The following is a 70,867-nucleotide window of genomic DNA, read 5'->3' as shown; positions in this document are numbered from 1 at the left end:
CAGGAAAATTACTTCCACTCTCTGAGCCTATTTTCCTCATATGTAAATAGGAAATAATATTATCCATCTAAGAGCTAATGTGTATGAACTGCCTACACTAGACGTTCGCATTTAAAAACCTGCATCTTTTTTTTTTAGGTTTTATTTATTTATTCATAAGAGACACAGAAAGAGAGGCAGAGACATAGGCAGAGGGAGAAGCAGGCTCAGTCCCAGGACCCTGGGATCACACCCTGAGCCAAAGGCAGATGCTCAATCACTGAGCTACCCAGGCATCCCTAAAAATCCTGCATCTTAAAAAATACATTACACACACCATTTCTTGACATATATAGATATAGACACAGACATAGATATATTTGGTTATCTGACAAGGTCATTTACGTGGAGGTGCTAACCCACGTAAAACAAGTGCTAGAAAAACAAGTAGAAACCATGTGCATTAAAACAAAAAACAAAAAACACACCTCTTAAACTTCCTCAGGTGCGAAGCAGTACCTGCCAAAGCAGCAGGTGGGGCTAGATTGTTCTCCAGACACACCGGGAGGAATTTTGCAAAGCAGAATATGGGCTGGATTTTGCTTCCCTTTGGAAACCATCTCAGTGAATAGAATGAGCTTCCTCTCTTTAAGAAACCAAGAAAGGAAAAAATTACATATTTGAGTATTTTTAGAAAAGGGGAATTTAGATATTTTGAATAAGTAATCTATTCTATTCATACCATCCATTCAGTCTCCTTGAATTAGTGGGAACAGGTGAAATTAAACTTGAAATCCAGCCCAGAACTAAAAGGGAAGTGCTATTTATTGGGTTCTGTTCTACATGGTTACGTAGAGTACCCAAATTAACGCTCACAAGGACATTTTGAGATAAGGAGTATGATTCTCCCTTTTTAAATGAGGAATTAGGCTCAGAAAGGTATAATGCATACAAAGTGCTTAACCGAGCATTAGCACATAGCAATCGTGCAGCATATCATAGTTATAGATAAGATCATGGTATTTATCAAGGTGTCAACAGCTAGTTCATGGCAGAGCCAGGCTGTTTTACAAACACACGTTTGACTCCTAAAGCTGTATACTTCCCATACTTTGCAGAGACTTGCCACCTCTTCTCCTTCCTCTTTGCCTACATTCACATAAGCACCAACTTCCTCTTATCCCCAATAGCACCTAACTAAACTCAAGCCCAGGAAGGTTCTGGGCGTTGCCCCGAATTTTCAGATACCTTTCCCTCAACATTCATCTGCATGCATGCATGGGCACCTAGTCACCCCAATCCCATGGGGTTAAGCTCATTTTTTTCTTTAATTATGGAAATCATTGATTTATAAAATTGGGCAATTCCCAAAGCTATGATAAAGAAAATTAAAATTTCCAGTAAGCATGTTCCTCAGAGACAGCTGGTATCAACATCTTGGTATACTCCAAAGGTAACAGATTGGTGGACCAAAGGTCAAAGCCAAACGACCAAACAGTGTTTTATTTATTTATTTCTAAAGATGTATTTATCTATTTTAGAGAGGACGGGGGAGAGGCAGAGGCAGAGAGAAAATCTGGAGCAGAATCCCTGTTGAGCATGGAGCCAACATGGGGCTTCAGCCTGCTACCCTGAGGTCACGACCTGAGCTGAAACCAAGGATCGGACACTTAATCAACTGAGCCACCTAGGCGCCCCTAAAACAGTGTTTTAAAAAAATATTTAAAAAATATAAATTAGGGGATCCCTGGGTGATTCAGCGGTTTGGCGCCTGCCTTCGGCCCAGGAGATGATCCTGGGGTCCCGGGATCAAGTTCTGCATCAGGCTCCCTGCATGGAGCCTGCCTCTCCCTCTGCCTGTGTCCCTGCCTCTCTCTCTCTGTGCCTCTCATGAATAAATAAAATCTTTAAAGATATATATATATATATATATAATAGCATTAACATTTAAAATGTGGGGGATTTCACATAAATATGATTTCCAGCTTTCCTTCAAAAATTTAAAGAGTTAGCAATGTGTGGTAACAATTGGCCAAAAGCCCCTTTTCCTCAGAGGGCACATTCTCTCTAATTTGCCTCAGGCCTCACCTCTCCCTACTGTTATACACCTGGCCTGAGGTCCTAGTTTCTACCAACCTATTGCAATGTTCCTGCAATCATCAAACTTATAAGCACTAAGTATATCTTTCCTGTCCTTTGTGCAAATAATTTTCTGCTTTGAGATCATCTTATTATAACATTCTTTCACTTGCATTTTTCAGTTGACTTTGTAACATTAGCAGTTTCCCACATTAGAAATTCTTTAAATAGAACACCTGGGTGGCTCAGTGGTTGAACACCTGTCTTTGGCTCAGGTCATGATCCCAGGGTCCTGAGATCAAGTCCTGCATCGGGCTCCCCGCAGGGAGCCTGCTTCTCCCTCTACCTATGTCTCTGCCTCTCTCTCTCTCTCTGTCTCTCATGAATAAATAAATAAAATCTTTAAATATTTATTTATTTAAATTTAGATTTAAGAAGAAAATGTGTGAACACTAGGTGATCGGAATACTCCCTTTGGAAGTCTCCAGTTCTGAGGTTAATCAGTCTCCTTTCAATGCCACCTGTGACCTATGAGCTTGGCTACTGTGGCTACTGCTTCTTAATAGCCCACCACCAAGTGTCAGAACTCTGAGTTCGAGGCCTGCAGTGGTTTTCCATAGAGTTAAAGTACCTACTTGTCTGTAGATATGAAAGGAGAAATCACCTGGGCCTGGTGCTGCACAGAAAGGAGCCAAGCGTGGGCCTCCAGGGCCACCAGCTTCCACCGATCATGTTCCCTCTGAACACAAGGCAACGACCCATCTCATCTGCCCTTGGAGCCACACTTTCACACTTACCCACTGTGATGAAATATCCCTTATTCTGTGAATTTCACCTTTTAGAATATGACTCAGAATATAGAAAAAAAAAGCCAAAAGGACCTTAGCAAAGTCAAAGCTATTCTGATCATTGAGTGTATGCACCAACACCCTCCTCCATAGCCAGGATTCATATTAGAGACAGAATCTTAACCAGGTTAGTTATCTAATATTCCAGATCACGGAGGAGGATTAGAAATAATGAATTAAGAGGGGGCAGAAATTGAAGAGGTAGCTGATAGTAAAAAGAAGTGGCAGTTGGCAGTGAGGAAAGATAGGGAACAGCTATTAAAAAGCAAAAGACTCATAAACCAAGGCAATCTGGGCTCCAATGATAATAGAGGCATCATTAGATGCCTTGAGGAGATGGGGTAGTCTTGGAAGAAAGTAATACCAAAGGGAGTGAGGCCCAGGAATGTTCCAGAGCACAATTTCTTTTTTTTTTTCTTTTTTTAAAATTCAATTAGACAGCATATAGTACATCATTAGTTTCAGATGTAGGCTTCAATCATTAATCTGTTGCTATACCACCCAGCGCACAATTTCATCTAGCACAAGACTGAGCCAACTTTCAACTGCCCAAGGTGTTAAGGGGTGAGATGACCTGCTTGAGGACAAACAGCAGGTGGCATGGAGGCAGGGCTAGGGGTGAATCCTTAAATCCCCAACCACTGGCTATAGCAACACTCAGGGTCATGGTTAGAGGTGCAAATGGGCTGGGGCAGCCCCACAGGGAGGAGCAGGAGGCACAGGAGCTGACATTCCAACCAGACATCCCTGTAACCTGGGGAGTCAGAGAACATGACTCAGCCAATGGTGAGCCAGCCAGGCCCCCTGGCTCCCCATCCAGTCCTGGGTTCCACCCACAGCCTGACTGGGGCAGAGGGGAGTAGGGGATTTCTTAACCCTTTAAACCCTCCATTCAGCTATCAAGTAAAGATGTTAGCCCCTGTCCCACCTGCCTTGTGGGCAATCGCGAAGATTAAATTTGTTAACATGTGAGCTTGCTGCTGTGTGGGTCGGCAGCACAATAGTGGGGGAAGGCTGGGCCTGCAGGCTCACAAAAGCAGGATCATGCTCCTCATTGCACTTAGTCATCTAGCCAGCCTGCGGGACTGTCTGGAGAGTTTACTCAGAGACAAATGCATGCTAGACCAGCTTTGTTCTAACACAGTAAAAAGAAAAGTACAAAAAAAAGACACTAGCTGGCTATTCTATCAAATAGGAAACCTGGAATTATAGTGTAGGGGCAAGGGTTTAGACTCCCCTAGGGAGGGTGGAAATAGGCTCCAGGTTAATATCTCCATGACAAGGGACAGGGGACCCCACCTGAGATCTGGGCACAAGGCACTCTGCAAAGGATCACTGACTCTTGGATGATTTCAACGTGGACTGGAGAAAGCAAACACATAAACCACCAAGTCAGACGGTCTCCTTATGCCTCGCCAGCCTCACCAGTCCCTGTGACTCCAATTCTGCATATTGTCCACTGGAGAAATCCCTCACCCTGATTCCAGCACAGCACTTGGGACGGATAGATACGTATCTCAGGGACCTCTTTTGAGGTTAAGTGTACATAAATGTTACATCTGCAGGAGAAACGGGAATTTAAGAGTAGTAGCTCAGAAAACTGCTGGATGTTTTGGTGAGTGATGGGATGGTGTCTTTGAGGAGGCGACATCCAAGCAGGACTTCAAAATCAGAGAGTGATTTAGGTGGATCAGTATGTGCTCTCACCCGACCCCTGCCTCACCTTTGCTGAGTGACCTTGGGAAAGTCACTTTGGGCCTCAGTTTCCTCTTCTGTAAAACAGGCATGATGATGTGTGCTCCCCTTATGTCAAAGCAAATTCCAAAGTGAAGCCACGGCATAGAATGGTGGTGTTTTAAGTAGTAACAAGAAGGCAGGCTTGAAAGCTGTGGCCCCCTATTCACCTCCAACTTGGCGACTAGAATGAAGGAAAGAGTTGGGGAAAGCTCTGGACCTTGTTGTAAACGTCCCCCATGTGCTGGGATAAAAAGGTAACAGATAAAAAGCATGAAGAGGGGGCACTTGGGTGGCTCAGTGGTTGAGCATCTGCCTTCGGCTCAGGTCATGATCCCGGGGTCCTGGGATCGAGTCCCACATTGGGCTCCTTGCAGGGAGCCTGCTTCTCCATCTGCCTCTGTCTCTGCCTCTCTCTATGTGTCTCTCATGAATAAGTAAATAAAACATTAAAAAAAAAAAAAGAAAGAAAGAAAAGCAACACAGCCATGCTCCATGCAGGCTGAGTGGAACCTTTAAAGAATGATGGTGGTAGTGGTGCTTTTGGTGCTGGTGTGAGGAGCAAGTGAACACACACGGGCGCCACTCCCTGTTGAAGCCTGTTGCACGAATTGTCTCATGTAAGCCTCCTGACGATCCTAAGAGGTTGGTACCGTGATTACTAGTCCCATTTTTCAGACAAGGAAGCTGAGGAACTCGCTCAAAGCCATGTAGCTAGTGTCAGAGTCAAGATCTGAGTTGGGAAATTTGCCTCCAGAGTCCACGTTCTTAGCCATGTTGCTGTAATAATTATTTTAAGTGATAATATCGCTATCATAGTTATTAATACGATTATACTATCATAATAAAACAATAATAATTATGATGATCATCCACTGCATTTGGTTCTCCTCAGCCCAGTTAGGAAGGCATTTCATCTCCATATCATCAATGGGGAAACTGAGGCTCAGGGAATCACTCGGAATCTAAGGGGTAAAAGCCAAGGGGCAACCTGAACAGACACACTTTAAGAGGTGCAGTCAGGAGACGCAAGCTCACAGAAGATTTTGAAATAATAATGGAAATTACCAGCCCTGAGATGCCACTGGGCTCAGAGTGACCCACCGTCAGCTTGGCCATGTCTTACAGACTTGAAATCCAAATGTAGGAAGGCAGGCTACATCCAGCTCTCTTGGCATATTTCTCGGTGACAGGAAGCGCCAAGTAGAATTCTCTGACTCTCTGAATCCCGATGGAGGTCTAAGGGGCCGGATGAAATTTAGGAAGCACCAGTGACTGATGAGGAACAAAGGTTTGAGTCCAGTAAGGACAACTTAATATGATCTGCAGAGTGAGAAGGAGAGAGAAAGGAAAATCTTCCATTGCAAACACCATTTCCAGTTTGTTTTTTTAGTGGAAAAGACACTGGCCAGTTGCTTTCTCCAGATACCCAGAGAGGTGAACAAATGGAAAAGATTACAGCCAGAAAAGAGGAAGCACATCTTCCACAGGCGCTGAGAAAAGACTAGGTAAGCACAACTGAGAGATTTCAGCAGAGAACGTATTTATTAACACATTATTTGGTGGCTCACGGAACCTCCAGGAGGGTCAGAAAATCAGGTTTGCCCAGCCAGGATCAGTGTTTGAAATCATGTCACAAAACTGGGCCAACAGAGGTGCTACTACAGCTGCCACCAGGCACAGAAACCCCCTTAGATGCAAGGGAAGCTGGGGAGGGAGTGGCTGCTATTTTTAGCACAAGGTAACCAAGTCATCCTGATTTGCCTGGGACAGTTCCAGTGTTTAAACAGCAAGTCTCACGTTCTGAGATTCCTTTGGTCCCTGCAAACCAGGACAATTTATCACCCTCTGAGGAGGATGGTGGCCTCTGGCCATGAGGTAGGGAGGACATGATGCTCCAAAATATAGGACGTTCAGATTCCGAGTGTCCAGAGGGGTGAGAAATGCCCAACGTGTTCTCCAAAAGAGACCAGAAGGATTCCAGCCCTGATGGATTTTGGGAAGAGAGATGCACCTGAAGGCCGGGAACTAGGCCAAGTGAACTCTTGTGCTTTCTCTCAGCTACAGAATTCCAGAATTCTGGAGCACCAGGATCCTATAATACTGGAAGGCCAGGATGCTTTCCCACAATCTATCAGTTTTTGCAAGCACTACAGAGCATTACATAGAACTGTTACACACGCGTTCCACGGCACATTGGTTCACCATTTGGGTGAACCAAAATGAATTTAATAAGAACCCAAAACCCAACACTATTTTTCATTCCACTGGGATAAACAGATGATTCCAATTCGGAAGGATAAAAACCACTTCCTAGACATAAACCTTACCCTGCAAGTCTTCCTAGAATCCAGTTTCCACTTCAAGCGGACAGGACACAGGCACAAGGGGCTGAATTGTGGACATATTGATTGCTTATCTCCCCAGAAAGCATTCCTTTTTTTTTTTTAAGATTTTATTTTTTTTTTTTATTCATGAAAGGCACAGAGAGAGCAGCAGAGACACAGGCAGAGGGAGAAGCAGGCTCCCTTTGGGGAGCCTGATGTGGGACTGATCTCGGGACCCCAGGATCATGCCCTGAGCCAAAGGTGGACACTCAACCACTGAGCAACCCAGGTTCCCCTCAGCAACCACCTGATTCTCCTCTCCTCCTGAGGGAGTTATGGAGTCCCACCCCATCCCCAGCCTCATGGCTAGGAATGAGCACCAATCTGGCCAACCACAGAACCCACTGCCCACACCCAACTAGTGTGACACAAACCAAGTCAATCGGTCCCTCTACTGGGGCTTCCTAGTTTGGAGCTGGAACAGAAGGAGCCCTGCCTCTGGGCTGTTGGTGCCAGAAGAACTTGAAACTGAGGCCCAGCAACCATCTTCCCTGTTCTGGGGAGAAAGCCTACTACCTGTGGGAAAATATAGAGCCCTTTGGAGATTGGCAGAGACGAAAAAGCTGCAGAGTGAGATGGAAAGAGTGTCCTTGTAGTATCAAAATCCTGCTCTCTGGGTGCCTGGGTGGCTCAGTGGTTGAGTGTCCCTTTGGCTCAGGGTGTGATCTCAGGATCCGAGACGGAATCCCACATCAGGCTCCCTGTGAGGAGCCTGCTTGTCCTTCTGTCTAAGTCTCTGCTTCTCTCTCTGTGTCTCTCAGGAATAAATAAATAAAATCTTAAAAAAAGAAGAAGAAGAAAAAAAAAAAACCCTGCTCTGGTCCCCAAGGCCCTGGTTCCTACATGTTACCCTATATCCCTTCCCAGCATGTGAGCCCACGAAGTCCCCTTGCTTCTCATAAAATCCTTGACTAACATGCAAATTAAAGATGTGTGAGTTACCAAGTTGCCCATAATCAATGATTAGAAAGGTTACCCTCTGAATTGCTCTGGGAATATCGGTATAAAAGCAGTCATGTGAAATGTAAGGTGGAGCCAACATTCAGCCAGTTTGTACTAACACAACTGTTCAGATTGCTTTTCTTAATCTCCCTGAAACTGAATCACCTCCACTGAAAAACAGGGATAAAACCAGCTTCACAGGGCTGTTGTGTGAAATAACACAGAAAATCCTTCAGCCTGAATATTTGATGACTTGGTTATAACCAAGTCTTGAGACGAGACAGACACCAAGGTCTTGTGAAGTCATCAGTAACTTCTCGGGTTACACAGCTAATAAGGACAGGCAGGTCTCACTGTCAGGCTACAGACTCAAAGTCCAGAGCTCCTTCTACTCTAGCAGATATGTCCCAAAGCTCCCGTGGGCAGAGGCAGCTGACACAGAAATCAGACGAACTAATGAAGAGGACAGCCTTCTAGCAGAACCTCAAAGAAGAAAAGAGGTGCCCAGGTGACCATGCACTGGTGGAAGAAAAATCGACAAACTGACGGGAGGCACGAATCAGAGAGTGATTATTTTGAAAGCCACCCACTTGGGGTTGTCGTTTGCCTGACGCAACAGGTTCCTTGGCCAAACCAGCAACTGAGTAGACAGAGGAGGCCTTACCTGGATCCCAGGGAACCTGGGAGGAATACCTTGGGGAGTGTTGAGAATGTGCCAGTAGGTCATAAAGAAAATCAGAGCCCTAGGGTTGTTTCTTTTGCAACAAAGCTCAGTGTCCACTTGAAGGATGTTTATTTGGATTTCCCTTCTGCTAAAGAGTTAGAATTGACAGGAAAAAAGGGGAAACGGGGTAAGAGAGGGAGAATGCCACACTGTGCATTTGGCACCAGACTTGAGACCTCAGGCACTCAGAAATCCATTCCTGCCTAGACTGCAGATGGAATCTTAAGCCAATTCATTTTATTGCAAATTAAACTTCCAGTATTCCAAATACTCAGCCTCCGGCAATATCCTGAATTTATCAAGTGTCATAAGTTAGAGGCACCTAGAGTTATATGATTACAGGCTGAGCTGGGGAATACAGATTAACCACCAATAAGTAAATAAACACATCAGAGAGTTCATATCTACGTAAAGAGCTGCTATAAATTACTAAAATGTGACGATGAATATGAAAAAGATGTGAGGAGGAAATTCCCCAGAAGAAAACAGAAATAATAAAGTAGCATAGAAATTGGCACCACCAATTATCAAAGAAATGTAAGTAAAAACCACATGATACGACACCTATTACATTAGCAAAAATAATAAATAACAATGATGACAAGGGTGCAGGAAAACTGCTACTTTCAAATATTACTAGTGGCAGGGTATTTGGGGAAGCAATTTGGAAATGCTTCTTGAGCCACAAGATTATTGATGCCCTATGACCCAGTGATCACACTCCACAGAAATATTTCTAATAGAATCCAAAAGCCCAATGTCCACAGATGGCACTGCAGCATAATTTAATGGCACACCACAAAAAAAAAAAAAGTTTTAAAACAATCCAAATGTCCACAGTATGGAATTAGTCCAACAAATCATAATATGTCCACCTAATGGACTATTCTGGAGCCATTTAAGTTGACAATGATGAGGATTATGTAAGAACTTTGAAAATTTTTTAATATGCCTAGCGCAAAAAGAAAAATGTACAGAGTACAGAGTTAGAATTGTGGAAAATTTCTATTTGCAGAGGTACAAGAATAAAAACGGTTCAGAATAACAGAAAGTAGGGCCGTGGGGAATGGGTGATTTTCAGCCTCAGCTTCCTATTAGGGACTTCGGGTGGTGTTCTCTCTCTCTCTCTCTTTCTCTCCCTCTCTCTCTCTCTCTCTCTGTAAAAATGAAGGGTATCAGATCATACATGGAAAGATACATGCATCTCTTCTTTTCTCCCTGCAGCTCAGGGTTCTAGGAGGGTGTGATGTGCAGGGGTGGGGAGTCAAATACAGGGGATACCCTCTGGCCAGTGCTTCTTACCCTCCACGTGCCTCTGTCTTAAACCCAGTTTCCCAACAGGCCCTGTGTCCCTCTCCCCATAGTGTTCTGGTCAATAGGAGGCCCGAGCTTTCAGCCCGCAGAGATTCTTGCTGAGGGAAGAAGAGAGACCACTGGAGCTCCCACCAGGGAGGAAACCTGAAAATCATGAGACTCACTCCCCCAGGGTTTATAGTTGATGAAGGACTCTGCGTCTTAGGTCTCCTATGAAACCCACAAGAATCCTAGGAGGAAGCAGCATGGGAATATCACTTAAGGAAAAAACTGAGGCTCAGAGGGGTAAACCATCCTCCCCAGGACTGCACGGTCTGTAAGTGGCAGAGAGAGAAGAACCCAGGCCTGATGACTCCAAAGGCCACATCCTATGGGCCTGCGAGGTTACCAGCAGAAGCTGAGCCACCTCTCCAAAAGCCCAACTCCTCTTGAAACCTTCATAACAAGGAGGTGAAATTCCCTCCCAAGGGAAAGAACACTGGTTGTCTTGACCAGAGGTTCCCAAACTTGAGCATGCATCAGCCTCACCTGGTGGGGAGCACTGAAATATGGATTGCTGGGCCCCCACTCCAGAGTTTCCAAGTTAGTGGGTATGGGTGGGGCCCAAGACTTTGCCTGTGAGACAACCCTCCAGGAGATGTCTTTGCAACACACTTTGAGAACCACTACTCTGGAAGTCTTGATAAGTACTGAACCTTACTTGGGTAGGTGTACTTGGGGAAGAAGAGGACAATAGTCTGCATGAAAACCAAGGAGGAAACTGTGTCCTTTTGCTCCCAGTAGGGAAGTGAAATGAGCAGAGGGAGCAGCTGGGAGGAAGGTGTGGGCTTGGAGAAGTAGCCTTGCTGACAACTCCACCAACACCTTCGTTATAGAGATTAGAATTATGAGTGTTCAGTGTTAGCAGCTGGGAGGGTGTGGACATTGAGGGGGCGAGTGACTGAATGTCATGCGGGAACAGGGGTGGGACACGTAGCCAGCAACTGCCAGATGGACAGGCTGCCGATCTGGATTCCAGCCTCCCGGAAATTCGTGGGGAGAGCTTGGGACATCCAAGGCTCTGGTATCAGAGGACTGAGGATATGTCCCAAAGCTCCCGTGGGCAGAGGCAGCTGACACAGAAATCAGACGAACTAATGAAGAGGACAGCCTTCATGCACCAGCATTTTTTTGTCATGCATCTATGAGTACAATGTGCATACAATGATCTCACTGAAAAAAAAAAAAAATGATCTCACTGAATGGCTGCAGCACCCTCTGACATGGGTTGGGTGCCCGAGCCAGACTCTGAACCACGGCGGCTGGCAGGAAGCCTGTGACCCACTACCGGAAATTAATTCCTAGAGGGAAGGCTTTAGCATCTTCCAGAATCCTCTGTTACAAGGTCCTTCCTTGGAAGCCGGCTTGCCCATTAGCTCAACAAATATTTACAGACCATCTACCAGGTGTGAAGATATAAAACCTTTAGCCAGCCATGGGCTAACAGCTTTAGCGGGTTTTAATTGTCCAATTGTCCTCCAGCTTGTCTCTGTAATTTAAAATGATCAAGGAGTGAAGCTGCAGGGAGCTGAATTAACACCCTGGTGCACCGGGTTTTTCATTCTAGTGCAAATGGTGCTGTTATTCTGAATGGGGGTACCCGTCTGGGAGGCCAGCCTGGCCCAGAGGTGTCCATGGGCTCTGTGACTCTGGGGAGCCAGAGTCCTCATGACAAGTGTCAAGCCAAAGGAGGGGGGCACGTGAGTCGTGAGTCGCAGGTTGTGGGTTTGGGGGCAGGCTGCAGGGGGCACAGGTGGCCTGGGGGCTCCCACTTCTGAAAAAAAAATGCTCACTCTGACAAAAGGTCTGGAGAAGAGACTCCTGGACAGACCCCTGGCTGATTTTGCACTAGACTCCAAGAGAGTGGTGGAGCAAATTGGGGTTGGTTCTCAGGGAAGCCCACCCAAGACAGCCTCTGTTGTCAAGGACAGCGTGTTCACGGTCAGCTTGAGAGCAGTTAGTTCTCTTCTCTGTGTCATTGAGCTTGGAAGTTTCCAGAAACTCAAATGACAGAAGAATGCAAGTATTCTCCCCAGGGGAAGAGCACTAGACTTGGGAATCATGAGCCCCAAGGTAGAGTCATTTCTTCTCTTGAGCCTCATTTCCTCACTCGTGAGAGAGATGCCGACACCCCCTCCCTAGCTGCTGAGAGGCAGTAGGAACAGTGGTTAGAGGCTCTGGCTCTGGGCCTACTGCCGGGATTCATCTCCTAGCTCTGCCGCGTACAAGCTGTGTGACTCTCAGCCTTGATTTCCTCATCTGTAAAATAAGGCTAATAGTCATGTCTGTCAGGATTCCTGTAAGAATTCAATATGGTACTATGAGTAAAACACCTAGAACAACCTCTGCTTTGGCAAGTACTACGTAAGGGCTTATTCATTAAAAGGTGGACACATGGGCAGCCCGGTGGCTCAGCAGTTAGCGCTGCCTTCAGCCCAGGGCCTGATCCTGGAGACCCTGGATCAAGTCCCACATCGGACTCCCTGCATGGAGCCTGCTTCTCCCTCTTCCTGTGTCTCTGCCTCTCTCTCTCTCTCTCTCTCTCTGTCTCTCATTAATAAATAAATAAAATCTTAAAAAAAAAAAAAAAGGTAGACAAATAGGATATTTTGCAAACCCACCACTACCTATCTAAGGGAAGGGTGACAATTTTGGGGTGGGATTTGCCACAGTAGCAGGTACCAAGGCATTTCCCCAGGGTTAGTAAGAAAAGAAGGGGTTCTTTCTGGGCCTCCGAATCCAAGTGTGGGGAAGTCCAGGAGAGCCTTTTGGGGAGTCTTGCAGGATGAAGACTTGGTCATCTCCTCCTTGGCTGGATCTCTGCTGAGCTGCAAAATCTCAAATCTCTGACCCTAAGCATTAAGGGAGTTCCTAGGAGCACCAGACAAGACTCCCAAGAGTTCCCAAGGATTTGAGGGTGTGTGAACCCAGGCCACAGGTCAGCCCGTCTGAGAAGCCTAAGGTGGGTGCCCACCAGGAGCAGCCTGTGGTGAGGAGCAAGAACAGTCCACATGGAGGGTGGGCCCAGGGCTTTGGACTGAGTAGCTCCTACCCACACCCACATCCCCAACCCCCAACCCCCAACCCCGCCATTCCATATGCCAAAGCCCTCACTCCCCAGTGAGACCATTTGGAGTAGGGAAGTAGTAAAGGTGAAATGAGGTCGTAAGGGTGGGCCCTGATCTAATAGGGTGGATGTCCTTAGGAGTGCAGGCTCCAGAGAGCTCACTCTCCACCATGGGAGGACGCAGCATGAAGGCATCTATCTGCCAGCCAGGAAAAGAGCCCTCACCTGAAGCCACATCAACGTGGCACCCTGATCTTGGACTCCCAGTCTCCAGAACAGTGAGAAATAAATTCACGTCTGTTGTTTAAGCTCCTCAGTCTACGGCATTTTGTTATGGCAGCTAGTGCTAAGACACCCAGGCTGACTGCACATCCCCAGACACCAAGGAGACCCTGGAGGGCTGCCTGCTGGGGGGTGCCCAGGGGTGTGTACGAGGGGCAGGACCCAAGATCAGCCACAGGGCAGAGCTGGGGAGGCCAGAGCAAAGGCCCCTACACAGCATTCTCCAGAGAGAGAATGCGTTGGGGTGTCCACCATTTGTCGGCCCAGAAGGGACAGCTACAGGCAGCACTAGCTTTGTAAAAAAGGCCTTTGGGGCTTTGGTCTGACAGCCCATCTTGACGTCCAGCGTGTTGGTGATCCGGTGAAAGGGGAGCGATGCCCTGAAAAGCCAGACCACATCCCCTTTCCCACTCTGGTTCCCAGCCAGGGTCAACCTCAACTGGATAGAAGAGAGAAGCTTCACATTAGAAATAAAATTAAAATCGCCTTTATTCTGGGCTTTCTTTGTTTTTTTTTTTTTAATTTTTATTTATTTATGATAGTCACAGAATGAGAGAGAGAGGCAGAGACACAGGCGGAGGGAGAAGCAGGCTCCATGCACCGGGAGCCCGATGTAGGATTCGATCCCGGGTCTCCAGGATCGCGCCCTGGGCCAAAGGCAGGCGCCAAACCGCTGCGCCACCCAGGGATCCCTGTTTTTGTTTTTTAATTGAGGTATGACACTTTGCTACCCACAGTCTGGTCCCCAGACGGGGCATGGGCATCAGCTGGAAGCCTGTCAGAAACAGTCTCAGCTCCCACCCGAGACCTGCTGCATCAGAGCCTACATTTTGACAAGAGTCTTGGTTGACGTGCGTGCCCACAGAAGTTTGGAGAAGCGCTGGTATCACATACATCCCGCTCGGGGAATGTTTACATATGGACACAACCAAGGACCCTCCACCCACATGTGCATCATCTCCCAGGCACCCCAGCAGGTGAATTCCCCAAAGAGAACCTGGGGCTGGCGGCTCTGCCTGGGATGTCAACAACAGGGGAGGGGTGCCCAGCAAAGCCTTCCAAAGGGAGTGGTGGGAAAGAAAACCAAGCAGCGCCAGAATGTACCCGGCTGGTCCAGCTCTTGCAGAAACCAGCCCCCTCCAGATGGTCTCCCACCCCCTCTAGCTCTGCCTTCAGGACTTCAGATCCATAGAAATCTGAATGGTGGACTCCTGTGGTGGGGGGATCCGCGCTGGTGGGGCCATTACCACTGTGGCTGCTCCGACAGCCAATTTTCTTTTACCATTCCATATATAAGAACACACTGTTTCCTTTCTGTAACTTGTAATTTCTCGAGTTTGCCATTCTCACCTGTGCATGGAGGCATCCAAGACTTAGCTGGTACTGATGCTACTTCTCTGAGGTTCCTGCATCGGCACATGCCCCCACCCTGCTTGGATCCACACACCAATCTGAGGTCACAGCCCTGCTGAATGGACTTACTGTCAATTCGAGGAGAAGAAAGAACTGTGGGTTTGATTTAAATAAAGCGGACTCTTCCACTTTCTACCAGATTGACCTTGAGGCTGGTCACTTTTATTCTAGGACTCCCCAGAAAAAATTTCATTTGTGTCCAAAAAAGTGTTACCATCAACCAACACATGGGCTCTGCAGGGTTTGACTGCTGTTATGGTTGTTTAAAGTTCTGGACACCTGCTGGCCACTGCTGCTACTTCACTCATGTCCCCTCCCTGGCCTCAGGCTCGCCCACTGAGCCTGTGTGACACACACGCAGCTCGGACACAGCTACCAGCCTCCTGTGCTGCTGACCAGATGGGCTTCGGCTCCATCCAGCAGGACCTCACCCCAGCACCTCTCCTCCCAGCTGCAGCCCCAAGAGCAGACTGACTCACAAGGTGAAAGTCCAACGAGTGTTCTCACAGGAAGACCCAGGATCTCTCACCTCTCACTCCACAAGGATTCTCCAACCCCCTTGCAAAAATAGAAGCCAGATCCATACGTAGCCCCTCTGCACAGGCCGGTGGTCCCCACTCTTTACCAAAAGACCTATCTTTTTAAAAAATATTTGATTTATTTATTTGAGAGAGAGAAAGAGGAGGGACAGAGAGAGGAGAGAAAATATCAATGTGGGGTTCCATCTCACAACCCAAGATCATGACCCGAGCCAAAATCAAGAGCTGGACACTTAACCAACTGAGCCGCCCGGGCACCCCAGCAAAAGGCCATCTTTGGTTGCAAACCACAGGTCTTCTCCTCTTTCAGAGTCACCCTGTGGCCCAAGGGAAATCTGTGGCATTACTGAAATCCAGTCTCAGCACCACCACTTTGCAGCTGTGTGTCCCTGGGCATGTTGTTGCATCTGTCTGAACCTCAGCAGCTCCACTTTTTTTCTGAGAGTTATGGAAGTGATCCAGCAAGAGTGGGTAGGATGTGCCTAGCCCAGTGCCTGGTGTGTAATCCCCAGAGTCCACTCGTTCGACCCAAGTAACTAACAAATGTTCCCCCTCCCTCCATTTGAATGAACATGACTATCTCTGATGGTTAATAGCTAAGACATCAAGCTCTCTCATGTGCCAAGCGCTATTGTACCTTCCTTGCAATCATTCCTGTGTTTACTCCCTTAATCTCAGGAGTTAGGAAACATAATTACCCCATTTTCCAGAGGAGAAAACTGAGACATGGTGAGATTAATTAACTTGCTCGAGGAGTGCCTGGGTGGCTCAGTTGGTTGAGTATCTGCCTTTGGCTCGGATCATGATCCCAGGGTCCTGGATCAAGCCCCTCATTGGGCTTCCTGCTCAGCGGGGAGTCTGTTGTCCCTCTGCCTATCCCCCCCACTCATATTTGCATGCATGTACTCCCTGTCTCTGAAATAAATAAATCTTTTTAAAAATTACCTTGCTCGAGATCACACTGGGTATGGCGCAGAGCCGAGATGAATCTGAATTTATACAGCCCAATTTATATCTCATCTTCTCAAAAAATATGCATCTCAAGATTTTTGTGTTAAATAGAAGTACAATGGCCTTGAATGTCAACTCAGAAGTACAGTGGTCGCCCCTTATCCAAGGTGGATAGGCTCCACCTATCCTATCCTCAGGCTCCACCTCAGGGGATGCCTGAGACCTCCAATAGTACTGGGCCATGAGAGAAAGTTTAATGAGATGGTTTAATTTATGAGTTAGGCACAGGAAGAGATTAACAATAATGATAAAATAGAGCAATTATAACAATATGCTGTAATAAAAGTTATATGATTGTGGTCCCTCTCAGAACATCTTATTATACTGTATTCACCCTTCTTTTTAAATTTTTTTAAAGATTTTATTTGTTTATCATGAGAGACACAGAGAGAGGCAGAGACAGAGGCAGAGGGAGAAGCAGGCTCCCCGAGGGGAGCCCAAAGTGGGACTCGATCCTGGGACCCTAGGATCACGACCTGAGCCGAAGGCAGACGCTCAACTACTGAGCCACCCAGGTGCCCTGTATGCACCCTTCTGGTGATTGTGGGACCCAGGAAATCTAACAAAAATCCCCTACCCCTGGACAAGCAGAGGAGGACTAACTCCGTTCTGTGCTACACCCGCCATCTCATGTAAAACCCCCACACGACACCTGCCTGTTGTCTAAGGCACTCCTTCACCCTAGTTTAGCTATTAAGCACACCCTTATCAGAAACTAGCACACAGGAATGCGGGACCTCTGACCTTTAACCGCCAACGAATGAAAACCCCTCTTTTGCCTGCCAAACCTGCGCCCCAATTCTAACCAGAATACTAGGCCAGCTCAAGTGGATACTATAGGGTAAGGTGTAATTCAATCGGCCACCTGCGTGTGGACCGACATGACTGTGCAACTTTCTGTGTATGTTACAATCTCATTGGCCATGGACCCCTATAACACTACTGTGCTTCTTAGTCTCGGGGTCCAAGTCCCTGCTCTGCTGTGTAGAGTATACTTGGACCCAAGCTCGAGCTAGTAAACAAACCCTCACGTATTTGCATCGGCGTCGGCTCCTTGGTGGTTTCTCGGATTCGCAATCTTGGGCACAACAGTGATGATAGGAGTTCAGATGCCTATGTGATGGGGCGAAGTGAAGTGCATGACGTGGCGTTAGGCACTACTGCTCTGGCCATGCCTTGGAAGGAGGAGCCTCTGCTTGAGGACCTGGGGGAGCACAGGTGGCTGAAATTGCAGAAAGCAGACCCACGGATCAGGGGAAAGACTGCGCTCGGAATCCAGCCGAAAGCCACGTGGATTTCTTGACTCGGCTCCGACTTGTCTCATTACAGGCTCACAGCAATAGCCACTCCTAGTAGCTTCCAGACAGCGGAAGGCAAGCACAGCATTGATTATCTGCAGGCTGCTTTCCTCCTGCCCGAGCAGACTTTAGCCTGATTGCAACTGGCCCCCTGTTCACCATCCTCCCTTGGCCCCACAGGAAGCAAGCCCACGGACACCAGGTCCTAAACCTGTAGAGCTCACACAAACATATGTAACAAAGCACAAATTCCCTCATCCTCCGTTCACAGAAGTTCCTGGCTTAGCATTTCTGCTCTTACATTCTTTCCAGACATGAATCAGTGTGGAGTTCCCTCCATTTACTTGCTCGACAAATACCTATAGAGCTCCTACTAGGTGCCAGGCACTCTTCTCCAAAAAGCTAAATTCATGAAACAACTGATTCCCAGTTCTTACTCATTTCCCATGAATCAATGTCTTCTACAAATCCCCCGGTCTCTGGAGGAGCCGTTACAGTTAACTCAATACAATCCCAACATTGGCCATCCCGTAGGCTCAGCAACTCCCCAGGTAACCTGATTTTATTAAAGGAAAAGATTATCCTCTTTCAGCCCCTTTAGATGAGTCCACCCCCCTCCACCAAGCCTGCACCCATGCCTGCGCGTGCACACACACATTTCAGAGGCCAATCACAAATCCAGGTTTCACCAGTGCTTCTGACCAACCAGCTATAGATCAGAGGTTCCCAGGACCCCCTTCTTGGGTTGGATTACTTTGCTAGAACAAAGTAGAACTCAGAGGCACATGAGCAGATTTTTGGTTTATTAGAAAAGAATATAACTCCCAAGCAACTAGATGGAAGAGGTGCATGGTGCGTGGGTGTAGGGAAGGGTGTGGGGGAAGGATACGGAGCTCCTGAGCCCCCTACCAGCAACTGCCTGTGTTGGCCCGCCCAGAAACTCTCCAAATCCCAGCCTTTGGGGGTTATATGGAGGCTTCATTATATAGGCATGATTGACTAAATCATTGGCGGTGGGTGACTAAATTCTGCATGGGGATAGGGTCCTGGAAATTCCAACCCTATGAAGACAAGTTTGACCCTCCTGCAACCAGGCCTCATCCTTGGCTCTCCCGGGGCTTTCCAAAAGTCACTTCATTAACACAACAAAGGACACCTTTATCACTTAGGAAATTCCAGGAGTTTTAGGAGCTCTGTAGCAGGAACAAAAGACCAAACATATATTGATTATTATAAAATCACACCACCACACTGTCCCTTTCCCATATTCTAGCTACTTCCTTCTTCCCCAACTTCCTTGGCTCCAGTGAACCAACCAACCAGACCACTCTTCACCTGTTTTACTAAATGGGGATAAAATTAAGGTCTGTCCAAAGGGCTTCCCATTTCCCCTGATGAGATTAATGCCTCCTGCACCAGGGTATGCACGTCAGCTGAAACGGAATCTTCTCTTTACGACTCCCCGCCAGTTCTACCACACATTAAAATGAAATAGTACAGTGATTATCTTCACATAGCAGAGCAAAACAAAGGCCTCGTGTATCCGAACAAAATAAAGATGGATCACAAGCCACAAAAGTTCTATTTCAGTAAGAATGGCTTTTATTCACCTCACAGCAGCTCAAGCCCAGCAGATAAATGCAACCACAAGAGGCCGTCTCTGGCTCCGGTTTAATGATCCCACTGGAAGTCTCACAATGGTTTTTCTTGAGATGATGAAGGACTCTTTTTTTTCTTTTTCTTTTGTTAACTCCATTAAACTCCTGACAATTGTTTCCTACAAAAGTATCCTTGGGGATACTTCCCCAAGTCCAGTATCTTTGTCTCCTTTGACTTGGGGTTAAATTTTAGGTGAGAGTTTACCAAACTTGAGGGGTCAGGACTTTTGTTTCATTTTGGATCCTCAGCAGCTAACCTGCACTTCCAATCCTGCCACCAGCCATTTACCTTGTAACCCCCCAGGGCTGTCTTCCTAATCCCCATCTGCCAAGCCAAGAAAGTCTCCTCTCATTGCAGGTATACCTCCCGTGATCTTCTTGCCTGAGTTCTGAAAGAGGAGACTGTACTGTTTCCCAGAGAAGACTGACCACAGCTAAGCAACTGCCCGAGAGTATCGGCCTTTGGTCCTCAGTAAGTCAGCTGCCCTTCTCATTCGCAATGGTCATTTTAGGCCACGTCACGGTGCAGACGGCCCTCACCCCGCAGTCCCCACCACCAATTCCTTCTCTTCCTCAGTCTCTCTCTCTGGCCCTGATCACCAGGGGACTCCATGGCCCCGATCTCCTCACCACCACCCCGGACTGCTGCTTCTAAAAGTGGGCCTTGGGCAGCCACCGTGGAGCAGCGGTTTAGCGCCGCCTGCATCCTGGGGTATGATCCTGGAGACCCGGGATAGAGTCCCACATTGGGCTTCCTGTATGGAGCCTGCTTCTCCCTCTGCCTGTGTCTCTGCCCCTCTCTCTGTCTCTATGAATAAATAAAATATTAAAAAATAAAATAAAATAAAAGTGGGCCTCACTGAGAGGAAGAGCTTTAAAATTACCAATGACAGGAGACCAGGTCAGCTGGTTCAGCATCTGCCTTCAGCTCAGATCATGATCTCAGGCTCCTGGGATGAAGTCCCACATCAGGCTCCCTGCTCAGCAGAGAGGCTGCTTCTCCCTCTCCTGCTCCCCCCGCTTGTGCTCTCTCTCTCATTCTCTCTCTCTCTCTCTGTCAAGCAAACAACAAAATTTTGTAAATCAATCAATCAATCAATAAAATTACCAACAGCAGAACCTAACCCAGAGGTACTGCCAAGATTAGTCTGGGGTACAGCCTGGGCATTGGGGTTCTTCACAGCCCATGAGGACTGGACCCCAGGCTTGGCCCACTCAACCCCTCCTCACACAAGCCTGGGCCATTTAGCACCAACCCCAACTTGAGCACACCAGTCCCCCTGAGGCCGCAGGGCACGCCATCTCCAACTGTCCACAGTCCCCACCACTCCGTGCTGTCTTCCTGCTGAAGCTGAGCAGCCCTCGTGTCATCACTCATGTTTGCCCTGCCAGCTTTCCTACAGCTAAAAGGGAAGGGGTATGCTTCTTGCCCGCAAGCTTATCAAGGGGGGCGACCACCCAGGCCCTGTGCTGCTTTCAGGGGCCTGCTTCATCCGCTTACCTGGAGGGCATGTAAGTTTGCGACTCTGGCGTTGACCTCATTTCGTCTTGTAATTATCACCATTCCTAATTCACACAGGAGAAAACTAAGGCTTGGGGGTCATGCAATTTGTGACTGATAGATCTTTTTGGGTCAACTGGATTCACAAGCCCAAGCTCCTGAGAGCTACAGAACTCTGCATTCTGCAGGTGGGCTACCTCAGTAGCCTACCCTACTCGATTGCCAGGAAGCCTTCCTTTGATGGAATCCCAAACCTGTTCTTCATCTGCAAGCATCTTCATCTGCAAGCATGACATTCAAGTAAAAAGAGAGTGAGGGAAGGAGAGTCTGAGGGTTAGACGTGGTTTGGCTGACCAGGAGGTTCTGCTCAGCCAGTGTCTGCTATCTGGAAAGACTGTCCTGGCACGTGGGGCCCCGGAATTCCCACAGGGCCCGATGCTGTGGGCTCCAGAGGAGTCTAGGTGTTCACAGGCTGACGGGCGAGAAGCAAAAGATCCCTGGAGATCAGAAGTGTGGGGCTGGAGGGGGCCGCGGAGGGCACGGGGCAGGCAAGAGCCTGTGGTTTGGTACAGAGGCTGAAGGGATGCATTTTGAAGATGGAGGCAGAGGCCACGAGCCAAAGAATGTACATGGCCCAAAGGAGCTAGGAAAGGGAAGAAAATAAACTCTCCCCTCAAGCCTCTGAAAGGGAAAAAAAAAATGCTGACCTACTGACACCTGCTTTTAGGACTTCTGACCTCCAGAACCATAAGAGGGAAATTTGTGCCTGATTTTACAATAGAGACAAAAGACAAGGAATGTGGTTCAAAGTTGGGGTCCTTGCACCCTGTGTCACTTTCCTAGGCCTCTAACAAAGCACCACAAGCCAAGTGGCTTAAACAGCAGACACTGGCCGCCTCCCAGTGTGAGCTCACGGGATGGATTCCAGGCGGCTCTCCTAGCAGCTGGCAGTTCCGTGGCATGTGGCAGCCCCCCCTCACCCCCTCCACCATGTACATCTGTCTCTGTGTCCACATTTTCCCTTTTTATAAAGACACAAGTCATATGGGATGAACGCCTACCCTCCTAACTGGATCGCCCATGGAGACTCCATTTCTAAAGAAGGCTGGGGCTTAGTACCTCAACATCTTTTAGGGGGAACACACAGTTCAACTTGTACAATGTTATTCCTAAAAGTTGTGGTCCTTTACAAAACCCCGGGAAGAGGGCAACAGCTCCTTCTCTGCAAAAACAAGCAATCCCTCTCACCCCCTGCTGCAGAGTTAGCAGAGCCTCTCACCCCCTGCAGCAGTGCTGCTGCTGCTCTGCTCTAGCTCACTGCAACTGGCCTGAGAAGCCAGCGCCCCACACCCAGGGACAGTGCCCACCACCCGCTCCCCATCATTTCATCACACAGGGTGGGGACCGCAGATGCTGGGGTGCCTCTGCCCTTACAAGACAGTGAACCCCTCCCAGGTGGGAGCCTCCTTGGTTCCGTCTTTGCAATACTGGCCTCCTGTCCTTAGCACCTGCTGTAGGCCACACGCCAGTAAGTGTGTGTTGGAAGGATGCACTGTTCGCCTTTGTTTCCCATCCACAGAACCCAGCAAAAACACCAGCACCAAGTCAGAGTGTGTTAAATGAAAAAAATGGCCCCAGGAAACCTTCCCATGGACGGGGAGGAGGTGAACTCAACCTGTTTTCAAACAAGGCGTGGTTCACACAGCGGGGACATCCTCTGAGTCACCAGGACTCTGCGAGCAGTTCACATCCGCTGCTCAGGCAGGAGTAAATTGGAGCCAATCCCTTTTTGAAGCAGAGACTGAGATCCTATGGGAGGTAAGGAGACAGACAGTGAGGAACAGAGACTTCTCTCTCGTGTTAGCCCCTCATGAGCGCAGCAGAGTGCTTCAGACCGAAGCGTCACCTTCAGGGCACCCAGTCTCTAGAACATCAGTGGGGTTCTGGGTCAGCTCAAAGAGACGCAGAGACGCCGGCCTGCTGCCTGCAGAAGCCCTCCTGCGCTTCAGGTCTCTATGAATTAATGAAGCCGTGCTGACCACAGAAGCTCCTGCTGTTCTCAGAGATCAAGGCCTACTCTGGACCTGAAACACACACACACACACACACACACACACACACACAAAATTACTCAGCAAACACCATTCTCATCCACAGGCACACACTGCCCCTTTTCCCCGAAGCCTGCTCCCGTGTGGTTTCTGGACAGTGCTGTTGCTGTTGGCCTCCAGGCTGGCAAACGTTCCACCCCTTTTCTCTCACCGGGAGGCCAAGTGGATGCCACCTGAGCAACGGCAGGGGCCAGTCACCCCTGTTTAGGCAACAAGCCCAGCAGGGAACATGGTGACCTCGGTGCATTTAGTTTTAGTTATTCTCATTCTCTGTTGGAAAGGGAGATAAGGATTCAAGGAATCCTAGTGAGATGTGGGACTCAAGGTAGAGACAGTCTTCCCCTGGGTGGGAGAAGAAGGCAAGAGAGCAGCTCTGTGGCGGCCCAAACATGGACAGAGACTCGGGTGTGGCGCCATCCTGCCGGGGGCTCTCATGAGCCTCTCAGCACCTTGCAGCAGGGTTAACAGATCTTCTCACCCCCTGAAGCAGGGTTAGTAGAGCCTCTCACCCCTGCAGCCAGGTTAGCAGAGCCTCTCACCCCCAGCAACAGAGTTAGCAGAGCCTCTACACCAGCAGAGCCTCTCACCACCCTGCAGTTGAGTTAGCAGAGCCTCTCGGACCCCTGCAGCAGGGTTAGCAGAGCCTCTTACCCCCTGCAGCCAGGTTAGCAGAGCCTCTCACCACCCTGCAGCTGAGTTAGCAGAGCCTCTCGGCACCTTACAGCAGACCTGGCAAACTACAGCCTGTAGGCCAAAATCTGGTCACCACTTATTTTTATAAATCAAGTTTTACCGACACACAATCATGCACCTTGATTTACATATGGTCTGTGGCTGCTTTTGTGCTACAATTGTTGTGACATGCTATGGCCCATAGAGCCTAAAATCAGGGGCCATTTCATCGGCATGCAACCCACGGGGCCCCAGGCTTAGAAGATGCCCCAAGTTTAGTTTAATGCTCTGCTGCCACTGTCTTGAAATTCGTGATTATTTTTAGCAAGGGGCCCTATGTTTTGTTTTTCACTGGGTCCTGCAAATTTTATAGCTGGTTCTACCTAGATTATTTTCTGTCTGGCCCCAAGGTTGGCCTACTTTTCCAATCCTTGACTCCCTTTTACTCTCTGGACAACTGAGAGCCAGTTGTTCCTGGTATCCTTGACAGTAATCCTATCAGTGAACATGATCAAGAGGCCTATATGAGCCAAGCACTGGGTTGAATGAAACCGAAGTCTGCCATTTATTAACCAGTTGTTGGGACCACACAGAATAAATCTCATCCCTTAAGCTTCATTGATTTGAGTAGGGTTCTTCTGTTCTTCCCCCTCGGCCTTTGTCTCCTCCAAACTGACATTGCTCTGTTTCTCATAAGATATGCACCATCTCACTGACCTTATCTAGACAGGATCTAGTTTCCCTAAAACCTCTCTTGGAGCACAGAGCCCAAGCATTCCAGGCTCCCACTGTAGTCTGACCAGTGCAGAGTTGAGTAAATCAGTCACCTCCATCATTCTGGATGGTATACCTTTATTAATGCATCCTGTGATCACATTGCCCTTTTTGGAAAGCATTCCAAAAATCTCCAAAATCTCTGGGAGGAATCAGGTACCAAAATCTGGTAACAGAGGATGGTGTTCTTAAGCTCATTATACAGAAGTGTGAACTGAAGCTTGGACAGGAGTGGCCTGCTTCTGTCTCCAAATCCTTAGTTTTCCCCTCCACCAACCAACACTCTTTGGGCTCTCAGTTTCTTCATCTGTGAAATGCACAGACTGGATCTCTTCCAGCTCTGGAATCCTGTGATGTGTCTTCTAAACGCAGACCCCAAAGCCAAGTAGCCAACAGAACGTAGAGGCTCTCTACCTAGATCTAAAACTCTGACAAAAAGCAGAAAGGTATTTCCTTCTCCACGTATCCTAGCCTTAGGTCTCTTGGAGACTTCTGCATCAGTGATAAATCTCGCTGGTTAATGCAGCCTTAAATTTGGCAGTTAATTGAGTCTTCAGATTGCAGCGCAAGGACTCTCGCAATGAGTCGGTCTATATCATCTTTCCTATTACTTCTCCTTTTTTTGCACTCCACAGATTTATGTCTTCCTGCACATCCCATTTTCAAAGGTCTTTCCCTCTCCGTAGCAAGACAAACGACGACCACAAAATGCCTTGAAAATAAGAACACAGAGTGCTCCATAAAACCCCAGGCCCAAAATGGGCTTCAGAAAGTCACTCTGTCTCCTTTACTGTGCCCCCATGTCAGGAGCATCGCCCCAGGGCTGACTCGAAAGCTTCAGCTATGTTCTTGGCCACGTGTCCTCCGTGGGTACATGGGCCTGCGGGCGCCCCGTTAGGTGTGTCCCTGGGTGCGAGGACCGCTGCCCACAGCTGACGGGTGGGAGCCCCGGGCAGGTAAATAGCCTTGTCTAAGTCCATGCTTCCTCCTGGTCCCGAGCGCCCCCACCTCCAGAAAGGACTCCCGGGGCACCTGAGGCCGCAGCCTTTCCCTCCTCCAACATCCAGAAGGCGTATCAGCTGCCCCACAGCCTTCTCAGCATCGACTGCCACCTCGAGGCAGCAACCATGTCACACGACAATACCTTTGTATTGTCACAGCAACCACAGTGGCCTCTGTGGTTCAGACACTGAGACGGGGCGCAGGGCAGCGAGTCTGTCCCGCGGTCTGGGCTTCGGCTGCAAGACCTGGAGTTCGAGGGGCGGCTTGACGCGCAGGGGCCGGCGCCTCCCGGAGCCTCGCCCGCTCTGCCTCGATGGCTGGCGGCGGCTGCACCTGCTCGCTCCGCGTGGGCTCCTGCGGCTTCTCAGCTGCCTGCTCATCTCCAAGGGCAGGGGTCGGAGAGGAGAGAGCCGGAAGCTGCCTCCTCCCTGCGGCCTGGCCCAAAACTCATGTAGCATCAGTCGCGCCGTACCCTCTGGGTCAGAATAATCTAACCTCCAGCCCAGATTAAAAGGAAGGAGCACAGGGCAGCCCCGGTGGCTTAGTGGTTTAGCCTTCGGCCCAGGACGTGATCCTGAAGACCCAGGATGGAGTCCCACGTCGGGCTCCCTGCATGAAGCCTGCTTCTCCCTCTGCCTGTCTCTCTCTCTCTCTCTCTCTCTCTCTCTCTCTCTCTGTGTGTGTGTGTGTGTGTGTCTCATGAATACATAAATAAAATCTTAAAAATAATAAAAATAAAAGGGAGGAGCACAGACCCTCTTCTGGGGGCTGCTCCTGATCCCTAGTGAATGACTATGGCCCGCTGTCCCCGCTCCTCACCAGACACAGGGGGTCCCGCAGAGGACGGAACTCAGCCTCAGGCTCGGCCGCCCGCAGTATCCCACGTGGACAAGGGCAGCAACACTTTCTTTGTCTCAGCTCTTCACAGGAGAAGGTACGTCTTCCCGCGACCTGGGGGCCCAGGCAGGGGGGGAAGGAAAAAACAAACAGGTAATTCCTAAGAGAGTTAGCAATAGAATTTTCTAGTTGCCTACCACTTACCCCTGGGGACGCTGGGGGGCTACCTACGTGCTCTGCATTTCCTAGCCTCGTTTGCCAGGAGGGGTGGCCAATGACAAATAAACAAAGACCCTGCAAGTGGGGGTCCTGGGAAAGCTTTCTACTGGAGCTGACTTAGCCGGCTGATGCCTTTTCTGGTGCACCCTCGCTCCCTCCTCCTCTTTCATCTGATGGCTGGAAGAGCGGCAGCCACCTCGTGCCAATGAGGCAGCTGTGAGAGTAACAGAACAGGAAGATGGAGTCGGGAGTCTGACAACGTAATGGGGCCGCCACAGTAGTTCTGAGCTATCTATTTGTATTACGTGAGAGGGCAGACGCCCCTACCTTGCACCAGCCACTAGTATTTTGCATTTTATTAGATAGTAGCCAGGCGCAATTACTGACAGGGCCCAGTGTTTTGCCTCGAGCTTTTTGACTGTCTTCCTGCCTCCCACTCACCTAGCTCTAACCACCAGTGATCTTCCTGGCCCACTATTCCAGTGAACACCCTCCACTGCTCTGAAGTCTTCAATGGCTTCCCGATACGTCTGTAAAATCCATTCTCTTTACGGGGCGTCTGGGTAGTTCCGTTGGTTAAGCAGATGGTTAAGCATCTGCCTTTGGCTCAGGTTGTGATCTCACAGTCCTGGGATGGAGGCCCCAGTAGGGCTTCTCCTGTTTGGTGGGAAGTCTGCTTCTCCCTCTCCCTCTGCCCCTCCCTGTCTCTTATCCCTGGCCCCTCTTCCCCCTTTCCCTGTATCTCTCTTCCCCCTGCTTGTGCTTTGTTCCCTCTCTTGAAATGAATAAAATCTTTAAAAAAACGATATTCTTTAGTATGACACATTGGCTCCTTTCCACCCAAGCCCAAGCTGAGCCTTATCTCCTGCCTCCCCCCCCCCAACCCCCAGACAAACAGGCCCTGGCCACTGCACACCTCTCAGCATCCTAGTTCTCACCAGCCCTCTGACACCTATGGTTTTTCTTTTTTATATATTTTTTAATGATTTTATTTATTTATTCATGAGACACAGAGAGAGAGAGAGAGAGAGAGAGAGGCAGAGACACAGGCAGAGGGAGAAGCAGGCTCCATGCAGGGAGCCCGACATGGGACTTGATCCCAGGTCTCTAGGATCACAGCCTGGGCTGAAGGCGGCACTAAACCGCTGGGCCACCCGGGCTGCCCACCTATGGTTTTTCCACCTGAAATATTCTAGGTAGTGAACTCCTGCTTGTCCTTCAACACCTAACTCTAAAGCCACCTCCTCTAGGAAGCCTTCCCTGATGCCCTCAGAGTGAGCTACTGCCTCCTGTGGACCTCTTAAAGCAAGTTCCTTGTAAAATATCACTGATCTGGAGCACCTGCCACACCCTATTGTGATTACTTATTTTTTAATCAGTCTGTCCCCCTAGACTGCGAGCTCCTCCAGGCTGGAACAGAGCCTGATGGGTCTGTTCATCCCCAGCTGTTAGCAAATCCTGAATGAATAAGCAGGAAGATGGGGGAATGGATGCACAGCCCTGGCACCTGGGGACTCAGAGTCTTCATACTTTACACTGTGGAGGCCTCCAGTGATGCCTGAGGACCCAGGAAAACTGAGCAGGCACCTGGTAGAGGTACATCCCATGGATGCCTGTGCAGTGTCTGGGGCCCACGGGCACCCTGGAAACCGTCACCGGGGGAAGAGCAAAGGGCAGCATAAACATGGACTTCAGGTGCCCTCCACGTGGCATCAAACGGCAGGGGAGGGTGGGCAGCCCCATCAGCGGTCTGCTTCTCTGTCTCACCCCACAGTCCAACAGCTCCCCTCCAGGGGGAGCCCCAGAAGTGGGAAAGACGGGCTGCTGCAGGCCACCACAGAGCAGGGCCAGGTACTAACTCCTCCAGTGAGAATCCGAACAGGCAGCGTTTCAGTTCCCGAAGCCCTGTCCCAGGGGAGCTCAGCTCCTCTCCGCAGGGCAGCACAGCCCCTGACCCTTAGCATCAGGGCCCTATTCTCTGGCCGGGAGCACAGTGGACCAGGGAGGGGAGCTGTGCGGAGCTCACAGCCGGCAGGAGGCAGAGCTGGGGACCCCCCGCCCCTCCCAGAGCTGCCCAGGCTGATGGCAGGGGGCGAACTGCAGGGCCCGGGCCCTCAGAGGCAAAGCCTCCGCTCTCCCGGCTGAGCCCCCGTGAGGACTGCTGGGCCTTCCCGCGGAGCTCGTCTTAATTTTAGCTTGGAGGCCTGCCACAGAGGCTTTAGCGAGAGGCAGGCCGAAGTTATGCGGGACAGCTGTCAGCTGGCACGCTGGGTGGGGCCTGTTGAGCCGGCAGGGGCACAAGTCTGGGGACACGGGACCGTGTCCCTGCCCCGAGTCTTTTCAGCCCCGCCGGCCACACGGCACAGGTCCCCTCCTGCGGCCCCAGCCCCGCGATGATGGCCGAAGAGCACACAGACCTGGAGGCCCAGATCGTCAAGGACATCCACTTCAAGGAGATCGACCTGGTGAACCGAGACCCCAAGAACATCAACGAGGACATAGTGAAGGTAGGCTCGGCGGGCCTGCTGGGCGGCGCTGCCCGAGGGGTCGGGTCTGGGGCTCCGCGCACAACCCGCTGCCCTGCCCGGACGCCCTGTGCCTCCGTCTTCTCCAAATCCTCCCACCAAAGGCAGCAGGTTACACCCCAAAGAACGTCTGGCATAAACAGGAGCAAAGCCTCAGCCGCACACACAGGACGCGGGGGTGCCTGGGGCGCCGAGGCAAGTCCCCGAGGGGAAGTGCCTGGAGCCCCCGAGGCCCCTCCCAGGAGCTCCTGGCCTGGGCCCAGGGTGAAGGCCGCGGGTGGCCGCTTGGGTTCTCTTCGGCGCCAGGGTTATTTCTGCGGTCTCCACGGTGGGCGCGGGGTTAACCTCCCGAGGGTGGCTTCCAGTACCCGGCACTCATTTCCCCAGAGCACTGCCCCATGTCCAGTGCTCCTGGTGTGGGGGCCAGCGCCCCACCTGCCCCCGGGTCCTGCGGCCAGGCCAGGGCAGAGGCCTCTCGGAGGGCACCCGGCTCCCGAAAGGAGCGCTCAGAGGACAGTCACCCAGCCTTTGGGGAGTCTCCCCCATGGCCTCTTTCCTCATCTGGATGCCACTAGCAGCCTGGCCACCTCCAGGCCCACACCCTCACTCCAACCTCCACTCATTAGCCACAGGGTCCTTCTACAGCAGAATTCCTGGAAGCAGAGGGCCTAACCACCAGGATTAGAGTCACTGGAAGGGCTCTCAAAAGGGCAGTGCCTGGGGCCCCTGGGTCCTACGAAACGCATCCGAATCCCAGATCAGCCCACACCAATAGAAATATAATGCGACCCATGATACCATCACCCCATGTCACTTTACATTTTCTAAAAGCCACAATTTTAAAGAGGAGAAACAGACAGGTGAAACTAATTTTCATGATATTTTTTATTTAACCCAATATTTTCAAAAAAAATATCATTGAAGCAGGTAACTGATATAAAACAATTATCAGTGCACTATTATGCGGTCTGTTTTTTTTTCATCTTTGAAATCTAACATGTAGCTTACGCTTAGGCTGCATATCAGTTCAGACTCCAAATGTATTAGAAATCGTGTCCTGGGGCAGCCCGGGTGGCTCAGCGGTTTAGCACCACCTTCAGCCCAGGGCGTGATCCTGGAGACTCAGGATCGAGTCCTGCGTTGGGCTCCCTGCAAGGAACCTGCTTCTCCCTCTGCCTGTGTCTCTGCCTCTCTCTCTCTGTGTCTCTCATGAATAAATACATAAATAAAATCTTTTTTTAAAAAGCCATACCTATAAAAAAAAAAAAGAAATCATGTCCTGTATTAAAATCTCATAAAATGCACAGTTGAAATCAATTCCTGTGCCCAAATAGTTCCAAATACTTTTAAAAGTTTTCCAATTTCGGAATTAAGTATCACTTTTTACATTTGAATTAAAATTAAACAAGATATACAGTTCTTCTGTTGCACTGGTCATAGGTGAAGTGCTCAAAGCTCATGGCCACTGGATTAGACAGCGTGGCTCTGGGCTTGCTCCGAGGCACAGCCCCTGTGCTCTCACCCTTTGGTGGGATATCTCCCATGCTGGATAAACTCTAACTTCTCTCCTTGGCTTTCAAGCCCCAACAGAATCTGGCTCCAACCCTCTTCTTTCACCTTCCAGCTCCAACACCAGGAGCAGGCCACACCAACCAGAACATACTCCTCTGTCGATACCAGCAGCACCCTCCTCCCTGTGGTGAATGCTCTGCTCAGCTTTCAAGACCCACCCCATGTTACCTCCTCTAGGAAGCCTTCCTTAGCTCCTCCAGGCATAGTAGCTCCCTCATCTGTGCCCCAATTTCCCTCAGAGCATTTATCCATATTAAATTGCTCGTATTAAAGCTCATATTAAATTGCGATTAGTGTATTTATCTGTATCATGAGTGGTGGAAATAGGGTACTTATAGCCCAGTGTGCCACAAGGGGGAAATTGCTAGATAAATGTAAAATAGTATTTATCATGGTTTGTGTAGTGTGGTCTGGAAGTAAGAGTCCCAAACTTAGCTTTAAAAGACTCGGTTTCAAGTTTACTCTCTTCTACCTAAAAGCAATAGCCCTGGACAAGTTACCTAGGTCTTCAGGACCTGAGTTTCCCTCTGTAAAATGAGTGTAATATCATTTACCTCCACCAGGTAAAGGACTCTCAGAGCAGTGCTGTGCAAATAAAAGTATAATGTGAGGAATAAATGAAATAAGGGGTTTGAAAGTGCCTAACACAGTCCCTGGCATGCAGCAAGGGTGTGACATGTGTGAGCTGAGCTGGAGCTTGGAGGAACTTGCAGGGCAGGACAACTAAGCCATGGGCCAGCTTTTACATCCAGGTTCCCCTCTGGCGATCCCTAGCTGGCTACTGGATGGAGAAGAGGACCCCAAGGAAGAATGTGGCTTCTGAAAGAGACCCACAACAGGTGACAAGTGTAGGGCGCCTGGGTGGCTCAGTCAGTTAAGCATCTGCCTTTGGCTCAGGTCATGATCCCAGGGTCCTGGGATCGAGTCCCGCATCAGGCTCCCTGCTCAGTGGGGAGTCTGACTCTCCCTCTGTCTCTGCCTCCCTCTCTCTGTCTCTAATGAATAACTGAATAAAATCTTAGAAAAACAAAACAAAAACAGCTGACAAATGTAGAGAGGCTCTCAGGCCCTACAGCTCCAGGCTCCAGGTCCAGGTTATAATCCGAGGGAGGGATGAGGGCAGCCACACAGATGCAGCTGCTTATGCAACTTCCCCGGGGGCTAGGGGCTGAGAGCTGTCTTTCCTGAACCCCAGAAAACATCTCTCAAAGGCTAAGCAAAAGACCCTGCAAATAATCTTGTCGAGAGGAGATTATTATTTGATATATTTATTGGACGTTCTCCGGTTTGGGGAGTTATTGGACTTTCTTTCATTTTCAATAACTAAAGAATGAAAAACTTTTGAAATTCAGAATGAGGATCATAAAATGGAGTCAGATAAATAGCACAAACAGGTTGGAGTAGACTTTAGGTTTGTGTACTGTCTGTGAAAGAATAAAAAAGGAAGAAAGCGGGGCCTGGTGGCTCAGTTGGTTAAGCAGGTGCCTTCGGCTCAGGTCCTAATCCCAGAGTCTTGGGGTAGAGCCCCATAGCAGGCTCCCTGCTCAGCTGGGAGTCTGCTTCTCCCTTTGCCCCTCACCCTGTGCATGTGCATTCTCTCTCACTTGCTTGCTGGCTCATTCAAATAAAAAAAGAAAGAAAGAAAGAAAGAAAGAAAGGAAAGAAAAGAGAAAAGAAAAGAAAAAAAGAAAAGAAAAGAAGAAAAGAAAAGAAAAGAAAAGAAAAGAAAAGAAAAGAAAAGAAAAGAAAAGAAAAGAAAAGAAAGAAAAGAAAAGAGACAGGAGAGCTGGCCAGGAGGGGGCCTGGACAGTCTGCCCAAATGGGAGTCTGGGGCACCTCGGCTTCTTAAACCAAGTGGGGCAAAGATAAGATGGAGGGAGGCAGGAGGAAAAGGAACTGAGGGGGTGAGACTTAGGGAGAGAAAGATAAGCAAAGCAGAAACTCAGGAGGGACCCGTCAGGGTGGTTGCACCAGTGCTAACAGGTGAAAAGGCTAGGGTGCAAGACACAGTAAGATGCTGGAATAAGATTGAGCTAGAGACCCAAGTTCTGGTCCCAGCCCTGACACAGGCTCCCTGTGTAACTCCAGGGAAATCACTCTCCCTCTCTGGCCTAAGTCCTTGGGTAAGCAGAGGTTGGGTGGAGAAGAGGGAGACCTGCCTCCTCCGTCAGCAGGTGCTGAGGTTTCACGCAGAAAGCCAAGGATGGGAAGCAGGAGATAGACCCACAGTGTCTGTAGATTTGACGCCAGCAGACCAGAGGCACTGCCTTTTGACTTTACAGACTCAAAACTTCCCCAAACTTCCTCAAGGAAGGCCTGGTACTACCCTTGAACCCGGGATGGAAGATGAGTGCCAAAGGCAGGGGGAGAGCCCTACACAGACCAGCAGACTTGAACTGTGGCTCCCAAGGTTCGGGGCTGGGTCTCAGGCACCAGGGAGGCTTATGCGGATTAGAGCTGAGGATCTGGGGTGAGCCACCCTCTTCCCTCCACCCCTGATGGTCACCGCCCATTCAGAGAACACTGATTCCAGGAATCATTACTGAGTGCCTACTGTGTGCCAAGTCCTCTGCTGTCTCAGAGGAGACGGTGACAAACACGACCGACCGACCATGTGTGAGCCCTCATGCCAGGCTCTGGGGGATGTGAGGCTATTGGAACAGTTGTGGGGCTCTCCACCATTCCCTTCAGACCCACATTGTAAACCTGCAGCCCTCCTGCCCATGAATTCCTGCTGGGCTGCACCCCCACCTCGAAGGCCTCTGAGTTCTTTCTGAGAGGGCTCAGGGCTGTCTCCCTAACCCACACCAAGGCACCCAGACCCTAAAGCAGAAATGCTCAAGCCCAAAGTACCCCATGGGTTCCTCACCCTCAGGCTTCAGCCGCTTTCCCCTCAGCTACACAGCGTCAAACAGGGCAGGGGGTCGGACATGACCCCAGCCCATCATACGGTTCACATGCCACCTCCAACCTTCATGTGCCACGAAACACCCTCCCCCCTCAGAAACACACTCAAACCACACCCTTTGCCTATCAGCTCAGGCTAAGAAACACCTGAAAGGACCCAGCAGCCACCAGTCCCGCAAACTCTGCTCCAAATTTGGGCCCATCTGGACACCCTGTTGCAGAAAGATAAAACTGACCTGGTACTTCCTCTTGAGAAGAATCCAACCTAACAGAGAGGATGAGACTAAAGTAATGCGAATATCTGGAGGAAGGTGCTGAGCGCCATAAATTAGTGCCTGATGAAGGGTCATGGGGTTTAACAGAGGAAGACCTTACTCTCATCTGAGAAAATCAGGAGCCAGCTCCATGGGGAGACAGTAACCCAGGTGCATAAAAAAATGGGGGGGGAATTAAAATGTGAATAAGGCTTTTGAAGAAGAGGGAGTAAGATAAGCAAAAGCCGTGATATGGAGGATGTTGGGTGTCACTGGCAAAAGTGAGAGATGGGTATTGCTGCTCCCCGACCTATGTCCATGGCAAATGTTACTAACGGATTACAGCACTTTTCCAGGAAGCCATGGGTCATATTGGTGAGGCAGAGATGGGGACACATGGAGCCTCTTTGCTACTCTGTCTGCAGAAGAATGACAGGACCAAGCGCATCTGAAAGAGAACTTGTAAGAGAAAGCAGAGGGGCAGGTTGAGACCGGTCATAGAAGGTCATCCAAGCTGCCACCCATCCCATGTTGGCAGTTTCTTCCTTTCAGAAATGTCCTGTCCTCTGTCAGGTACCTCTAGGAAGGGCAGCATTGGTAACTCACACGGAGGGATTTATAATTCAGTGTTATGGGGGCTCCTAAGTATTAACTAATCTAGCTTTTCAAAATGTGGTCCACTTTCTTGAGTCGCTGGTTAAAATGCAGATTCCTGGATCCTGGCACCAGAAATTCCTATTTGGTGGGACCGGTGAACGTTTTGCACTTTCACGTACAAACAAGTCCCCTCGTCCTGCAGATGATAAACTTGGAATCCGGAGTTCTCACCAGTTTTCCCTAAAGACACACTGTGTTAGTTACCTACTGCTGTGTAACAGATCACCCCACACTCAGTGGTTTAGAGCAACCACCATGTGATGGTCTCCCACAGTTGTGGGGGTCAACAAGAGGCAGCTGGGCAGCTCCACTGCTCTCACCGGTGGCCTCTCAAGAGGTGGCAGTCACCTGGGGCCTCAGCAGGGATGGATGGAAGGTGGGACTCAGTCAGGATGCTGGGACAGCTGGGCCTCTCCCTCATGTGGCCTCTCCGCCAGACCCCAGAGCAGAGGATAGTAATGTACTTCGAATGCCACCAGTCTCTACATCAGGGTATAAAAGTGAACTTCTAATATGGCAGCTCAGGGCTCCCCAAGGCAGAAACTTCCAGGCCTCTGTAAGGCTTAGTTCTGAACCTGGCACGGCACCCCTTCTACTGCACTCTGGTGATTGAAGTGAGTCATAGGGCAAGCCCAGACTTAGTATAGGATAAGAAGAGGCAAGGGCTTAAATGTTCAGGGCCATGACTTAATTGGGGGTCATCTCTGGATGACTACCCAAAAAGCTGGCAAATTACCAAGTATAAGATACATGGCCAGAAACCAACATCTTATAAGGGCCAGATTGTGAGCATTGCTTTGGTTCTCCCATGTTATGTAGAATTCTATTATTGTTACTACCAATTATAACACAAAAAGCAAAGCTTTGCCATTTTTCAGCTGTTTTACAGCTATCACCTCATTTTAGCTTCCTACTGTATCAGCCAGTGCTTCTCAAATTATCTGGGTGAAGGGCCACTTTTATTATTATAACTTCAATTTGCTGAACACTGATACTTTTATAAAATTCAATAGAAATTAATTACTAGGGAAATGGAATGAAAAATAGGCATCTACAATGTAAGCACCAATTTTTCTTACTATGAGTTATCAGACATAAAATCACTGGCTCAGATTTCGGTGACTATTTCTAAATGCTTACTCTCAACTTCTATACATACCCTGTTGGGAAGAGGGGACTGGCTATGGGCCACCCTTTAAGTTAGCAAGGTACTAGGCAAGAAAACGAAGCAAATCCCAGCAAAACTAAGCCCCCCACCCCCCGGGTGTTCTGACTCCAAATCAAACTCTGAGTCACTAGGGATCTTGGCCCAATCCTCTTGGTGTAGAGTTAATAAACAAAAACAAACAAACCAGAGGCCCAGAGAGGGAAAGCACCATGCCCCAAGCCTCTAGTAACTCAGTGGTCAAGTGGAGGCTGGCACCAGATGCCCATGCCTCTGCCTAGAGCAGTTTCCCCACCCACAGATACTCTATCTGAATTGTCCAGGGCCCAGGATGCCCAAGGACTGAGTCATACAGGAATCTGGGGAGGTATTTTTGACAGGGGGTGGCTGCTGGCCTTCTCCGAACCCTCCGGCAACGCCTGGTCCTGCTATCCAGCACCCTTCCCCACCCTCTTGGAGCCTGCGGGGGCTGCGGGGGCTGATTCTGTTTAATCAACCGGCTCTCTTGCTATTCCAAAAATAAATATGCCAGAGAAGGGGACATCAACTGAATGAGCAGCCACATTCACCCTTCCCACCCCCTACCCTCCCACCAATTGCACACCAAGCCCTGAGGCTCTGCCATGGATCCAGCTCCCGTCCCACCACCCTCCCAGAAAAAGTCATCTTCCCTCCAGACAAATTAAGAAATGAAATCACTGTGCGCTTTTGATATACTGCCGTGGCGGCCTAAGACCTGCCTGAGCCGGGTCTTAAAAATATCTCCCCAAAGTAGGCACTGTGACCAAAGCTGTCCCGGTGCTCAGTCCGAGTTGGGGGAACAGCTGGGCCTGCCAGCACAGCCCATCCCTCTGAGAGCACATCTTCCGATTCCCAGAAAACGAAGCCGTCGCCCGATGCACGGTGCCCAAAGGCAATTAAGGGGAATAATTCAAATGTCAGCGCCGATGTCTTTTGCGAAGAAATAATCATTAAAAGACACGGCAGAGAGGTCCTTGGGAGTGGGATTATTATTGTAAACAGAAAACGAGGGAAAAGAGGACTCATCAGCGCAGGCTGAGGTGTGCGTGAACGCACACACAATTATGCCGAGGGAAGCTGTAGAATTAATGTACCCAGGATCTGGCGTGTCAACAGATTTTCTGAGATGTATTTTCATAGGCACTTGAGAATAACTGAACCAAGAATTCCTGTCACTGAGCTCCTACCATGTGCCAGGCACTGTGCTGAGCACTGGCACGGAGTGGGTGCTGAATAAATCTGTGTTTGAATGGATGGAGGGAAGGATGCATGGATGTCTATGGATGGGTGGATAGATCTTTGGATTGATGGATGGAGGGACGGATGATGAGAGATTGGATGGGTGGGTGAATAGAGGGTGCAGGGTGAATGGATGATTATTTCTATTTCTCAGAACAAGGTTTTAAGAAATAGCAAATCCATTTTACAGATGAAGTGAAGCTCAAAGAAGTAAGTCATCTGCCAAAGTCACTCATCAGAGCAGCGCCTGCACTGGTGCGCAAAGCCACCTTTGGGGCTCTAACGTCCTCTTGGGGACAACATTCCGTAACAACCAACAACAACAGTTACTGGTTGTTATTAATCAGCTGTTCTGGGCCGGGCAGTGTTCTGAGCATTCAGAATTTATTTATTTAACTTATTTAATCCTCCAACAAACTTTATGAGATGACTCCAGGAAGCTGAGGCACAGAAAAGCTCAGTCCACCTGCTGACGGTTACAGAGCCAATAAGCAGGGGGGCTGGACCCCAGCCTCAGCAGTGGGACTTCACACAGGGCTCTTTCCCACTCCGCCGCCTCTCAGAGGCCAGACACAAATAATCAAATGCGTTGAAGTCAGAGTACGTGGGACTAAACGAACAAAGCGGGCTGGGCTGCGGAGGAGCAGGGCCGGTGGCTGGAAACAAAGGGCTGGGAGCCCTGCCTGGGGGCAGGTGTCTCGGTGGACAAGGACTGGACCTTAGATGCTGCAAAGCCAGCATCCGCCTCCAGGTCTGACCCTGGCTGGGCTGGTGTGGACAGCTTAGATTAGAATCAGTCTGGGCCCTGCCTCCCACCTCTGGGCCGCCTGCCCTGAGAGGCGGGGAGACACCATCCTGAGAACAGCCACAAGAAGGGCAGGGAGGCCACAGGCGCTAAGTGGGAGAGTGCAGGAGGGAGGAAGCGCCTGCTGGGACCAGGGCTGGGGGGCACGCCTCTGCCCTAATAGCTCCTTCTGCTGGCAGAGTTCCTGGGGCTACACCATGCTCCAGAAGCCAGCCTGGGTGCTAAGAGGCATCAGGCTGGGGTGCGGCCGTGGTGGAGGAGGGGCAGGCTGCAGAGGTCGGAACTCCTCCATCGACAGGACCCAGGCCTTAGGGATCTAACTGAATCTCAGGAACCACTACGGTGCACCCAGGTTAGGGTCGGGATGGTTCCCCAGGCCTATCCTCCCCAGCTTCTTCAATTTGAAAGCTCCCCCAAGAAACGGCAACTCTGAATTTTTGCCCCATCTAAACCAAATAGAGAAGATACCAGCCCTTTCCATCCACTGTCCACAGCCATGAGATGTTCCTCAGCCAACCTGGGCCTTCTTTTCCAAATGTCCAGCACACCAGTTTTCCATTTCTGCTTCCAAACCTCACTGTCCACCGAATTCCCAGCCCATCACCGCCTCCTGGAAGCCCTCTAGGAATAAGTACCATCTTTCTGATTTGAGGACCATATTTATATTCTTCCCTCCAGCCCTGGCCTTCCATCCAGGGGAACTTTAAGAGGTTAAATGACCTCTGCTGAACCCCAGCGGAGAAAGCTGGAGGCTGAGATTTACAGGAGTCCTGGAAGGCGCTCCTGACTCCCTGAGTCAGCTTTTCACATCACCTGAAATCCCAGGTTGTCAACTTTGCTTCCCATAAACATATCACCCCCTCGGGGAGACCTCATCCCCTGCTGCCTCCAGGAGGATCCAGGGATCTGGGGCATGGGGCAGGAGCTCAGTCTAGTCATGGGACAAAAACAGGATGCCCCATTGTACCTACAACATGATTAGGTCCACTCTCTCCCCCTCAAAAAAGTTACCCTGGAAAGAAAAGCACCAAAGCAATGACACTGTTAGTATTAGAGAAATATAAATTGAAGATACTTTTGTTTTGTTTTTACTATTTCCTGAATTTTCTGCGACGTGGCTGTCATTTTATAATGAAAAGTAATCTGAAAAGTAATTCTGTGGCCAATTGAGAGGATCTCCTTCCCCCAACAAAAGCAGGGAAGGGGCTGCCCCTGAAAGAGTGGTGTTTAAGATCTGGCCCCACCAGGCCCCACAGGTGACCCCTGCCACCACAGTCTGATGATTTTGAGCCTTCATTCAATCAGCTTTTATTAAAATGGCCCAGGAGGCCGGCAGGATGGCGTCCAGGCCGTGCGCGCCGAGGAGGAAGAGGAAGACGGAGTGGAAGAGGAGGACGAAGAGGAGGAAGACAGCGACGAAGACGAGGATGAAGACGACGAGAGCGTCGACGAGGAAGTGAATGTTGAATTTGAAGCTTATTCCATCTCCGACAAGGATCATGACGGAATTAAGAAGTTATTGCAACAGCTTTTCCTAAAGGCTCCTGTGAGCACTGCAGAACTAACTGATCTCTTAATTCAACAAAACCATATTGGGAGTGTGACAAAGCAGACGGATGTTTCAGAAGACAGCGATGACGATGTGGATGAAGATGAGATTTTTGGGTTCGTAAGTCTTTTAAATTTAACTGAAAGAAAGGGAACCCAGTGTGCTGAACAAATTAAAGAGCTGATCCTGAGCCCCTGTGGGAAGAACTGTGGAAAGAGTTTGGTGGAACAGCTGGATACACTTTTAAACGACAACTCCAAGCCTGTGGGCTTTCTCCTCAGCGAGAGGTTCATGAACGTCCCTCCTCAGATTGCGCTGCCCATGCGCCAGCAGCTCCAGAAAGAACTAGCAGAGGCACACAAAACTAACAAGCCGCGTGGGAAGTGTCACTTCTACCTTCTGATTAGCAAGACGTTTGTGGAAGCTGGAAAAAATTCCAAAAAGAAAGGGAGCAACCAAGAAGAGAAAGAGGAGTTAATGTTTGCAAATGCAGAGGAAGGATTTTTCTATGAGAAGGCCATCCTGAAGTTCAGCTACTCGGTGCAGGAAGAGAGCGACACTCGTCTGGGAGGCAGGTGGTCCTTTGATGACGTCCCCATGAAGCCCTTGCGAACCGTGATGTTGATTCCAGGTGACCGGATGAACGAAATCATGGACAGACTGAAAGAGCACCTCTCCGTGTGACCCATTTCCCATGGACAGTAGTTGGTGATTTTGTGTTTGTAAAATTACCAGAAAACAGCTCTCAGATTTACTGAAAAACTCACGACTTTATTCAGAGTAAGGTCCTCTACAAAAGAGTAGGGTTCTGTCCCCTGTGTCTGTGACACATTTACAAAATAGTTTTTTAAAAAAAAATTTTGGTCAAATTATGAATGATTAAAAGCTTTTCCAATAAGAAGGAAAACATGGGGGTCATAATTTAAAGAACTCAATAAAAACTTCTATTTTTTTATTTAAAAAAATAAAATAAAATAAAATAAAATAAAATAAAATAAAATAAAATAAAATAAAATGGCCCAGGAGCATGGAAGATGGTCATGTTCCCATTTCACAGACATGACAACTAAGGCTTAGTGGTGCTAAAGGACATTGCAGACAAGAAAGCAGCTATGATGCTGTTTAATGCATAGTGGGGGCTCAAGAAAGGTCAGTTAAATGACTTGGCTGAGAGTAACCTTTTTTTTTTTCAAGTTTACTGATTAGTTTTTCCCACTTCCCAAATGAGGCCTCAGCCACCATTGCAGTGGAACGTGTGAACCGGATTCTGTGAGCGCCCACGCTCCCTCCAGCTGCAAGGTGGGCGGGTGGGGGAACAGAGAAAGGAAAGTCTGAGGTCGCCGCAGGACTGGGGTGGGGTGCTTGGGGCCTGCTCGGCCTTCTTCGGTACCAGACACCTTTACTAGCCAGGACAGCACGGCCCTCACTTTGCCTCATGCCAGATCCCGCAACAGCTCCCAGCCCTGCGCGCCTCTCTAACCCGCCACCAGCACCCCAAACCAGCCTGGCGCCACGTCCCACCTGGACTATTGCCGCAGCTCCCTACTGGACGCCACCTGCGTCCTCTCTCCCGGCCTCCACCAGCCCAACCAGCTGCTCAAAATTCAGAGGAGAGAGCAGAGAACAGAATGGTGGTTGCCAGAGGCGGGGGTGGGTGGTGAGTGAAGGGGGTCAGAAGGAACCAACCTCCAGTTATAAAATAAATAAGTCACAGGGATGTAGGTTCCAGCACAGTGACTATACTTCACAATAATACTGTGTGACACATGTGAAAGGTGCTAAGAGAGCAGATCTCAAAAGTTTTCATCACATACACAATTTTGTCACCTGTGTGTAGTGACGGACGGTAACTACACTTAGTGGGTGATCACCTCCCAAATATACAGACACTGAATCATTATATTGAAAATGATATGATGTTATATTATCAATCATACTTCAATAAAAAAAAAATCAGGGCACCTGGGTGGCTTAGTGGTTGAGCATCTGCCTTCGGCCCAGGGTGTGATCCTGGGGTCCTGGGATCAAGTCCCGCATCAGGCTCCCTGCAAGGAGCCTGCTTCTCCCTCTGCCTGTGTCTCTGCCTCTCTCTGTGTGTCTCTCATGAATAAATAAATAAATAAATAAATAAATAACCTCTAAAAAAAAAATCAGCTCAGATCTGGTCAATCCAGTGTGCAAAAGCCTTCAGAGACTGCTCCTCCCAGTGACTGTCTGGCCAGGCCTCTCTGGCCTCACTCTGGCCACTCTGGGCTTGCACTTGGCCTTCCAGAAGCATCTGCATCGGCGGAGGGCACACGCTGTCCATCCCATTAGGTCCTAGGAGTGCCCAGTATGCTTCTTCAGCCACGGGCCTCCCTCCACCTGGCTATCTTCAGGATCAGCCTAGCTAGAGGCCTCTTTCTTACCCCCCCCAGGATGACTAGGACCGGATCGTAAAATAACAGAATTTAAGAACCATGCCTCTAGGCCTGCCTCTTACTGTGGCTTTAAGCAAGTCACTCAACATCCGGAGGCCTGTTTCTCCACCCACAGGACAAGGGGATGGACCAGCTCGTGTGCCTCACTGCTCTAGGGCAGCCCTGGCGTCACCCTGGAGCTTGTCAGGGATGCAGTCTTGGGCCTCACCCAGGCTGGGCTGGGTCAGAATCCCTGGCGGTGGGGCCCAGCCATGGGGTGAGACAAGCCCCCCCCCCCATCCCTGCCCAGAGGGTGATGCTGGCCCACAGAAGCGCAGAAGTGGGTGGATGTTGTGACCTAAGGCCTTGTCCTTCCCGCCCCCGCAGGTGGATTTCGAAGACGTGATCGCAGAGCCTGTGGGCACGTACAGTTTCGACGGCGTGTGGAAAGTGAGCTACACCACCTTCACCGTCTCCAAGTACTGGTGCTACCGCCTGCTGTCCACGCTGCTGGGGGTCCCGCTGGCCCTGCTCTGGGGCTTCCTGTTCGCCTGCATCTCTTTCTGCCACATCTGGGCGGTGGTGCCATGCATTAAGAGCTACCTGATTGAGATCCAGTGCATCAGCCACATCTACTCCCTCTGCATCCGTACCTTCTGCAACCCACTCTTTGCCGCCCTGGGCCAGATCTGCAGCAACATCAAGGTGATGCTGCGGAAGGAAGTGTAAAGCCAGGTGGGGGCGAGGGGGGTGGCCGGGCAGGGGGAGTCAGGCCAGGCTGGCCCCCCCACGGCACTGCTCCATGGGCCTGCTGGTGAGCGCTTGCTCTTTAGGGACTGCTATTTCCCCCCCAAGACACACAGTTTAGGGAAGCAAGCAAGAAAAGAGCCCTGCCACAGAAGCACAGTGGCCCTTCACTCTGCCCCCTACCCCACCTCGATGCCTCCGTGACCCGGCATGAGGAACGATAATTTGCTAAGAGGCAGCTACTGCAAGTCTTTGCATTCACTTGTACTGTAACAGCATAAACCAGCACTCGGTTCCCACCTGGGGTCAACCCGTCCGTGCATGCCGCCCGGGAAAGCTACCAGTGACTCTTGGCATTAGAAGGGTGGCTCCAATAAACGGTTTCGGCTGCATTTCGGGAATGCTGTGTTTTCTGTGTGTCCATAAGGTAGGTGCATGCCCTGATGAGCTTCAAAAATACAGTTTGCTGCCCTAAGAAACAAGTGGAGCAAGCTGGTTGGCCCTCCTCTGGGCCAAATTCAAGAATCAGAACAGAGTTCGGTTTCTCCTGGGCTTCTTCTTCTTTGCTGGGTATCTGCTCCCCCACATTACTTAGGGGATTATTTCCCTGGGCTGGCCAGCAGTCACCAATGGGAGAAAGTGGCCCGTGGGCCAGAAGGGGCAAGAGTCCCTCCCTGAGCACCAGTGAGGCCAGGGCCTGGGTTCAAAACTCTCTGAACCTCCCCTTTGGCTCCACAGATACCAAGGCCCTGACACTGCTGCTTGGTATGTGTACACCTTCAGCCTTCAGAGATGTGATGAGGGCATATGGCCCAATCTGTGCATGTGCAGACTCACTGTGGACATAAAAAAACAATAGCAAGGGCATGTCCCACCTCTTCTTCACCTAACCCCACTGGGGAGACAAGAACCAGCAATATTACATTCTTTACAGATACTTTCCCAAGAGTGTTATCCAGAACTTAGTCCTCAGAAAAAAAGAGGGGTGGCTTTTGTGATTAAATTTGTTTGGAAAATGCTCTATATTTCTCTCAGAGATTTTCAATAGACAGCAGTACATTAAAGATTCTGACAAGTTCTGCAGGAAAGAAAACGGTTCAGGCCAACGTCTTCCAATCCCACTTGACCTTTTTCTTCCCCCATGCAACACTCACTTACGTCTCATAAAATTATGGTTCCGCAGCAGGTTTTCAGAGGCATCGCCTCATTGGTGCCTGGCCATGAACCCAAGGAGTACTGGGGGGCAGTGTGGTGGAGCAGATTGGGAGATAGGGCACAGGCAGCCTCAGTTCTGGTCCTGTCTCTCCTCCTAGTTGCCTTCTCTGGCCTCAATTTTACCATCCATAAAACGATCCCTAATGTCCATCTCAGCCTTAAAATTTACTCATTTTTGTTTTTTCTAGTATCTTATTATGCAGTTTTCAAACACAGAAGGAATTTGGAAGGGTCGGCCGTGAACACCTGAATGCACACCATCCAGGCTCGACATTGCCCATTTTACTGCTCCTGCTTTGTCACATGTCTCTCCATCCACCAACCTCAGCTTTCTTTACACACTTTTATTTTTTATGCATTGTAAAATAAGCTGCAGATACCCATATTTTTGCTACTAAACACTGCAGCTGTCATCCTTTAGCTTAGCCCAGGGAGGTCTAGCCATCACTAGAGCACAGCAGCTCCAGCCCACCTGTCTCTGTTCTGTGCTGGGCTCTGTACATTCTCAGGTGGACCCAGTGGGCCCGGCTCCTCCTGCTGGAAAGGTTTAGAGGCGGCATTATTTACATCCTCCTCGAAGGGGCTGCCCTTCAAACATCTCTTGAGGTCAATAGGTCCCAACACTTGGAATCTTGGGTTCTGCAGAGGGATTTTTCACCACTTTGGCTCTTTCTATAACCTGATTTGACTAAAACTCCAATTTTCCAAGCTTGTTCTGTTTCTTGAGGGGCAGATTACAGCAGGTACTCATTTACCCATGAAGTTCCCAGAACTGGAGAAAGGACACACATTTAAGATGCATAAGGAGTTCTGTGTCTTCCAGGAATCTCCTTGAGAAGTAACAGAAGAACAGCAGGCTGAGGGCATAATGGGAAGAGGCCAGAGCAAGGAGGTGGAGTTTCTCTCTCTCTCTCTCTCTCTCTCTCTCTCTTTCTCTCTCTCTGTCTCACATGCTACATTCAGCTTATCAGGGATTCTTGCTCAAAAGGCAGGTTGAAGGTCCCAGCTCCAAAGTGTGAGTCAGTGGAGCCCCAGGAATGAACATGAACCCATTTGTGGTTCTGCAGGTGGCCCCCTTATCTCACTGGAAGAAATACGTGGTAGGGTCCCTTCCAGGTGATGATCTAAAATCCTATTCTCTCCAGAGTTAGACAGTGGCACACAGTGGGTGTGGTATATCACACAAGAGATCTGTGCCTGGGACTTACACCATCTTCCGACAAAACTCTGACAAATCATGACCGCAGACAATGGGACCGGGTCCCCCTACCCCCACCCCAGCCACACTGCTGGGGTCCTTCTGTCATAGGCAGAGAACTCTGCAGCCCTGCAGGGGAATCCAAGCCCACCAGCCACCAGGCATGATCACCATTTTAGGGAGGGAGAAAGAGGGCAAAGCAATGTATGGGGGGAAAAAATGTTTATACAGTGCACCTTTTATAAAGCAGTTAATAAAGCAGACGTCTTGCTCTCGGCCACATCAGGCACTGGCTGGCACAGTCCATGAGGGTACCAGAGAAAGTCACTGCAGTAGGACAAAACTGAGGAATTCACATTTTGCATCTAGTGGTGTTTCACTGCACTCAAATAGAAAAGGTTAAGCACTTTCAAAACCAGGATATTTGTAAAGGGTGACCTCGTGCAGCTGTAGCCCACAGATCCATCCAAAAAGGAGCACAGATTGTATGACAGATTATGTCTTTCAGGGACTAAGGAAATGAGGCTCAGAGCCTTCAAGTGTTCACATTTCACTTATGACCATCAGAATAATGAAACATTGCAGAAGAAAACCTACAGGCTCCAATTTATTGGCAGCTCCAGCCATGTGTTTGGTTTGCAGACGGGTCTGACGCGGTGGGAGAAGGTATATGCAGACCTTGGGGTGGGGTGTCTGGGGGAGGAGGGCAGAGACAACCGAGCTCAGGACTCGGTTCGAGAGAGACTGAGAGGGTGAAGATAGTCTCTAGCACAAGATTGGGAGGGGAGGGGTACAGAACCATGGATGCTGCTGAAACCGAATGCCACTGATCTGCTGTGCCCGTGGTCCCCAGTGGCTTCTGTTAGCTGCTAGGGCAGCAACTTCCCCGGGAGCAGCAGAGACTAAGGCAACTCTGGCTGGTGAGCAGGGAGGCTCAACTGCCAACAGACCCCATCGTGGATGCATCTGCACCCAGACTGCCCCCGTGGTCCTATACATGGTCATGAAGACCCCAAATCAGCATCTTGTTAGCCTCCCAAAGAGCGAGGACTACCTGGTATTCACAGTGTCCAGTTAGTACTGAAGATCTTGTATTAAATGGTACGAGTCTGAATACTGGCATTCCAGGGCATGCCTCTCTTCTCCCTGAACATCTAAACCATGCGAGCTTCTTCTACTACGTGCAAGAATGTGTGTGTTGTGTGCACACGCAGTGTGGAGGGAGAAGAGGACAGAGCATATAGAAAGTGAATCTGTGGCTTTTGAGAAGTGTTTTTGCTTGTAACACAGTGAGTCACAAAAATATGTATAGAAATTTTTTTTTTAAAGTGCACTAAAGAACCAATGAGTTGGCCACTCCCCATCGAAAAACCTCTGATCTAGAACATCTTGTATTAAACAACTAAAGGTATTTCTTGGGCACAGTCATATCCTTCCTCAGGGCTGACAGGACACTTGAGAATGTGTTTACCAGGTGAGTAAAACCTTTGAGACCTTCGGTGAAATGCCCTCCTAAATACAACACAACAGTCTGCAGCCCAAGACATCACTTGTGCCTGTACTAGAGCAGGATGGGAGTATTACCACTGCTGGTACCTTTGGCCAAACTGGAAACACCATCTCTTGCAGAAAAACTGAGTAACTGTTCCTCCTACATGATAAGTCACAGAAATAGAAGCAGCTCAGGGAGATTCTAAGGAATTCATCCTTCCAGCCGGTCATCTCCGAATTTGGTTGGTAAACATTTGTTTTTGTGAACTTCTTTTAAATGTTCAATTCAGTGGTTTTCACATATTCTAAAAACTCACATACCATCATCACTAATTCTAGAAAATTGTCATCACCTCCCCAAGAAATCCAGCATTTATTAGCGTTCCCTCTCCATTCAGCCCAACTTCCAGCCCCTGGCAACCATGGCCCTCTAACCTGCCCTATAGATTTGCCTGTTCTGGACAGTTCACAAAACGGACCCATCCAGTATGTGGCTTTCTGCATTGGCTTCTTTCACTCGGCAAACTGTTTTCAAGGTTCATCCGTGTTGTAGAGAGTGCCAGGACTTCATTCCTTTATAGCCAAATAATATGTCACCATTCAGAGAGACCATATTTATCCATTCATCTGTTGATAGACATCTGGGTTATTTCCATCGGAGGCTATTATAAATGATGGTGCTGTGAACATTTATGTACAATTTTTTTGTATTTGTATAGGCTCTCGCTTCTCTTGAGTAAATACCTAGGAGTGGCATTTCTGGCTCATATGGTAATTCTATGTTTAACTTTTTGAAGAACAGCCAAAGTATTTTCCAAGTGGCTGGACCATTTTCTATTCCCACAAGCAGTGTATGAGAGTTCCAGTTACTCTACACCCTTGCCAGCACCTGTTATTGCCCATCTTTTTGATTACGGCCATCTTAGTGGGCACGAAGTGGCATTTCGCTGTGGCTTTAATATGCATTTTCCTAATGAACAATAATATTGAGCATCTTTTCATGGGCTTATTGGCCATTTTTATGTCTTCCTTGGAGAGGATATAAAAATAGGTCTATTTATTTGTTTATTCAAATATTTTGCCCCTTTAAAAATCGGCTTTTTATTGTTAAGTGGTAAGAGTGCTTGATATATTCTGGATCTGAGTATGTGATTTACAAATATTTTCTTCCATTCTGTGAGGTGTCTTTTCACTTTGACACCGGCCTTTGAAGCACAGAAGTTCTGTGCCCCATTTTGATGAGGTTAATTTACCTCCTTTTCCTTTGCTTATGCTTTTGGGAATCATATGTGAGAAATCACTGCCTAATCCAAGGTCACAACGATTTATACCTATGTTTTCTTCTAACAGTTTTTTTTTTTCTTCTAACAGTTTTATAGTTTTAGCTCTTACATTTAGGGCTTGAAGCATTTTGAGTTAGTTTTTATACAGCGTGAGGTAGGAGTCCAACTGCATTCTTTTTTTTTTTTTATTGAAGTATAGTTGACATACAATGTTATATTAGTTTCAGGTGTACAACATAGAATTCCAACAATCCCACACATTGCTCAATGCTCACCATGGTAACTGCAGTCACATAACAACGTTATCACAATATCATTGACTATATTTCTTGTGCTATACTTTTCATCACTGTGACTTATTTGTCTTATAATTGGAAGTTTGTACCTCTTAATTCCCTTCACCAACTTCATCCTTTGGCATGTGGATATCTAGTTTTCCCAGCACCATTTGTTGAGCAGACTGTCTCCCCTATGGAATTCTCTCGTCACACTTGTCAAAAATCAATTGGCCATAAACATGAGAGTTTATAACTGCACTTTCCATTCTATTCCACTGGCCTATCCCATTGATCTTTATGTTTATCCTTACGCCAGTACCACACTCTTTTGATTATCATGGATTTGTAGTAAATTTTGAAACCAGGAAGTATGAATCCACCAACTTTGTTCTTTTTCAAAAGATCATTTGGCTATTCTGGGGCCCTTGCATTTCTGTATGAATTTTAGGTTATCAATTTGTGCAAGAGGCCAACTAGGAGTTTGATAAGAGACTTCATTGAATCTGTAGATCATTTTGGATAGTATTGTCTTCTTAACAATTTAAGTCTCTGATCCACGAACATAGGATATCTTTCCATTTATTTAAGTCTTCTTCAATTTCTTTCAATGATATTTTGTAGTTATCAGGGTATAAGTCTTATACTTCGGTTGTTAAATTTATTCTTATTTTATTCTTTCTTATACCAGTATAAATGGGAAGATTCCTTAATTTCATTTTCATATTGCTAATTGTTAGTATAAAGAAATACAACTGCTTTTTGCAAATTGACTTTGTACCCTGCAACCTCAATGAATTCATTTATTACTTCTAACAGGTTTGTATATATGCATGAACTCCTTAGAATTGTCTACATACAAAATCATGCCATCTGCAAAGGGTTTTACTTCCTCTTTTCCAATTTGGATGCCTTTTGTTTCTTTTTCTTTCCTATCTGCTTCATGTAAATATTAGCTTCTTAAACATTTTTAACACAAGTTTTAATTGGCTGCCTATGCCAAATGGTTTCAAAAAGGAATCCTCTGTTCCCAGGGCCACCTTCTGACATGCTGGTGCCCAAGGATGCTAGAATGGGTCCATGCAAAATAAAAGCACTCTGAAGTCAGGCAGGAGGACATTAGCACTACCCTCCACATCTGAGGTCCCATTCCTGCTCCTTATTCTGAGCTTAGAACACTAGGCTTCCACACCCAGGGTGTTACCAATCCTATACTTACCACTTTTCACAAGATCCCAGAATAAAGGGGTAAAAAGATACTGGAGTGAAATGATAGGTCCAGGAGAAAAAAAGAAAAAAAAACTACCAGCCAGGGACAGCAGTAGGGGCAGGGTAAATAAACACCTATAGGACGCCAGGGGAGATCCAGGGATTGTCTGATGGCTGAGTCACCCCCATCATCTTCTACCATGGAGACTATTTCCCTACCCAGGTCAGGATTTCCCATCCCACTCAAGCTACCCCAAGGTCCAGAAGGGTGCAAACAGAAAGGTACCTTATACACACACATGCACACAGCCACCAAGGGGCGGACTGTCTATGTTGGCACAACCTGAGCCCTTGGAGGCAGTCCTGGCCCAGCCTGGTCACACTGTGGATGGCTGCGAGGAGCTCCTCTGGCTGGAGCTGTGGTGGCTCAGGACAAAGGTGGATGAGTTGCTCTTTTTGCTGACGCTGGTCTCCCCTGGACGGTTCCCCTTCAGGTAGCTGGAGGAGCAGCAGAGGAAGCGCTGTACAAGTTCATGGAAGAGGTGGCCCGTGAAGAGCATGTAGATCCAAGGGTTACAGCAGCTGTTGAGGCTGGCCAGGAGCATGGCTATGATGAAAGCCGAGGCTGAAGGGAGGGTAGGGGTGCAGGGAGAAAGGAGAACAGACCATCACTACTGGAGGAGTCACCCTCATTTCCTGAGAATGGCCTTTCCCAGGTACCATGGCCTTGTCAGTCACAAGATGGAGAACTAGAGAGATAAAGTCTGTCTGCCTTCCATATTGTGGCTCTGGGCATGCACTCAGCCTGCCCCCCCACCCTGCCCACCTCCCAGCCTTGCCAGGCTTAGCCTAGCCCTAGAATGCTCCCCATCCCGTCTGTCATCAAAAGCATACCCGCCGAGAGCGTCCATCAGCAGGGGCTGCACTCGTCCCGGCCACCTGTTCATTCATAACTCACTCAGCAAGGATCCAGTGCCTACGCCTCGGAGTGCCCAAGAGCACAGAGTCTGGAAGCTGCCAGGCCTAGTTTGTAGTCTGGTTCTGCCAGCAACAAATTACTTTAGTTCCCCAAGAGACTGCTGTTTGCTAATCTTTCAGCAGGGATAACAAGGCTATCCAAACCTCACGAGAATACTGCAAGGATTTTTTTAAAAATGCCTGGCACTTGGTAAGTGCCCAGTACATGGTGGCTGCTATCGTGACTGTGTGCCACACACCCAGCAAGGCATCAGGGACACAAAAATAAAATGAATAGCTCCATGAGGTGGGCACGGTGCGGGCACCGTGGGGTGAGGCACACCAAGGAGGAGTGCAAATCTGAGCAAATCATGGCCAGCCCCACAGACACCGGCATTTGAGCTGATCCCTGAAGGATGCTTCTGAGTTTTCCAGGCAGAGAGGGAGGAAGGGTGTTCGAGGCAGAAGGAATTGCACAGGAAAAGGCACAGTGGCAAGAAAGAGCTGCTATTTTCACAGTTGAGAACACTGACAGTTCTGTACCCCTAAGAGCACTGCTTCAAGAGCACAACAAATAAGACTTACACAGAAAAAGAAGTTTACCTTAAAATTATTTGAGGAACCGTGCAAAAGCCATTATACTGAGCATTTATTGTGTTTCAGGCAAAATTAAAGATCAACTTCAAGACTTTGCTTGTCACGAGTTCAAGCTTCAAAAGGAAAGAAAAATTTCTAATCCTGGGGTGCCTGGCTGGCTCAGTCGGTAGAGCACATGACTCTTGATCGTGGTGTCATGAGTTCAAGCCCCACACTGGGTGTCAACTTTACTTTAAAAAAAAAAAAAAAGAAAGAAAGAAAGAAAGCAAAGAAAAACTCCTAATTCTATATACCTCCGGGTTTCAGAAGGAGGGAAAAAAATCTAAGTTCCTTGCAACAGACTTCAATCTGACCAACTGTAGCCATCTCCTACCATGGAAGAGAATGAGGAATCCCTCTACAAATCTGCAAGGAAAACAATGTACCCAAGACAGCTGCTCTCAGCCACATCCTTATGAGTGAAGGCACCTGCAAGAAGGCTTGGAAAATCTTCTAGTCTTTGGTCTTGTCTACAAAAAGTTTTCAAAAAATAACTCCAGAATTCTGGGGTGTCTGGCTGGCTTGGAGTGGCATGTGACTTGATTTTTGAGCCCAACATCGGGTGCAGAGATTACTTAAATTAACAAATAAAAACTTAAAAATTAACAAATAACTCCAGAATTCAAGAGCTAAATCCAAGAAAGCATTTCTCACAGGGACAGTGGAGCCACAAGATCTAGAAGCCACCACAGATGAAGGCATGGAGACATTTGTCAGCAAAGTCACCAAGCACCAAAGGGAGAACGATGTTGGTTTGCAAGACAAACGTTTGGTTCTCAAAGTGGGATCCTTGGATCACCTAGGAACTTGTTAGAAATGTAAATTCTCAGGCCCTGCCCTAGACCTACTGGACCAGACTCCTGGGGGTTAGGTTCACCAGTGTGTTGTAAACAGCCATCCAGAGGGTTCTGACACACACAGGAGTGTGAGAACCACTGGTCTAATTATTTGGTGCACTTATTGGCACAAAAGCAAACCACAATGGATAAAACCAAAAAGTCTTGCAAAAGAGAATATTTAAGAAAGCAAAGGAGGAGCATCTAATAGTAAAGAACAAGAGAGTGGAGGGACGCCTGGGTGGCTCAGTGGTTGAGCATCTGCCTTTGGCTCAGGGCATGATCCCAGGATGTGGGAATTGAGTCTCACATTGAACTTCCCACGAGGAGCCTGCGTCTCCCTCTGCCTATGTCTCTGCCTCTCTCGTGAATAAATAAATAAAATCTCTTTTAAAAAAAAAAATAGGAAAGTGGGAAACTGGAGGGGAAAAAAAGGCCTGTTCTACTCACTTTCTATAGAAAGAAGAAGAAAATATATATGTATATATATAAATATATATACATATATATTTATATATATTTATTTGATTTGGATGGCTAAGAAGATGAATTTAAATGTAGCAATTTGGGCAGCCGGGGTGGCTCAGCGGTCTAGGACTACCTTCAGCCCAGGGCATGATCCTGGAGACCCGGGATCGAATCCCACGTCAGGCTCCCTGCATGGAGCCTGCCTCTCTCTGCCTGTGTCTCTGCCTCTCTCTCTCTCTCTCTCATGAATAAATAAATAAAATCTTTTTAAAAAATGTAGAAATTTTTTTTCTGAGAAATCACCAAGACTAAAAAAAAAACAGAAAGTCCTCAAAATTGTAATTAAATGTGTAAAATAAAGGAGACAAAATCAACACATAAAAAGTTAAAATTTTAACAGGGCATTGAGGAGTAAGGTATCAGACACATGGGCAAGAATGAAGGTGTTTAAGGATATGAAACAAAGTAGAAGGACATAGTAGGAATGAAGTTCGCACTTGGACAGGAAGGCATCACCTTTCACCTAACTGCATGGAGTTAAAATCATATCTTTTCTCTTAAGCTATTGCCTGACTTTACGTTTGGATCATTTAACTTACTTAACCTATCAAAAACAAACAAACAAACAAACAAACAAAAAACATGCAGAAACATCAGCAGCAAAAAAAGGCAACAGTTCCTGAGTAGCCAGGGGAGATTTCCTACCTCCAGGAGGCCAGCCTGAGTGGGAGGAGTCGGGAGCAGCGCCAGCGCCTCTGCCCCCACCTGGTGGCCGCAGACCGGAAGGACGACCTGGCTCAGCTCCTTGGGGGATGCATCACCCTAAGCTGAACCTGCTCCAGTCAGGTTGCCAAATGCTCAGGGTACAACTGGACTTTTAAAAATTTGGCAATATCCTAAGCATCCAAGGGCCATGCGTCCCCCGTGGTGGAAATGCAAGCCATCAGCAGGGAGGAGAGCTATCTGGGGATCAAAAACTGGAGAGGACATCTCAAAGGAAGGAAGCAATAGAAGTGAAGGCACACCAGTGAGGATGTCCAAGAACTTTCAGGGATTGCCAGAGATGGAGTAGGAGAGTTTCACGAGAAAAGAAACGGCAAAGAGCCAGGCTGAGGAGGATCTTGAATCCAGGCTGAGATTTAATCTATATACAACGGGGAGCCATTGACTATTTCTGAGCAGGTGATTGATTGCACCTCACCAGCTCTTTGCACTTGCTGAACCCTGTTTAGACCACACTGCTGCCCTTTCTGGTGGCTAGAAAGGCTTCACAAGGCTGCAGAAGAACAGGAACAGAACAAAGCACGGAACATATCATCCTCACGATTCACAGTGTTGTTTTCAAGAGAGCACATGAAAATGCTGACCATTGGAATCACCGTTCAATCTTGCACAGGACCCTGTGGTTTTGTTTTTGTTTTAATATTTTATTTACTTATTCATAAGAGACACAGAGAGAGAGGCAGAGACATAGGCAGAGAGAGAAGCAGGCTCCCTGCTGGGAGCCTGATGTGGGACTCGATCCTGAGACTCCAGGATCACTCCCTAAGCCCCCTGAGCCGAAGGCAGATGCTTAACCGCTGAGCCACCCAGGCATCCCTACCCTGTGGTTTTTAAAGCAGACTCATCCCCATTTTTTTTAAGATTTTATTTATTTATTCATGAGAGACACAGAGAGAGAGAGAGAGAGGCAGAGACACAGGCAGAGGGAGAAGCAGGCTCCTTGCAGAGAGCCCGACGTGGGATTCGATCCTGGGTCTCCAGGATCACGCCCTGGGCTGAAGGCGGCGCTAAACCACTGAGCCACCCAGGGATTCCCCTCATCCCCATTTTATCTGTGAGGAGACAGAAGCTCAGAAGGGAAGTGACTTCCCTGGGGGACACGACACGCAACAAGCTCCCCTGTGTGTTCCTACCTGAAATTAACGAGGTCAGTCCTTTTCAAACGAGATCAGCATTCACACATGTCAGGTTGGTACCAGTTAATGAATCCTCTCAGTCCCAAAGCAAAGACACAGGCTTGCCAGGCAATGGCTCTTCTGCTATGATTTGAAGGACAGAGAGCAACTACCCTTTCTTCCACACAGACATGATTGTCCATGGAGACTAGGTACTGGCTGTTCCCAGTGATGCTCTTTTGTAATCTAAGTACATCTAGGATGGGAAACACATTACCTCCTTTCAGATCCCCACCATTCATTCCTGTCAGAAACGACCCCTGTTCTAGACCAGGGACCAGCAAAATACATAGCTTGGCCTATGGGGGCCAACTCCCACCTGATGCTTATTTTTCTAAATAAAGTTTTACTGGAACACAGCCCACACCCATTCAATCATACATCGTCTATGGCAGCTTCTGTACAACAAGGACAAAGCTGAGTACCCGCTACCGAGACCTTGTACCCACAAGCCTCAAACAATTACTGCCTGGGCCTTTACAGGACATTAGCCAATCCTTGATGCCTGTAGGAGGGTCAGATGTTAAAAACCATTGAGAGGGGCTCAGAAGGTCCAGGGGAAACCCACAGAGCGAGCCCAGCCCACTTCTCCACATGCTACCACGAGACGAACCGGGTGGTGGCTTTGCTTTCAAGTTACCCAGGCACGGCACAAATCCTGGCTCTGTCACTTTGCACCTGTGTGTTCTAGGGTGAGGAGTCACCTAACCTCTCTTAACCTCAGTGTCTCCATCTGTGAAATGGGAGTAATAAAAAGAACTTCTTTCCAGAATCACTCCCCAGGTCCATTAGATAGGATGCCAAGTACTCATCACGATTCCTGGCGCTCAATAAAAGTAAAAACTTCATAAACTTAGCCAGTGCTATTATCACTACACCATGACGTGTACACGCCCAGGAACGATAACAACCTGCGCAAAACAATGGGGAGAGGCTGCTCCCCGGGCTGGGCTGTGTCTTGGAATCTGAGATAGCCCAGGGTGGGGCACAGGACACAGGGCCCATAGGCTGAGCTTCTGGAAGCTGCACTGCCACATGGCAGGGTCTGTCCGGCGTAGCTCTTGGGCTAGACTGCATGGCCAAGAAGGTCAGCTCATGCGTAGATTCATTTCCTGGCTCTAAAGGCCCACACCAGTGTCACCAACAAGCTTATCTGCCTTATTCAGCTAGCTGGTGATTTCCTGACGGATTCAAACAGACTGAAATAATGGGCATCTTCAGGGAGGGCTTCTGGACTCCGCAAAGTCAAAGGTGTCCTAAACAATGGACTAGCGATAGAGAATGCTCTTGCCTTATTCCGTCTTGCTTGGGGTCCTGGGAATGCCAGATCTTGCCCTGTAGATTCCAGTGCCAAGATCTGTTCTAACATCCGCAGCTGGGGAAAGCTGCTGTCTCTGCCCTCTCCTTGCTGCTCACTGCCTTCTGGCTCCAGGCTTTGGGGCATGCCGCCCTCTGGGGGTTCTTCTATACTGAAATCCTTACCGTGGGGACTGTCTTCTTTCTTCCTTTTTTTTAATTAATTGATTTGAAAGCGGGGTGGGGGTGAGCAGGGGGCCAGGTACAGGGAGATGGAGGGGGAGAAATCTCAAGCAGGCTCCCTGCTGAGCGCAGAGCCTGACGCAGGACTCGATCTCACGACCCTGAGGTCAGGACCTGAGCCGAAATCAAGAGTCAGCCACTCAACCGACTGAGCCACCCGGTTGCCCCAGGACTGTCTTCTTTCAAAACACACTGCCCACGGGGTAGCTGCTGGTGAGGCACTGATTAAAAAGGTGACTCAAGTGGTGCTGCCTCCAGTTGGGTCTTGCAGGTTCTCAGCAGATGCCCTGGTGCCCGGATCCCAGGTCCCGCCTTATGACCCAGGGGCTCATTCCCCAGCTGCCAGGGAGCTGGCCCGTGAGGCTCCTCGCCGAGTTCCTTTCAGGGCACTGCCTTTGGCCAGAGAGGAGCACCCTGTCCCAGGAGCAGCCTACATCCGATGACAAGTCCATGCAGACGTACAAAGGTCCACCCCCTTTGCCTTAATTGAGGCTTCCTTCTCTGAAGGGCTGTCCCTGGACCAAGCTCCAACACTGGTCCCTGCCCACACTTTGGATGAAGCAGAGCAATGAAGTCAGAACTCATTAAAGGAGGAGCTGGAAGTCAGAATCCACGGACACCTCCAAAGGTGTGGTCTGCAGCCCGCACCTCCTCTGGGCCAGGAGGATGGCAGAGAGGGGCCCCAGGGGCACCCCAAAGATGGGAGGGAGGAACCAGGGACACGGGATTCAGATACAAACCCTTGGGGTCTGAATCCTCCACCTAACCCACATCTACCCTATGAGCCTTAACATCCTTATCTGTAAATTGGAGGTGACTCTTGCAAGGACTCTGAGAAAACTGGGAGGAAAAAGTGAAAAGGGCTTTGTAAATGGCAGTGTTTACTCAGGTGATTGGTATCATTATTCATAGATATGAGATATGACCAACTGCATCATTTTTTAGAGCCCAAAGTTTGGAGGCTCCTGATCCCAAGTCTGCTAAAGAAATTGTCTTTTGCCTCTTTTTCCATGACTTCCAAGATTTAAAAAAGAAAAAAAACAAAAACAAAACAGGGACGCCTAGGTGGCTCAGTGGTTGAATGTCTGCCTTAGGTTCAGGTTGTGATCCTAGGGTCCTGGGATGCAGTCCCACGTCAGGCTCCCTGCGTGGAGCCTGCTTCTCCCTCTGCCTGTGTCTCTGCCTCTCTGTGTGTGTCTCTCATGAATAAATAAATAAAATCTTTAAAAAAAATCAAAGCCCTGGGGTTGGATGATGGGACCCCCAAAGGAACTCCTGATGGTCCATTTGGAAAAGCTTCCCCAGCCAGTGACGTAAGAAACCCAAAAGGGAAGGCGGCCACAACCTATGGAGGGCAGGATTTCAGGGTCTCTGCTGGGACCCTATCTATTCCACCCTGTGCTCCCCATAAAAATAACATCCCTCCCCAGGACAGAGCCCTGAGTGGTGCAAACTGCTCTCTCTGGTCCTTGCCAAAAAGTGAGGGCTGGTGGGAGGCACTGGTCCAGGGACTGGTCCTCACACCTGCATGGCCACCAGCTTAGAGCTTTTCTCGGAGGAAGAGGTCAGATATTCCAGCATCCTTTCATGCCCTGGGCCCGCTGCCACAGCACTAGCCCTGGGGACCTGCCCTTGGGGGAGAAACAGACGTATAAGACAGGCACTCGGGGGATCCCTGGGTGGCGCAGCGGTTTAGCCCCTGCCTATGGCCCAGGGCGTGATCCTGGAGTCTCGGGATCAAGTCCCGCATCGGGCTCCTGCATGGAGCCTGTTTCTGCCTCTGCCTCTCTCTCCCTCTCTCTCTCTCTCTCTCTCTCTCTCTGACTCTCATGAATAAATAAATAAAATCTTAAAAAAAAAAAAAAAAAAGACGGGCACTCTATTAAACAGGTGCAGCACTGGGGAACAGGCTGGTGGGCCCAAGGCTGGGGACCAGGGGTGATCTTCAAGATCTTCAAGGGTTGATCTTCAAGATCTCCTAGGCTCCAAGCAAGAGATGTGAGCAGATATGGCCACCCGCCAAAAGCCAAATCCCCTGCTGGGCAAGTGTCACCCCCAGGAGACAGAACCAAGTCTGTATTTCCACTCAGCGCTGTGATTCATGGAGGGGTGGGGGGCAGAGAGCCACTTGAGGACGAGGACGGCATGCCCCAAAGCGTTCCACCCGCCTACGAGCCTGGCTTTACTCAGGCCCCAAGAACTCCCATGTTCGGATTTCCCGGCACCCCCTCCACCGTGTCACCCGGGCCCAAATTAGCCCGAACAGCTGACGGGCAGCCAGCCACGGCCTCTCAGAGCTACGTCGTCGTGCCTGAGGCAACCAATGCATTTCACATACACTTCAAAGACCTATGGCTTAGCTAACATCGCTCATCTGAATCAAATCAAGCCCATTAACTTTTGGAAGAGGCCCTCACTCCAGAAACCAATTGCTTGGTTCAAGAACCCCCTACCAGGGGATTGGGAATTTGGGTCTAAGTACCTTATTCCTACAGGGGCTGTGTAAGAATTTGAAAGCTCTAGTCTACAGAAGACTTTTTGTTTAATGATTTTTTGAAAGTGCACTTATATAAAGATCGAATACTAGTATGTATCACAGAGTGCCTTCTTTGAAAAGACCACAATTTACAACATTGGAATTGTTTAAAAATTCACAGATGTCTTATGGCCCCATGTATCATAAAGCCAGGATTCAGAGCCAAATTTGTGGGCTACAAAGCTTTAGGTGAGCCTCTAGTATGTCACTGCCCAAATCTGGGCTCACTGGGCTGGATGTAAAGAATAAAACCAACCACATTCTAGATGCAGAAGAGCTGGGGCCTTTTGGTAAACAACCAGCCCTTCTCTACCCTGCAGGGAATGACAGGCCCTGCAGCCAATTTCAACCATTTTGATAAAAGAGGTAAACTATAGGGCAGCCTGGGTGACCCAGCCTTTCTGTGTGTGTGTGTGTGTGTGTGTGTGTGTGTGTGTGTGTGTCCCTCATGAATAAATAAATAAAATCTTAAAAAATAAAAAAAATTTTAAAAAAGAGGTAAACTATAAAAGACCTCCTACTCAGTATGTAGTCAACAGGCCACCTGCAGAGGCATCACCTGGATGCTTGGTAAAAATGCAGACTCGGGCTCCCTCCCAGACCTCCTTAATCAGAAACTGCATTTTTTTTAAAAAAAAAGATTTTATTTATTTATTTATTCACAAGAGATGCAGAAAAAGGCAGAGACACAGGCAGAGGGAGATGCAGGCTCCCCACGGGAAGCCCGATGCAGGACTCGATCCCAGGACCCCGGGATCACGTCCTGAGCCAAAGGCAGATAGATGCTCAACCACTGAGCCACCCAGGGCGTCCCTAGAATCTGCATTTTAACAAAATCCCCCCAGGTGATTTGTGTGCTCAGTGCGGTTTTAAAAGTATCTCTCCAGGAGGGAGAAAGATAATAATAAAGTAACTGCTGGATGATCTCAACATGGAATGTGCTGCTTTGCACAGACAGCTCCTACTCATCCTTGGAAACCCTTTTCAAATGTTGCTTCCTCTCTGAAACCCTCTTGATTTTTTTCCTCCAGGGAGAAAGAATCAACTAATGCCTCCTGGGGGTGACACCTGGGGGTGACAAATATCGATAGTAAAGACCTCTCTCCTTCATCATCTCTCCATGTTGTCATTACTTAGTTTTCAGACTTGTGGCTGGGGACTGCGTGTCATGTATGGAAAATAGGAAGAATTCTATAAGGGACTGAACTGAAGCATGAAATTAGCAGACAGGAAGTCCTGATATAACTGCCGCTGGCAGGCTGACAGGCAAAAAGGCCATCTCCCTGCTTGACAATAGGAGGTGGCTCTACCACTGTGAGTGGACTCTGATGCAATTCCCTCTAGGAAAATCAGGCTCACACTCAGATATCAAGGTCTGGTGGAGAGAAATGGAATGAGCAAGAGTGATCATTATGGGGTGAGGTGTGGGCCACGGAGGGCAGAGGCCCGTGGTACTGGGGCATTTGGCAACAGGCAGGAAGCGCCAGCTCCCTGCAGAGCAGGACGGCAGCCTCTGGCAGAGGATGCCCCTCCGTGGCCAGGAATCAGGATCGCAGGAAGGAGGGGCTGGGACTCTCAAAGGACTGATTGCACCCCTTCCTGCCCACTCCTTATGAAAGGGTCCCCGGGGCTTCTAAAACCCAGAACTAGAACCTTCCTACCACCCCTCCTGCTGCCTCCTTCAGGTAAGGCTTTAGATTCTCTTTACCTTTTTTTTTTTTTTTTTAAGATTTTATTTATTGGAGATAGAATTAGAGAGTGCAAATAGGGAGAGGAATAGGGAGAAACAGACTCCCCGTGAGTGGAGACCCCGACGTGGGGCTCAAGATCTGAAATGAAGGCGGACACCTAACTGACTGAGCCACCCAGGCACCCCCTCTCTTTACCTCTTAACACTGGTTCAGAGTACCCACAGGCTTGCTACCAGTCCTCTCCTGCAACTGCAGCCCCTCTGCTAAGAGGAGTGGTGCTCCTGAGCTCACAGCAGCTCCCACCCAACTGCACAGACCCAGCCCAGGACCTGAGAGTCTTGGAATTGCTCTGCTTTTTAAAGCAGACATTGATTGAGCACTTACTATATGCCAGGCACTGTGCTACTGGCAGCCACAGCTCATCCTGCACACGCCTAAACCCTATTCTTAATTCCAGAAAACTGGGCTCCAGGCAGGTTTGTCAACAGCCCAAGGTCACTGCTGCCACTCCATTGTGCTACACATCAGGACCGAAGAGCCTGACAGCAGCCAGACAGAAAATGGGCTGTTGCTCCCAGAGCTCTGTAACCCACCTTGGCCTGACTCATGCTTACATAAATCCCACGGTTGGGGTTCCGGAGTGAGGGACTGAGGATGGCTCCATGCAAACTCTCCTCACTGGAGAACTGAGGTATCAAAGCAGAGGTTGTAGGGACAGGACCCCTGGGATGTAGTAATGACGGTAGAATGAATGCATTGGCCTGCAGAGGGAGGAGACCCCCAACTGGGGGGAAACTGGGGGTTTCATGAAAGGGAACGCTGGCTGAGGCTGCCATGTCCAGCCGTTCAAGCTGTGTCCTGCCCAGCTCCTGCGAGCATCATGCTCACAGCCCATGAGGTAAATGGCACGTCCTAGAACAGTGCCACAAAGCAGCCCGCACTTGGACTTGGCCTTTGAAGGATGGGTCTCCAGAGAAGAGCCTAGAGTGGGCATGCCTGTGGTGGGAACAGAATCACCATGGGTGCAAAGCAAAAGGACCCTGTGGGAATTGGCAAGTGGTCAGGCCTGGCTGGAGGTACACGAGGCGGACTGGCCAGAGCCTGGGGCAGAGGTGACGAGGGTGGGTGCCCTTGTTTGACAGATGTTAGCTCAGGCCACACCTACACAGTGGGTGGGAACCAGCGCTTCTCATCCAGGGGTGACTGCCCCTTAGGGGACTTTCAGCAATGTCTGGATACACCTTTGGTGGTCACAGCTGAGGGGAAGGTGCCAGCCATATTCAGTGGATAGGGACAGGGATGCTGCTAACGTCTCACAGTGCCCTGGGCGGCCGCCCTCCCAATACAGGTCATCTGGCCTCAAATGCCAGTAGTGCCCAAGTCCAGACACTCTGCTCTCAACCAGAAAGCTGCTGATGCAAAGGAAACTGGCCCCACAGAGGTGTGGTCCGGCTGAGATGGAGGGCTCCTCAGGGAGCATGGGGCGGGGTGGGGGGGTGTTGAGAAGCACAGGCTTTGAACCAGAGTGTGAGAAGGTGGTGCCATGAGGGGACAGGCAGCTGGGTGTGTGCGTGTGTGTGCATGTGTGTGTGTGTGTGTGTGTGTGTGTGTGTTTTGGCAAAGAGAGCCCAGAAGTGTAGGGATGGTGAGGCCACAAAGAGAGAGCAGGGCTCTGGGACCAGGCCAGGAATCAACTCTCTACGGGAGATCCCAAGGCCAAGCATGGTGGACCACCGTGCAAATGCTGGCCCCACAAAAAGGGGCCCTGCAGTAGGGCAGTCTTTGGTGTAAGAGGACATAGGTTCCAATCCCTGCTCCACCTGGAGCAGATCTTGCCTCTCTGAGCCTCGGTTTGGGGGTCAAAGCCCCCCTTACCTTGCCACGTGCAGGTGAGGATGAGATGTGGGGCTGAGTACCCAACAAGTGGTGGCTACTGTTACCAACTACTCTAACTCCTTATGTCACCAAAGCAGATGCCCAGAGAGGGTGTCATGTTCCACCCCCACTGTTTCATATGGGAGTGACAGAGGCCCAGAGATCACACAGAGATGGGCCCCAAATCACAGAGACGACAAGACCAGGTCTCTGAGGGGGACTCTCACCACTGCCCAGAGTTGCCCCCCGGGACTGATGCAATGGGGTGTGGAGGAGCACAGTTCAGCCCCCAGTGGGCCCCAGGCCCTGCCCTTAGGGGTGAGCCCTGTGGGGTTCCCTGTGCTTCCAACAGTTGCCAGCGCACAAAGCGGTGGGGTCATCTGGTGGGCCAAGCCCTCTGGCAGCTGATCAGCCAGCCCAGCCTCTCCAGAGACGCCCTCCAGCTGGGGGCAGGCCTGCTCCAGCAGCTGACCTCTTGACACACAGCCCCCCACAGCTTTCCCCAACCCCCTCAAATATCCAGTAAATGGAAAGCGTGTGCAGCAACGCCTCACCCAACAGAGTTTTGTTTTGTTTTGTTTCTTTGCTGTGATTAATCAAACCTCTGGGGGAAAACAGTGAAGTCATCTGGGACAGAAACCCAAAGGGAAAGCATTGGCATTAGCATCAGCCAAGAACATAACTCACAACTGCTTCATGACAAGAGCGTGGTTGTTAACTGTCCATCTAATTGCAATTTATACCCAGAAGGGCCAAGTTTAAGAGCTCTTCAAGACACAGAATGATCTGTCCAATCAATCTCCTCCTGCCCTCCCTCCCCCACTATCAGTGGGTCACCTGAAAAGCAGGCTCTCCTAGGTGCCCAGCCCATCCAAAACTGGGGCACGACATCCCTGAGAAGGTGAGGTGGATAGGCTACGCCGGAGGGACCAGAGTGCCCCAGAGAAAGGGAGGAGCTGGGAAGTTCATTTTCAGACACAGAGACACTTAAAACCAGGCCCCCTGTGCATTTCCACCTTTCTCCTAGTACAACACTCCTGTCAGATATTTGGTTGCCTCCAAGTGACGGGGGTGCTCACTTCTTCCCCAGGCAGCCAGTTCCAGGGTTGGAGCACTGCTTAGAAGATCCTTATTTCTCTGGAGTCCAATACCACACACCCATCCCAGCCCATCTCCAGTACCTTTCTCCTCCCATATCCCTCATATTTGTGTAACCACCACAGGCTGAGCTCCCGATGAGTGTCCAGCCCTATGCCAGGCATTGGACCCACACCCACACCTTCCTGACAGAAAGTGTCCCTGCTGTGACAAGGCTCACAGTCCAGCCTTAACAAGTTTCTCCTTCACATACCAACCTCCCTGGACACGCTCTGTTTCCACCCTTATCCTCCTCCGCCCCGGCTCTCAGGAGAAATACACCCATCTCCTCCCTCAGGAATACCTGCCAAGATTCTCAGACTCAATCCCAAGAATGCAAACAAAACTTGTAACAAGTAGGATGGGGGAAGAGGAGGAGAAGATCACATGGCCCCCAAGTGCCACAAGGTGCACTATGTCACTCTCATAACAGCCCCAAAAGCAGGCTTCACTTCCTTGATTATACAGAGGAGGAAGTGGAGGCCCAGAGAGGTCTAACAGCTTGCTCAAGGACACACAGGAGAAAAAGGCAGAGCGAGCTCCAAACACAGGCCAACCATGTGGTTCTTTCCCTGCACAATGATGCAGTTCCACAGGGTCTGCCCACTGTCCTGGTCCATCAAACAGGTCCCTTGGTCCTTGTGCAGTCTCTACTGTGTAAGTCTCCCTTGTGCAGGTCCCCACCCTGTTCTCTGGGCATCTTCTTGCTCCCGTGGAAATCAGTGGGTTTGAGGGAAAAGGTGACTATTCTGAAAGATGCACAGGGCTCATCTATGAAGTGTGAGATTGTTTTGTTTGTTTGTTTGTTTTTTAATTCAAAACTTCTCCTCTAGCTTCCAGGCACCTTCTGGTGAACAGACAGTAGCCATGAAGAGTACAAGCAGCACACCTGACCCATCCGCCAACCTGTCCTCCCTCCTCTCTCATCTCTGCCTACTGGGCCTGGCACTTGCCAAAAACTAGAGACAGAGACTCAGAATCAGCCACACCATACCGAAGCAGCATCAGCTAACCCCTGGATATATAGATGCACCCCCCCTTTCCACCTCCTCCCTCTGAAGTGCGCCTGGGTCAGGGTCAGACCTTGGGATCAGCAGCAAAGCAAACCCCACTTAGTTCAAGGGGAAAGGTTGGCTCCAAATCTTTGATAGTGGAACAGAAAGTGTTTGTGAAGGATACGTAGGGGGCTGGTCCAAACCTGCCGTGGGTGTCTGGTCTCACCCTTCCTCCTGCAGTCTCCCCAGCCTCTCTAAAGCAGGGCTCCAACAGCAGGTGGTTGCTTTGGGTGGGGAGGAGCTCAATTATTACCATGCTGCTCCTCTTCCTTTTCTCTCCTCTCACTGTTTCTGCTTCTAAACAATGGAAATATTGAAATTGAGAGTTTTCTTCTTTGCTTTGGCTCTTAGAAAAAGGAAGCCTTCTGTGGCTCACCTCTACACACAGAGCCTTTATTATTATTATTACCATTATTATATTAAAATTTTCCTATCCTTTTCTCCCCTTCATCCAAGTTTCCTTGTATCTACTTTGCCTTGCCACAGTACCCAAATCTTTGTGGCCAACCTCTTATGACTTTTGGACAAGGTGAGCTCTAAACCTGTAAAGACAGCACTCAGTGTGAACTAAGGTGTAGGAGGGAAAGAAGTCCATCAAAGGAGACAGGTGTGAAAGGAGCACCTGGGTTTGGAGAGAATGCCAGAGCACACAAACCCCAATGGAGGCAGGGACTTTGAGGACTGCGAAGGGCCTGGAGGCCAGCTGCCAAGGCAAGCATGACTTCTCCAGCTGCGCTGGTAGCCCATGATCTGTAGCCAGTGGTTAAGGAGCTTCTCACTCCCTCGGAGGCTTTCATGATGAGGCTACTGGCAGGAACAGATCCCACATTTGCCCCATTCCCTTCACCTCTATCTATACCCACCCTCCACCACCAGGCTTCCCTGAAGGACGTCAGGCTGCTCTCAAAGTGAGTCCTGAACTTCCAGTGTCCGCTCCCCAGGAGATGAGCGGAGCAAGGGGCCCTGATCTGGATAGTTTGCATCTCTTCTAAATGCCCTTCCTCCTGGAAAGTGAGGGCTGTGCATTCCTTCCACAGTGCTGACCAATCTCTTGAGTAGCTCAAGTCTATTTGTTTTATTCTTTACCACTTGCCAATGGCCTCCAGGCGGAGTCGTATCTCCAAAGTGACCGTAAACACCATTATTTCTATGGTCCAGCCTGCTACTTGCAATTATCCCAACTCATGCCAATTGGGCCCAGAGCCCACGTCCACTCAGACCCTCACTGCAGCCCTGAGGCCGAGGCATCGCTTGGCTGGGCTGGTGACCAGAGCCCGAATCCTCAGGGCTTGATAGGCCTGTCACACGGGGACTGGGCGCCTGCCCCTGGCAGCAGCAGCATCATGAATCCCCTGCTGGCTGCATCTGTTCCCTTCTCAGAGCACTCAGGACAGAGTGCTGAGGAGGACAAGGGGGACCTGGGCTTTCCATGTGGCACCCACCCTTTCCTCTGAGCTGGGAAAGAAGCAGAGGAACAGATGGAAGACCTGAGGTTCTTAGAATCTGTTTCTCTCCCTGCTCCTGGAGCCTGAGAGCAGGAGCCTGGCTGTACTGAAGGCCCACCGGAGAAATCCTCAGGGGACCCTGTGCACCTAAAAGGCCTCTGGTCCCCACTCTAGCTGGAGGCGCTCTCTCACTCTCTCTTCCTGTGTTTTCAAGACAGAGACATGGATTGTCTGGTGGCCTTTTAATGTGTAGGAAAGAAAGAAAATAATAATAAAAGTGTAGGAAAGATCTATACCTCACTCAGTGATGATGATATGTGTTGACCATATACTCTCATTCTTTAGGGAGGAAAACTGGAAAAGGAGAGCAGGTGAGGGGGGGTGGACAAGATGAAGTCCTATGAAGAGGGGGTGGGGAAAAGAAGGAGGGGGAAAAGTGAATGGGAGAGGCCAGGGGAGGAAAAGACAGAAGAATCAGAGTATCTGCTGAAAAAATGCACTGAACGCTGAAATGTCCTCATTCTAAAAGCAAGATGCTAATGGTCAAAGGAGAGAAGGGGACTGACCCCTCACCCAAAGCCCCACACTAGTAAGGGCTGGAGGGAGGGCTCCCCAGTAGGTCTCCCCAGTATCTACTCAGGATCGGTCTCATTTCCTCAAGGACTGGTGTTTGAACTCCTCAAGCCCTGGGTCTGGTATTTTCCACCCAGAAAATTGGTGTAGCCTGATGCCTTAATTAGAAATCCCCACTGCTGACTTATGCCCAACCCAACTCCCTAGCTCTGTGTCCTTCATCAGAAGCTTGGCACAGGAGGAAACAGCAGCGGTGGGAGCAGGAACCCCCAGCTCTAGTTTGCCTCCAATTGGTTGTATGACGAGGAGCAAGCACCTTCCCCACGCTGGACCCCTGAACCCTTTCCACAAGATGTGACCAGAGGCTGCACCATGGAACCAGGCTGGCTTTGCTGGGTCTGCACAGCAGTCCTCCCCCCACACTACCCCAGTCCGCTGCACCCCAGGTGATCAGTGAGTGCTGAACTGAAAGGATAATTGCCCTGGCCACTAAGAAAAAACACTAGGTTAATAGGGAGGGCTGGGTAAAGCCAGGACTCTGTGGTTTCTGGAAGAGAGCAAAGCAAAGTTATCCAGCTGAATGAAGGGAGATTTCAGCTTCCAAGGCATGGTTGTATTTTAGACCTTTGGGAACAGGAGTGATTACATCTAGAAATGGGGCATTTCTGCAAAAAGGGTAAAAGTAAACCCCTTGATCTACCCTTATAAGCATTAGAGTCGCCTGCATCCCAGTGCAGTGCTATGTGCTTACCCCCAAACAAAAAGGTGTGGAGCTACTGGAATTGTGTGTGATGAAGGCTGAGCTGCCTGAAGCTTACGGCAGCCCAGCGCTGGCCACAAGCCCCGTGACCCACGACCCTCTCTGCTCCCCCCCCCAAGCTCCCTCCCCACAGACCATCCCATTCCCTCTCTCTTCCCATGAGGAGAGCACATTCTTTCCCTACAGAAATCACCCAGCCTCCAAGGTCAAATTGAAAATTTTGTGTAGGGGCTCCCTCCGTTTTTCCACCCACCCTTTCCCATCCTCCAGCACAAGCAACACAAGATCTCTGGCCCCCGGCACCCCCCAACACCCTCCTCCCCACTGCCCCCTGTGGCACTCACCTCTCTACCTTACAAGACTCACCACCTCCAACAGGCGAGGGCTGCAGGGACTGGACCCTACATCCCCAGGAGGCCCTGCCCAGTATGTCCTCTGCACCCGGAAGGAGCTGGACAAATCAAACAGCCCACCTTCTGCTGCCCTCATCCAACCCAGGCCCGCAGTGCTCCGGCTGACTTGAACTTAAAAGGGAACTTCAACATAGAGTACATGTAAAGTGGTGCGAGCTTGAGCTTGTACCCGGGTTGGAAAGTTGCTCCCACCGCTCACTAACCAGGTGGGAAAGTCACTTGAACCTCGGTGTTCCCGGGCCTGCCGTAAGGAACCCTATGCCCCATATGGAGCACAAGGACTGTGCTAACTAAGGACGTGCACCATCTCCTCCTCTCATTCCCCTACTGCCTGGTGAGATGCTTTCCTCACTGTGCCATTTTACAGAAGATGAAGTCAAGGCTCAGGGAAGCTAAGCCCCAAGTCCCTGGGCCAGTGGATACATGGAGCCCCGACTCACCCCCAGCTCTGCAGGATTCCCAAACCCACTCCCCCCACGCCCCACCCAGCCGCACGCGATCCCCAGAGCCCGTCGGTGCAGCGCAGGCAGGACGAGGACCCCCCCTGCCCCCACCCCGCCCGCCCCTGCAGCCGCGCTCCCTGCTCCCTCCTCCGAGGTCCCCAACCCGCCCCGCTACCTTCCTTGGGCGCATCGGCGTCCCAGACGCTCCACATCTGCACGAAGAAGAACGGCGTCCAGCACACGATGAAGGCCAGCACGATAATGAAGGTCATCTTCACGGTGCGGATCTTGGCCTTGGAGATGAGCTTGACGCTGCTGACCCGAGCCAGGGCCGCGCGCCCCGCGCCCTCCCGCCCCTCTGCGGCCGCCGCCGCCGCCGTCTTGAGTCGCAGGTTCTGCCAGATTTTGAAGCTGATGAGGCCGTAGCAGGCGGCGAGCACGATGACGGGCACGATGTAGACCGAGAGCGTGATCCACGTGATGTAGGCCTTGGGCCCCCAGGGCTGGATGAAGACGGCCCAGCAGTCGAAGACGCCGTCGGCCACCTCGCGCAGCGAGAAGATGTGCACCTGCGGCGCGCTGGCCACCAGGCAGCCCAGCCACGTGGCCAGCACGGCCAGGCGGTCCGCGCGGCGGCGCAGCGCCCTCAGCGGCTGGCAGATGGCCAGGCAGCGGTCCAGGGACATGAGCAGCAGCAGGTAGGTGGAGGCGAACATGCCCACCACCTGCAGGTACTTGACCAGGCGGCACAGCAGGTCGGGCCCGTAGAAGCGGAAGGTGATGTCCCACAGCAGCTGCGGCAGCACCTGGAACACCGCCACCACCAGGTCGGCTATGCTCAGGTGCTTCATGAAGAAGAAGAGGCGCGAGTGCTTGTGGCGCGTGGTGCGCAGCGCCAGGAGCACGCACGCGTTGCCGCTCAGCGCCAGGAAGAGGATGAGGCACAGCACGGCCACCTCCACGCGCGCCAGGGCCTCGTTGCGCTGCGGGGGCCCGGCCGTGCGGTTGCCCTGCGCTGCGGGGGCCGCCTCGCTGCCGTTGCCCGCCTCCGCGCTCCAGTTGGCGGCCAGCGCGCCCTCCATGGCCGCGCCCCGGCCCCCAAGCCCTTCGGAGGAGGCGGCGCGGCGGGGGGCGGGGGGCGGGGGGCTCCTCGGGGTCCGCTGCCTGAGACTCCGACGGGGCCGGTTGGCTGGTCCCAGCCTGAAACGGATCCAGAGCGCGGCCGTGAGAAGACCAAGCGCTTACCCACCACCCCCCCGACGCGCGCGCGTGCGGTGCAGGTGTCCCCGCCCAGGAACCCCAAGTTCTTTGGGACTAGGGGCGCCGCCGCCTCCCGGGGGTGCTGTTCAGGCTGTTCAGCCGCGCCCCCCCCCAGAAATCCCCGTTGGGGGTATCTCCTCCGAGCCCCTGGAATCCACCAGACTGACAGCTCCCTAAGATGTTAGGGCACCTGCACTGGGGGAGAGGGAGGATTCCAGGGGAACGCTCCCCTCCGGGACCCGGCCTCCTCATCAGGCCCCCTCTGCCGGAGATCCCGAAACTGGCGACCCGCCTGCCCCCCTCCGAGCCTTGGCACGTCCGTCTTCCCCAAGACGCCCCAACAGCCATCTGTCCTTACTCCGGTTGCTTCCCCCGGCGATTGCCCCAAACTGCCACTTGCTTGGGAAACCCCAGCTCAGCACCATCCTCCTTCACCTCCGATCTCTAGGACGTTCAGCCATCCCCTCGCGGGGGCATCGCCACCCCAATCCCGCGGTTCCTCCCGAGGAGCTCCCTTCTCAATACCTAGCCCCAGGGCTCCCAGCTGCCGCTCCCGGGGACCCCTCCCGTGAGGCTCCTCCGCAGCGCAGCGGCCCCTGGAAGCCCACGCGGTCCCGGCCCTCGACAGTTACGGGCTGGGCTGTGCATCTGACCCTGAGCAGGCTCCCGGAGCCCGGGGCGTGCCTCCAGGCGCCCGGGGCGCGAGGCGCCTCACCCCCTGCACTCGGGGTCCAGGGGCTCCACCGGCCCCCGCCCGCCCGCCTGCCGGTGCGCGAGACCCAGCTACCTGCACCCGGTCCTCGAGCTCGCCCAAAGTGGGCTCCCTGGGGAAGCTGCGCCGCCGCGGACAGCTCCAAAGCCTCGCGCGGTCCCACCAGGTGGGGGTGGCTGCCGGCGGCACCCAGGCTGGCACTATGGGGGGAAGCCTCGGCTGGAACCCCTCGCCCGCTACTTAACTGGCCCCTGGATGGGGACAGGAGGCGAGCGGGGAGCGCGGCCGGCGGCGGGATGCGGCGCGGTCTGCTGGCGCCCGCTTCTCTGCAGCCGGGGGCCGGGCCTGCACCGCCCCACGGGGCCACTGGGAGGCGCCGAGGGCCCGCCCCGCGACCCCCCAGAGCGGGGCCAGCCCGGGCGCTCGCCCCAGAGCCTAACCAACAGCCTTATTTCATTCACAGGGGCTGGAAGCTGCAAGAGGGAAGGAGCTCGTAAATAACCCGCTTGGTTTCTTCCTTTCTTGGTTTAGAAGCTCCACTCTCGGGCAAATGGGAGGCTTGAATAGCGGTGTCCCCCAACCCCCCCCCCCCCCCCCAGTAGAGGGTGATGAAGTTGCAAAAGCATTTAACTGACGTTTCCCAGATATCAGGTCAATGGCAGAGTCTATTTTTCCCTCCCAGGAGCTTGATAAACTGGATTTAGCAGTGAATTCAAGTAAATGCTTGCTTTGGAATACTTTTGTGCCTATTCCCATTCCGGAGGGATGAGAAATGCCTTCTGTTCTAACCAGCACTGGCAGAGGCCTATTCTTTAGGTAGTTTTAGGGAAAGATCTCAAGAAAAGACAAGAAAGAAAAAAAATCCATCTTCATTTTAAAGTGGCCAGAAGCCATTTCTGCCTCTTTGCGTGCTTGGGAATTAAAATCCTACATGATGCCAAAGGAAGATGAAATGTTAAAGACAGCTGCTTCTGACTCCTAACTTTTTTTCTATCCTAAAATCAGGGCTATTTATTTTTTATTTTTTAGTAATTCACAAAGGCCAAGAATTAAACCAGAAAAAAAAAAAAAGGTGAGGATTCAAAAATGAACAAGGCTGTTTAAAATTTAAATGCATTCTTCCTCCTGACATTTCCTTTCTCCCTTTTTTAATTATGTGGAGAGAATTGAGTTAGCCAAGGACTGCGTTTCCTGAGTCGACAATTACAGCCCTGTGCCAGGACATCCTAGGGACAGACCATCACTCGGTCCGGGTCCCAGGGTTCTAGTTGAGTGAACGTCTCAGGGTACGCCTGGGAATTCTGACAACATTGGGAAGAGTTGGAAGTTGTCTTTTTCTTGCCCTTGGGAGTTGCATCATAATATTGTTAAAATTCAAATGAATAAAATTTAAAGATCTCACTGGCTTTATTCAGCAATTCATGAATCGAGCAGTATCCCATCTACTAGATAAAAAGGAGCTCCAAGGAGCTTCAAAAATGAAAGATTTTTAGAGGCAGAAGGAAGGCCCAGAACACGCAAGTCATGCTCAGCAACAGAGTGACTGATGATTGCCAGGTTACTTTCCCTACAGGGAATGGCAGGGGCCTACTAAGCAGATAGTCCCTAGTGCTGATCAGGGGGTTTCTGATT

At 50.0% G+C, this 70,867-nt stretch overlaps 2 protein-coding genes and 1 pseudogene across 2 annotated transcripts; 2 read left to right on the top strand and 1 right to left on the bottom strand.

The window, feature by feature from the left end:
* Positions 1-28,295: 28,295 nt before the first annotated feature.
* On the top strand, positions 28,296-42,662 carry CAV3 (caveolin 3). The gene is made up of 2 exons (XM_026016865.2): positions 28,296-28,937; positions 41,911-42,662. The coding sequence occupies exons 1-2, from the start codon at positions 28,824-28,826 to the stop codon at positions 42,250-42,252; spliced, it is 456 nt and encodes a 151-aa protein (XP_025872650.1). The 5' UTR covers positions 28,296-28,823; the 3' UTR covers positions 42,253-42,662.
* LOC112933701 (BRCA2 and CDKN1A-interacting protein pseudogene) lies at positions 30,414-40,059 on the top strand (annotated as a pseudogene).
* A 4,976-nt stretch (positions 42,663-47,638) lies between the features above and the next one.
* OXTR (oxytocin receptor) lies at positions 47,639-69,546 on the bottom strand. Its single transcript, XM_026016943.2, has 3 exons — positions 69,311-69,546; positions 67,439-68,463; positions 47,639-49,566 (listed from the first exon to the last, which is right to left on the bottom strand). The coding sequence occupies exons 2-3, from the start codon at positions 68,343-68,345 to the stop codon at positions 49,319-49,321; spliced, it is 1,155 nt and encodes a 384-aa protein (XP_025872728.1). The 5' UTR covers positions 68,346-68,463; positions 69,311-69,546; the 3' UTR covers positions 47,639-49,318.
* Between the last annotated feature and the right edge of the window lie 1,321 nt (positions 69,547-70,867).

This window comes from Vulpes vulpes, chromosome 9 (genome assembly GCF_048418805.1).
Source record: "Vulpes vulpes isolate BD-2025 chromosome 9, VulVul3, whole genome shotgun sequence".
Classification (NCBI taxonomy): domain Eukaryota; kingdom Metazoa; phylum Chordata; class Mammalia; order Carnivora; family Canidae; genus Vulpes; species Vulpes vulpes.
Note: the sequence above shows the minus strand (reverse complement) of the source record. Positions and strands in the feature narration are given on the sequence as shown.

Excerpts from the sequence above, each read along its gene's own strand:
- CAV3 (XM_026016865.2), top strand. The coding sequence starts at position 28,824 with ATGATGGCCGAAGAGCACACAGACCTGGAGGCCCAGATCGTCAAGGAC. Across the intron at positions 28,938-41,910 it reads TCAACGAGGACATAGTGAAG|GTGGATTTCGAAGACGTGAT; the intron begins GTAGGCTCGGCG and ends CCGCCCCCGCAG.
- OXTR (XM_026016943.2), bottom strand. The coding sequence starts at position 68,345 with ATGGAGGGCGCGCTGGCCGCCAACTGGAGCGCGGAGGCGGGCAACGGC. Across the intron at positions 49,567-67,438 it reads CGCCGATGCGCCCAAGGAAG|CCTCGGCTTTCATCATAGCC; the intron begins GTAGCGGGGCGG and ends CCCTCCCTTCAG.